Source organism: Aotus nancymaae, unplaced genomic scaffold (assembly GCF_030222135.1).
Source record: "Aotus nancymaae isolate 86718 unplaced genomic scaffold, 86718_ANA_hifiasm-v0.15.2.pri h1tg000003l, whole genome shotgun sequence".
Lineage (NCBI taxonomy): Eukaryota > Metazoa > Chordata > Mammalia > Primates > Aotidae > Aotus > Aotus nancymaae.
The window spans coordinates 37,703,202-37,763,094 of NW_026988414.1; the positions used below are offsets into that span (position 1 = coordinate 37,703,202).

The following is a 59,893-nucleotide window of genomic DNA, read 5'->3' on the forward strand; positions in this document are numbered from 1 at the left end:
CCCTTTTAATGCATCTAAAAATCCCGAACATTCATCCCCTGGTTGGTGATCACTTACAGTTGTGTCCAGTTTTATTTTATGAAATTGGTATGATAAAAAAAAAAGCTTTTTGTTAATGTAAAATTTTAGTATTGAATTTTATTTCCAAACAGAAAATAGACTATCCTCTTTAACAGTAATCACTTAATGCTTCTAGGGTCGGTACAATGATGCCTCACCCAGAGAGAGAGTAGTGCAGAGAAAAAATAAATCACTAAATTAAATGTGTGTTGATTGGGTTTGGACAGAATCTCAAAAGACAGTCCTGAACACGATAATCTTGAATAAAATACTGTAATCTTCAAAGATCAAAATCCCTAAAGTCTAAAATTCTGAAAAGCACAATCCCAAAAGGTCAAAATCCCAAAGTACAATTCTGAAAGAAATATTAAACATTCTTTAAAAATTTATTTACATTTTTAAAAGCATATTTATTTGAGAAAAAACATGACAGAACATTTCATAGGCCACTTTACACAATAAAATAGGGAATAATAGCATTTTTGCGAGATAGATATGCCGATGACAGTTGCACAGATGTAACAGTGATGAGCAGATGAAACATTCTCAAAGAGTGAAATATATAAATGCTTGTCACTGTGCTGGGTAATTGTGGGCACCTAGCTTTATAACTGCAGTCATCTGTGACAGAAAACCTAAATCTTGATGATATGGTTCAAAAACAGTTGTGTTACCACTGTATATTTAGTCTCCCAAAGAGCCAAGGTCTTCAGAAATTTTATCCTTCACAAATGCACATGTACAAAAAATAGATGTCTCTTCATTTATTGAGGAAGAGATGTACATGTGCATTTGTGAAGGATAAAATTTAACATTTTTATGCACGCATGCAATGCTTACAGTCAACATTGTGGTCATGGAGTCAGTTTTTTTTTTTTTTTTTTTTTTTTTGAGATTAAGTCTCTGTAGCCCAGACTGGATTGCAGTGGTGTGATCTTGGCTCACTGCAGCCTCCACCTCCTGGATTCAAATGATTCTCCTGCCTCAGCCTCCCGAGTAGCTGGGATTACAGGCGCCCTCCACCATGCCCAGCTCATTTTTGTATTTTAGTAGAGATGGGTGTTTCACTATGTAGTCGAGCTGGGCTCAAACTCCTGACCTCAAATGATCTGCCCACCTTGACCTCCCAAAGTGCTGGGATTACAGGCATGAGCCACCATGCCCGGCCAGAGTCAAATTTTTGATGTTCAAGGCACCAGAAGAAAAATCTGTCCTATCTCTTAGAGACCAATTTGCCTTCTGTATTTTTCTCGCTGGGGCCCCTCCTATTGGATGGTGCCCACCAACATTGAAGGCAGATCTTCCCCACTCCGTCCACTCACACTCCACTAATCTCTGGAAACAACCTCACAGACATGCCCCAGATAATGCTTTACCAGGTTTGTAGATAATCCTTAATCCAGTAAAATTGACACCTAAAATTAAGTCCACAATTCTGCCCCTTGTCAACTTGGCATCCTTATGTGTCTCTTTAAACCATACTTAATAAGGTAATAGTTCTACATAACGTGATGTAACTATCTTGTGTACAACCAGAAACATACTAATCCCTTCCCCCAAATTTGAAACTTTATTTTGTCCAGGTTGTGATTTTAGGGATTTTGATCTTTTAGGACTTCAACATTTGGGATTATGGTGTTTGGGATTGTGTCCTTCGGGATTATGATCAACACTGGTATTGGTCATCCTAGAATTTATACTAGGGCAAGACCAGGCTCCGTTTTGGTCTACATAGATAATCTTGAAGAATGCTTGATACTTAACATCGATTGATTAAACTGGAGCATCCCTGGAACTCATGCTGTGAAACGGATGCACTTATTTGTTATTTCAATAGGTTTTTGGGGAACAGGTGGTGGTTGGTTACATGAATAATTTCTTTAGCGGTGATTTCTAAGATTTTGGTGCACCTATGACCTGAGCAGTGTACACTGTACCCAGTGTTTATCCCTCCCTCTCCCCCCACCCCTTCCCTGAGTCCCCAAAGTCCATTTTATCATTCTTATGCCTTTGCATTTTCATAGCTTAGCTCCTACTTATGAGTGAGAATGCAAGATGTTTGGTTTTCCATTCCTGATTTGCTTCACTTAGAATAATGGTCTCCAATTCCATCCAGATTGCTGCAAATACCATTTTGTTCCTTCTTATGGCTGAGTAGTATTCCCTGATACATATATACTACAATTTCTTTCTTTTCTTTCTTTCTTTTTTTGAGACAGAGTCTCCCTCTGTCACCCACGCTGGAGTGCAGTGGTGCAATCTTGGCTCACTGCAAACTCTGCCTCCTGAGTGATTCTCCTGCCTCAGCCTCCTGTGTAGCTGGGATTATAAGCATGCACCACCACGCCCAGCTAATTTTTGTATTTTTAGTAGAGATAGGGTTTCGCCATGTTGGCCAGGCTGGTTTCGAACTCCTGACCTCAGGTATACCACAATTCAATTTCTGTATTCACTCATTGATGGGCATTTGGGCTGGTTCCATTATTTTTGCAATTGCAAATTGTGCTGCTACAAACGTGCATTTGCAAGTATCTTTTTTGTATAATGACTTCTTTTCCTCTGGGTATCTACTCAGTAGTGGGATTGCTGGATCAAATGGTAGTTCTACTTTTAGTTCTTTAATGAATCTCCACAGTTTTCCATAGTGGTTGTATTAGTTTACGTTCCCACCAGCAGTGTAAAAGTGTTCCCTTTTCACCACATCCATGCCAACATCTATTTTTTGATATTTTGGTTATGGCCATTCTTACAGGAGTAAGGTGGTATCACATCGTGGGTTTGATTTGCATTTCCCTGATCATTAGTAATGTTGAGCATTTTTTAATATGTCTGTTGGCCATTTGTATGTCTTCTTTTGAGAATTGTCTATTTATGTCCTTAGAGCATTTTTTGATGGGATTGTTTGTTTTTTTCTTGCTGGTTTGTTTGAGTTCCTTGTAGATTCTGGAATTAGTCCTTTGTCAGGTGTATAGGTTGCAAAGATTTTCTCCCACTCCATGGGTTGTCTTTTTATTCTGCTGATTGTTTCTTTTGCAGTGAAGAAGGTTTTTAATTAAGTCCCATCAATTTATCTTTGTTTTTGTTGCATTTACTTTTGGGTTCTTGGGTCATGGAGTCTTTGCCTAAGCCAGTGTCTAGAAGGGTTTTTCTGGTGTTCTAGAATTTTTATGGTTTCAGGTTTTAGGCCTAAGTCTTTGAACCATCTGGAGTTGATTTATTTTTTTCTTTTTTGAGATGGGGTCTCCCTCTGTCGCTCAGCCTGGGAGTTCCTGATCTTGGCTTAGTGCAACCTCTGCCTCCTGGGTTCAAGCGATTCTCCTGCTTCTGCCTCCCAAGTAGCAGGATTGCCGGCTGCACCACCATGCCTGGCTAATTTTTATATTTTTAGTAGAGACAGGGTTCACCCCTGTTGACCAGGCTGGTCTCAAACTCCTGACCTCAGGTGATCTACCCACCTTGACCTCCCAAAGTGCTGGGATTTCAGGTGTGAGCTGCTGCACCAAGCTTTGAGTTGATTTTTGTATAAGGTGAGAGATGAAGATCGTTTCATTCTTCTACATATGGGTTGCCATTTATCCCAGTGTAGCTGTGAATAAGGTGCTTAGCTCTTTTGGGGCCTCAAGTTTCTTAGTCTGATAAAACGATTGAAAAATGTGGCTGGGTGTGGTTGCTCACACCTGTAATCCCAGCACTTTGGGAGTCCGAGGTGGGTGGATCACGATGTCAAGAGATCGAGACCATCCTGGCCAACATGGGGAAACTCGATCTCTACTGAAAATACAAAAATTAGCTGGGTGTGGTGGCATGCGCCTGTAGTCCCAGCTATTTAGGAGGCTGAGGCAGGAGAATCACTTGAACCCGGGAGGCGGAGGTTGCAGCGAGCCAAGATTGCACTACTGTACTTCAGCCTCGTGGCAGAGGTATACTCCATCTCAAAAAAAGAAAAAAAAAAAGATTGAAAAATGCTTTCTCAACTGCAGAAGCCTGCTTACTTAAACCAAGAGGCAAATTGTATAGGCAGTCCATTTTTCCCTCACATTATTTCTAGAAAGAAATTGAAATGTGATCTTACTGTAGCTAATCACTTTGTATAGGGTAAACACTGCGATTAGAGGTTGGATTTCTGACCAAGAATATAGTATCACATAGAGGACCAGCAGTATGCCATAGAGGCAAAAACAAAGATGGAACAATATACCTAATATCTTAAAATTTATTTAGATCTAATGTACTGATTCTACAAATTCTCCTGAAAGTCCAGTGGACACATAATGCCCATGAAGGATACAGGTCTTCCATTTTAGCTGAACTGTGGCAAGTGTCAAGTGGTTTGTTAACTCTTGCTCAGCCCTACAACCTACTAAGAGCTTTAAAATACTTAATATAGGAATTGGATTTTTTTATAAAGCTACTCAGAGAAGCATGGGCTCATGTTCCCATGTCAAATGGAAATTCAGAATTGCACTGTCTTTTGAGACCATAGTAGTGGGAAAGGGAAAGTACTTTTAGTTCCACCCTTCGCCAGCAGGTGGTGAGTTTTGGACTCAGACCCTATTGACAGATTTGGACTAAATAAAACTTTGGAACTGAACAGTGACACTAGTGAGAGGAATCAAGGAAGTAGCATGTACCTTCTGACTGGTTATTCTCAACCAACTATACAGACTAGAGGGTATATGATAGAGTGGAAAGAGCACTGGACTGAGAATTTGGGCTTGACCTCAGAGAACCTCACTTTAAAGCCTTACTATCTGGAAATGGAAACTATCAACAAGGCACACAGTGTTAATGGGGCTGCAAGTAAGGCAAAACCATATAAAATAGTTGCTAGGCCTTAAAGGAAGGTGGGAAACTTGACATGGAGAAAGGAGGAGAACAGTTTGAGGCACAGGTCAGAAAATACAGCTCTTGCTTATAAAGCTTAAAGTTAGACTAGCAAGAGAGTCCTGGGGTGAATTTGGAGAGATCAGGAACCATGTTGTGAAGACCCTCAAATGCCAGGACTGAACTTTCCTACAGTTATGGTCTTCTGGAGAATTCAGGCAAGGAGGTGACAGATTTCAGTGTTAAACAATTCACTTTGTTTCTTGTGGCAAAAAAAACCCCAAAAAAACAATTTATCCAGCAGTTTCCAAGTGTACAGTACAGTATTGTCAATCACATGCATGTTGTTATGCATAGACAATTCACATTAAATAACTTCTTTTTATAGAAGCAGTAATATGCATTGTAGAAATTTAGAAAAATAGGCCAGGGTGCGGTGGGTCACACTGGTTATCCCAGCACTTTGGGAGGCCAAGGCGAGCAGATTGCTTTAGCTCAGGAGTTAAAGATCAGACTGGGCAACATGGTAAGACCCCATCTCTGCAAAAAGTAAAAAGATTAGCTGCATGTGGTGGTGTGTGTCAGTAGTCCTAGCTACTCAGTAGGCTGAGGTGGGAAGATCACTTGAACTCAGGAGGTAGAGGCCACGATGAACAGTGATCTTGCCACTGCTCTCTGTCCTGGATGACAGAATGAGACCCTGTCTCAAAATAATAAAGAAATTGAGAAAAATATAAGCAAAATTTTAAAAATATTTCCAATAACCAGAGGTCACTATTTTAATAACTTTAGTGCATATGTTTCTGAATCTTTTGTATGTGTGTCTGTACATATGGTATTTTTAAACCCAAAATGAGATCCTACTGCATTATAACTTTTTGGTTTTGGTCAGTATCTCTACCTTTCTCTTTACATAAATGTTCTTGGTTGAGCATGGTGGTGGTGGCTCATGCCTGTAATCCCAGCACTTTGGGAGGTTGAGGCAGGAGGATTGCTTGAGGCCAGGAGTTTGAGACCAGCCCAGGAGAGTGAGACCTCATTTCTACAAAAAATAAAATTAAAAAATGTTAGCTGGGCATGGTGGGGCACAGCTGTAGTCCTAGCTACTCAAGAGGCTGAGGCAGGAGGATCACTTAAGCACAGGAGTTAGAGGCTGCAGTGAGCTGTGATCATACCACTCCAGCCTGGGTGACAGAGCATGACCCTGTCTCTAAAAACAAAAATCTAGAGGTCAGGAACCAATCTAGATACCCACACCATATTCAGAGTTTTTCCCAAGTGACCCAAATGTTATTCACAGCTATTTGGACCAAACCAATATCCAACAAGTTGGCATCTGTTAGGTTCCTTTATTCAAACTTTTAAAAATAAGAGGATCTCGCTCTGTTGCTCAGGCTAGAGTGCACTGGCTATTTACAGTTGCTATACCACTACTGATCTGTGCAGGAATTTTATCTGCTCTGTTTTCTACCTGGGCCAGTTCACCCCTCCTTAGGCACTAGTGGTCCCCCACTCCTGGAAGGTCACTGTATTGATGCCAAACTTAGCATCAGTTGGCACCCTATCAGCATAACACACTATGTCTTGGGCGCAAAGGATTCTCCTGCCTCAGCCTCCCAAGTAGCCAGGGTTATAAGCATGTACCACAACTCCTAGCCTTTTACTCAAACTTGTATGACACTCGTTGAAGAGATTGGGCTAGTTGATCTCCAGAGAATTATAGCCATGTGCAGGATGGATTAGAAGGAATAGAGCAACCAATTTAGTGAGAAATATGACTAAGACAATAGTGATGGTGGAAATGGAGAGGTAAAGGTTTTGAAATACATTTCATAGGTATAATTGACAAGATTTTTGTTGCTGTTGTTGAGATGGAGTCCTGCTCTGTTGCCCAGGCTGGAGTGCAGTAGCATGATCTCGGCTCACTGCAACCTCCGCCTCCCAGTTCAAGTGATTCTTCTCCCTCAGCCTCCTGAGTAGCTGGGATTATAGGTGCATACCACCGCACTGGCTAATTTTTATATTTTTAGTAGAGACAGGGTATCATCACCATGTGGACCAGGCTGGTATCGAACTGCTGACCTCAAATGATCCTCCTGCTGCAGCCTCCCAAAGTGCTAGGATTACAGGCATGAGCCACCAAGCCCAGCCGACAAGATTTGATGATGTATTAGATCAGAGAAGAGGGAGGAGTCAAAGCTTAAGTATTTAGGTGGATATCATGCCTTTTCATAGGAATGGGCATGTTGGAGGAAAAGGCTAAAGGGAAAATACATTTTTGGACAAGTTGAATATGAGATGATGTCTGGTATGCTGTTGATATGGGGACCTGAAGCCTCGAGATGCTTAGAAATGACTCTTGTTTTTACAATATGGCATATTTAATGGAATGGGCTCAAGACATTCTATTTTTTTAAAAATGGTATTGGTACATTGGACATCATTTTGGGGAAGGTTAGATTATCACCTCATACCATAAAAATCGGTAATTTAAAACATAAATATATAAAAGTATCAATGTGCCAAGAGAAAATGTTTTAGATTTAAATGCATAAAAAATTTAACTTTGATACAGTAGAATTCACCTTAAAATTAGACAATAAGCTACAGATTGGAAGAAAATATTTGCAACATACATAACAGATTGGATTACTATCTCTGTAGACAGGATTATGGCCCCCCAGGATGCCCACATCATAATCCTTGGAACCTATGTATATATTGTTTCACATGCGAAAGGGGCATTAAAGTTGCAGATGGAATTAAGGTTGCTAATTAACTGACTTTATTTATTTATTTAGAGACAAGGTCTTGCTCTATTGCCAAGGCTGGAGTGCAGTAGCATGATCTTGGCAACCACCTCCTCCTGCGTTCAAGTGATTCTCGTGCCTCAGCCTCCAGAGTAGCTGGGATTACAGGCACACACCACCATGCCTGGCTAATTTTTGTATTTTTAGTAGAGATGGGGTTTTGCCATGTTGGCCAGACTGGTCTTGAACTCATGGCCTCAAACAATCAACTGCCCTGGCCTCTTGAAGTACTGGGAGTGTTACAGGCATGAGCCACTGCACCTGGCCATCAACTGACTTGAAATTGGAAGAGTGTCCTGGATTATTCAGCTGTGCCCAGTGTAATAATAAGGATCCTTAAAAGTGGAAGAGGGAAGCAAAAGAGGTCAGAGTGATACGATGTGAGAAGAACTTGACTTGCCTTTGCTAGCTTTAAAGATAGAAGAAGGGGGTCAGTAGCCAAGAAATGTGGGCAGCCTCTAGAAACTGGGAAAGGCAAGGAGTGAATCCTACCCAGAGCCTAGAGAAAACGATGCAGCCCTGCCAACCCTTTGATTTTAGCCCTGTGAGATGATATATTTCAGACCTTTTTGTGGGGGAAGAGGCAGGGTCTCTGTTGCCCAGGCTACAATGCACTGATTCAGTCCTGACTCACTGCAGCCTTGACCTCTCTGGTTCAGGTGATCCTCCCACTCACCTCCTGAGTAGCTGGGACCATAGGCGTGCATCACCATGCCCAGCTAATTTTTGTGTTTTGTTTTTTTTTTGTAGAGGCAGGGTTTTGCTGTGTTGTCCAGGCTGGTCTCAAACTCTTGGGCTCAAGCTATCAGCCCACCTCAGCCTCCCAAAGTATTGGGATTACAGGTGTGAGCCACTGCACCCAGGCTCCAAATCAGACTTCTGACAAAATAAATTTGTTTTCTGTTACAGCAGCAATAGAAAACTACAATACATTGACTAATACAGTATCTAAGAAATAATACATTAGAAAATGGGTAGAGGATATGACCGGGTGATTACAGAAATCCATACGGTTACTAGACATATGAAAAGGCACTTGTTTTCATGGTCTTGGAGATGGAGAGACCCAGGGAGAGAAGAGAGCAGAGGGATGAGAAGAAACAGAAAGATATGTGGTGAACTTGTGGGTCAATGAGTGAAGACGAGAACAATACCCAGGACCAAGCACAATTGCCTAGACTCAGACTACCTATGCTTATGTGAATGGGTGTATTTTTTGTTGTTGTTGACATGCTATGAAGTTGTACCCTCTCAAGGGCAGCTTTGGGCTATGTTCACCTGGACTTGTAGCCTCACCCTGTAGAGTAGGGCTGTGTGGACTCCAGATGTGATCATCTGTGAAGATCCATAAAAGAGAGTTAAGCCTGCAGAATTCTGAGCACTCTATTTCTGGGACTTGAACCTGAGGGGATATGGCTGCAGCAGAATTGCAAATTGACATTTTCAGTACCCTATATTCCAAAGAAGACATGAATGGGAGTTGTCTAATTCAGCTAGTTTATTAGGATTTCCATTTTTTGTCTTCACATCCCCACCCTCCCCCTGGTTTGGCTGCAGGTCTTGGCATATCAAGTGCCAGTATTACCAGCCTTTTCTCTACTGACTAGATTTGGTGGGTAGGGGTCGACGGTTACCCAGGCATTTGGCTAACACCTTTTGGAAACCCCTGGTAAGGGAAACCTTGAGGGTAGGGAAGGAGAGATGCTTCTCCATGCAGGCCCAAGGACAGTGCTTACAGTGGTGAGTAGTCAGGATGTCACTTGCTCTCAGCCCTGCCTCTGGCTGATCCTGGGGATGTGAAGCTTTGGGGAGAAGCTGCTGGGGAAGAGCAGTGTGTTGAGAGCTCTTGCCCCTGTGCTGAGACCTTTGGGAAAATGCGCTTACAAGGGCCTCTACTAGGCTCCTGGCCTGGGCAGGGTGGTTGTTCCCTGTGACTGTGGATAACCCCAACTTTGCGCTCTCTCCTCTGTGGTCTTCCACTTTGGGTTTTCTAGGGTACTCTCTCTTTTTGACTGAGGATGAGGCTGAAGCCTTGTCCTTCTTGCCTGAGACTAGAACCTTAGAGTTTGAGGGTTGTGGGCCTGGAGATGGATAGTTCACACCAGCCTCCATGTTTACACATGGCCCTTGGGATGGGATCTGGCCCACCATCTTCCCCTCCATTTTCTTCCCTCTTTGAGACTCTTGTTTTGCCCTGCCAGACTTCTGTGGCTGAAGCTGGGAAGAGGATTGGGAGTAATGACTGTGGGAGAACTGGACAGGCTGAGATACTGTGCCCTGAACTTTTTGAGGATGACAACTTGAAGAGCGGGGGCATAGATTGGGGGGATAAATCTGCTGTGGGGGGCAGGAAGGGAGTCCCCAGGAGTTTGGAATTGTGGTGCTCAGAATAGGGGAACTACAAAATGGTTGACTTGGGCCAGGGGCTCTAGAGGCAGGGCTCTGCCGCAGTTTCTTCAGCCTGAGTTTCAGCTCTCTACTCCACTGCCAGGCATGGATCCCAGAGTGGGTGAGCACCTCTGGGACAGTCCCTGTGTGGGAGAGTGGGGTCTCTGCCTTAAACCCTGGGAATGTCTCTCCCTTGGGTAGACCAGGATGGGTGGGCTCAATCTTTACAGCTTCCGCTAGGGTGGGAGGCCAGGGTACTGGCTGTAGCGGATCCACTGCAGGAGGGCTGGGGCCTTGGGGAACTTCTCTTCATTGCACATTTCTCCACACAAATTCAAGGTCAGTGTGTGGCTCTGGTAGAGGAGTGGAGAGTGAGCTGGGGGCTGGGAGCTCAGTGGCCCAGTGGTTCTTTCTTTGCTCCACTGCTCCCCTGTCAGGCTTACAGTTGCTTTGGTCTGTGATAGGGTCACCTATGTGGGACTTTGAAACACAGTTTGAGGATGGGCTGGGTCCCCCACCTGGGGACACAGGAGGACAGTTTTCTTTTTGCTCCATTTCCCATACAGTAGGCTGAGAATCAGACAAGACTCCCAGAGGGCTGGCTCCATGCAGGTCTTGGGGTGAGCTGCAAGCTGGGTGCTTAGAGGTCCAGGAGTTCTTTCTCCTTTGTATGTCTCCATATCTAGCCTCAGAATTAGACAGGAACCTCATGGATCTAACTCTGAGTGGCTCCAGAGCAAGACCTGGGGGTAGGCTGAGGGCCAGAGATGGGGGCTTAGAAGCCCAGGAATTCATGGAATACTTAGTGTTCTTCCATGTAGCTTCTGATGTAGTGAGGCCTTCCACGGGACTGATCCTTTGTGGTTCTGTAAGGGAGGTTGGAGGTGTGCTATGAACAGGATCTGGGGAATCAGATGCCCAGAGCTTCTCTTTCTGCCCCCTACTCTCCCACAAAGCTTTGGATTCAGACAGGACTCCCTGGAGGCCCATTACTAGAGATACCAGGAGAGGGGCTGAGGGAAGGCTGGGAGGTGAAACTGGGTCTGCAGGGACCCAAATATTTTCTCTACTCTGCATGTCCTTCCATGGTGTCTCAGATTCTGATGGGACACATACAGGGCTGGTTCCAAAGAGCCCTGGATTGAGGTCCATGGCTGGAGGCTCAAAAGCCCAGAGGTTTCCTGAGTTTTCTGTGCATTCCCACTGGGGCTTACATCTGGATGAATCTTCCAGGGGATTCTGTTCCTGGAGTTCTGGCAGGGAGTCTAGAGGAGGGCAAGGGACTGTCATTGAAGACTCAGAAGCCTGAGGTTTCTCTTTGTATCCCATGGTTCCCAAGAATTCCTTAGGTATAGCAAGTTCTCCTTCAAGGCTAACTTTTTTGGGTTCTGACAGAGAAGCTGGGGATTGGCAGGGGGCTCGTTTCAGAGGCTTAAAAGCTTGGGGCCTCTTTTTGTATCCTCTGGTTTCCAACTGAGTCTCATATCCAGGGAGAACTTGCAGGAGGCTAGTTCCAGGGGACTGTGTGGGTGCCTCTGCGCCAGATAGAACTCCCTTGTGGTCCACAGGCAAGGGCTTCAGATGGAAGGGTAGTGATGAGACAGGAGATGATGGAGGTGGAAGCAACTGAGGATTAGGGGCCATCCCTTCTAGATCTTCCATAGTATGGGCTTCATGGGTGGAAAACTGGGCTGAGGAGTGATACTGGGGCAGCAACAGGTTGGGCCTAGGTAGGAAGGCAAGCTTGTTGAAGACAGAACAAACAGACAACTTCAGAGGAGAGGGGCCACCTGAGCTTTGGCAGATGGCCTCCAAGGACTTGCTGTGCAGAGAGGGGAGACCCCAGAAGAGCTGGCTTTTTCTCTGCTGCCGGTGGTTCCCTGATGCTATCTTGTGCCTCACAGGAGAGTTGATCAGAATCTGGAAGATGGGGAAGGATCTGGAAGGGCTCATGGGCTGCGTGACTGTTTGCTCTGGTATCCCTGTGGTCTTGAGGAGGTCCTCAGAACCACAGGATGGCTGGAGTGGGGCTGGAGTGGCTTGCTCTTCATTGGGAGCTTCTTTGGTGGGAGAACATGGCTCCAGTGGATCCAGAGATGCCTCGTCTTCCCCCTCTTCCTCTTCTTCCCCTTCTTCTTCCTCCACTTCTGATTTCTGCTTACACAGGCGATCAAGAAAGGCCACACGGTACAGAAGTGCCAGGTCCTGGGAAGTAGAGAAAGATACTCTCAGGCATGAAGCCTTTTCAGATACACAAGGTTTGTTATGAGGGACTCAGTCTCCTCCACATCCACAGTGGACAGTTACTCACCTAATCCCACGTGTGTGGTCAGTCACCTACGCAGCTCCTCATCTAGTATTAATGGTCATTACCCAATCCTCATTTGGAGATCAGTATTCTCTCACATAACCCTACATCTAGAGTCCATGGTCACCTGGCTTCAAATCTAGTGTCAGTAGTTACTCACCCAGCCTCACATATAGGGCTAACAGTCACTCACCTGGGCCCACATTCATACCAGTGACCTCACATGTGGTGTCAACAGTCTTTCGTCCAGCTGTACACTCAAAAATCACCCACCTTGCCTTGCACCATTTTCCCAGAGCACCAGAGATGAGGCTGTCTCAACCTCCCAAGCTTCCACCATCTCCGGATCTGCCAAACCAAGAATAAGAATAGTATCACCAGATTTCCTGGACTCTGAAGGCAGCTGCTGCCACAGTGTCTGCAGGCTAGGACATGGGTCAGTTGGCCCCAGAGAAGTCCCATATCCCCCTCAGCCCTGAACAGGTCCTCCAGTAGTCATTCCATTTTCCTTAGCCTAGTGGCAGTTTACCGTGAGGTCATCATTACATCACAGAACAAAGAACTCCCATCCCCCACAGATGCCCAGGCTGAGCCACCTTCTACCTGAATTTAGAACCAAAATTTCCTCCATCAGGCAATTCATACTCCACACAGTGAAATGTGGGTGATCCCCTTTTGATTGCCCAGTTCAGAATTATGCTTCAGGCATTGTGGTTAAGGACATGGATTCTAGCACCAAACTGCCTTATTCAAATCCTAGCTCTGCCATTTCCTACCTGTGAAAACTCAAACTACTTAATCTTTTCAGTGCCTCATTTTTCTTATCTATAAAATAAAGATATAATTACTATTACTATTTTAAGACAGTCTCACTGTGTCACCCAGGCTGGAGTACAGTGGTATCATCACAGCTCACTGCAGCCTCAACCTCCTGGGCTCAAGTGATCCTCCTGCTTCAGCCTCCTGAGTAGCTGGGACCACAGGCATGTGCCACCATGCCCAGCTAATTTTTAAATTTTCTATTTTTGTAGAGACAGGATCTCCCTATGTTGTCCAGCTGGTCTGGACTCCTGGGCTCTAGGGATCCTCCTGCCTTGGCCTCCCAACGTGGTGGGATTACAGGCATGAGCCACCTTGTCTGGCTTATTATTTTTAGTAGCAGGGTCTCATTTTATTGCTGAGGCTGGTCTTGACCTCCTGATCTCAAGAGACCCTCCCACCTCAGCCTCTTGAGTAGCTGGGATTACAGGCATGGGCCACCGTACCTGGCATGATAATATTATTACTGCATAGGGTTATTATGAGGATTAAATGAATAAATGTACATACTTAGAATAATACCTGGTACATAGTGTATGCTGTATTTCTATTTAAGATTTCTGATTACAAGTTTCATTCTATCTTTAATGGTTGGGGTCTATCACCTATTTTTTATGCTCATGCCAGCTATGAACTGTCTTATTTGACATTAGGTTGTCTGAGTGAGATCTTTTTGAGAAGCATTCATATTAAGGATGACTAATAAATGTGTTTTGCCATTCTCATTTCCTCCATTTTCCCCTAAAACCACCACTTTGTTCCATGTCAACCCTTCCTTTCAGGGCCAAACTTCAATCCCTGCCCTCATCAAAAGCTGATTTGTTCTGGTGGAAAGTGCGCTGAGCTGAAAGTGAGGAGACTTGGGTTCTCTAGCTCCATCACTGATCCGTCATGTGATCTTGAGAAACCAAGAGAGATTTCTCCATTGGTACCATGAGTTGGACTAGACTGATTGATTCAGTCATGCAACATTTGTTGAATGCCTATTATGGATCAGGTATTGTGTGCTCAAGTCTTGAAACTACAGAAGTAAGATAGAGTCTCTGTACTAAACTAGGTCCCATTTCATTGGGGGATCAGTGAAGTAATAGATAATGAAAATAGAGATATGCAGAGTATTATGGGACCAGAGAACAGATACCTACCAGTCCGAAGAAGGATATTGATGGTGAGGGCTGCTTCCCAGAAGAGATGATTAATGCTTGGTTTGAGGAACCAAGAAAATGAGGATGTAGTGTAGGGAGTGAGAGAAGGACAATCCAGGCCGTAGGAGCAGCCTGCGTAAATGTGCTAGGGCAGAGAAACTATGCCCCATTATGGAAATTGAAGGAATTTCAGTGTGGCTGTAGTTTTGGTTGGGGATTGGGGAAGCGGTAGGAGATGAACCTGGAAAGATAAGATCACAAAGCCCCTGAACACTAGGCTAAGAAGTTGGAACTCTGTCACTTTTCGATGTGAAACCATTGAAAAGATTTATTTTATTTAATTAATTAATTTATTTATTTTTCTTTTTTTTTCTTTTCCAGTTCATGCTCAGCTCCTAAGAACTTATATTTATTTTTAATAAAGACGGGGTTTCACCATGTTTGTCAGTCTGGTCTTGAACTCCTGACCTCAGGTGATCTGCCCACCTTGGCCTCCAAAGTGCTTGGATTACAGGTGTGAGCCACCACACCTGGCCCATTGGAAAGTTTTAAACAGGGAAGTGACAGGATCAAGTTTGTGTCTTGGAAATAGCATACTAGTGAGAGTAAAGACACCAAAGGCAAGAGGTTAGGTGAGTCTTACTTTAGTTAAAGAAAAACTAAAGTGAGGTCTGAAGAATGGCAGTGATAGTGGGCATGGGGAATAATGGATTCAAGTAGAATTCTAGAGATAAAATTGATTAGACTTGGTCAGCAATAGTATGGGTTGGGGTAGAGAGGAAGTTGAGGGTGACTCCAAGATTTCTGACTTGGGAGACTAGATGTTTGTTGGTGCAATTTCACTGAGATAAGGAACAAAGACCTAGGAACCAAGTTAGGGTGGTTGGGGGCGGTGATGGGTTCCATTTTAGACATTTGAATTTGAGGTTCTGATGTTACCTCAAGGTAAAGCTAGGCAAGAGACAGATACATGGATCTGAAGCTTGGGAGAGCAGTCTATGAGGGGATGTAGATTTGACATCTGGCAGCATATATGTGGTAGCTGAAACCATTGAAGGGCATAAAGGTGACCTACTTATGTGTAATATTTGGCCCAGACAGTGCTTTTTAACTGTGACCAACATTGTTGTTTTTTTTTTAACTTGAATTAGTATCCAATATTGTAAATCAGTAGGTTGTACATAATAATATTTCCAACTTAAAATCTGGCAACACTGGACTTATATTCCCACAAAGTAAAGGCTATTTGGAGCTAAGTAGCAATTGCTCCGTCTGGAATGAACTTGTGCTCTCCAGTTCACTGCAGTTCTCACCCTGTTCTTAGAGTAAATGCCAAGACTGGGTATGGTGATTACTCACAACTATAATCCCAGCACTTTGGAAGGCCAAGGCAAGAGGATTGCTTGAGACCAGAAGTTCAAGGTTGCAGTGAGCAATGATCATGCCACTACACTCCAGCCAGGGCAACAGGTGAGATCATGTCCAAAAAAAAAAAAAAAAAAAAAGTTTAATGCCAAGATTAAGGGCTAGTTGCTGTTGATCATTATGTCTATGATTTTGTTTTCTTCCACTTGACTGTTTTTACTAATTTCTATTATTTGCATGGTATTTGAAATTGCAATCACTGGATGAAGAAGGTAAATTGAGTCCTGATGGGAGACAGAGAAGGTAATACTCAACACTTATTCTATGCTTGTTAATTTACATTTATGGCAAGATAATTTACCAGTGTCTGTCTCCTACTCCTTGCCAGATGGAATGACTAGTAGGATAAAAAGACAGTTTTGCTCAACTTTCTTCCAGGAATACTAGATTTCTTGTCTCATGGAATTGTTTGTTTTTTGAGACAGGGTCTTACTCTGTTATCCAGGCTGTAATGCAGTGGCATGATCTCAGCTTACTGCAGCCTTGACCTCCTAGATTCAAGTGATCCTCCCATCTCAGCCTCCAGAGTAGCTGGGACTGCAAGCACACATACCACCACACCTGGCTAATTTTTGTTTGTTTGTTTGTTTGTTTTTTGTAGAGGTGATGTTTTACAACGTTTCCCAGGCTGGTTGCGAACTCCTGCGCTTAAGCAGCCCACCTGCTTCTGCCTCCCAGTGTTGGGATTTTGTGTGAGCTACCCCACCTGGCCTGTCTCATGGGATTGTTAGTGAATTTTGTGTTTCCAAACCAAAAAAACAAAAACAAAAACAAAAAACCATCACGCAGCTAAATTAAATTCCACTCCCCCGCCCCCCCCCATAGAACCTGGATAAAGTTGTACAACAGTAAGGCAATCTCAGCTTACTGCAACCTTTCCCTCCCAGGTTCAAGCAATTCTCCTGCTTCAATCTCCCAAATATCTGGGATACAGGTGTCTGCCACCATGCCTGGCTAATTTTTGTATTTTTATTAGAGATGGCATTTCACCATGTTGTCCAGGCTGGTCTTGAACTCCTGACCTCAGGTGATCTGCTCACCTCAGCCTCCCAAAGTGCTGGGATTCCAAGCATGAGGACACTACACCTGGCCATGACTTCTGTTAGGGAGCGTGGATTTAATGGCTGTGGGACTAAGCATCTAGCACTTCGTCTTGGAAATTGTGGAGATCTGGTGTGCATACTTGACAGAGATGCTATGAATCTGCCTGCCTTTGAATGGACCATAGGGGTGTAGACAATGGTCATCCTAGGAGCAACCATGACAAACTGAAGACCAGAGGCTCTCTTCTCTTCTTTCTTTTCTTTCTTTCTCACTTTTCTTTCTTTTTCTCTCTTTCTTTCTTTTCTTTTTCTTTTTATGGGGTCTCTCTATGTTGCCTACGCTGATCTCCAACTCACTCAAGTGATCCCCCCACTTCAGCCTCCTGAAGTGCAGGGATTACAGGCCTGAGCCACCATGCCTGGTCCAGAGGCTCTTTTCTAAGTTTTTTGTTTGTTTGTTTGTTTTGGTCAGTGTACAACATGCTAAAGAGGGAAGTGGGCCCTAATAAATGGTTGATGTTGGTTGTCTTTTTACCCTAGTAAATGGGGTTTTGAGCCAGACTTAATTTAATTTGGAAAAATTAAATAATGTGATATTTTTTGCTCCTCAGAGATGTGGAACACATTTATACTCTAACATTTATTATCTCATTTAATCTTTTTTCTTTCTTTTTCTTTTTTTTTCTTTTTGGCTTAAACAACAAACATTTATTTCTCATAATTCTGGAGGCTGGGAAGTTCACAGCCTCCTCAACTTCTTTTCCCCTCTGCCCTCGACAGCCAGCAGGTCTCAGAGGAACCAGAAAACGTCAGATGGTAACCTTTCGTTATGAAAAACTATTGCATCCAATCTACTTCTGTCCTGCTACTGTGGCTGGTGCCTTCTGGAGACCTCCCTTGACTCTCCCAAGCCGGGATGAGTGCACTTTTCACTGCTTCCCCACACCCCACACACAGCGCTTTCCATACTAGATTGTTACTTGTGGCTTAAATATGTCTTTTCAAACGGCAGGAACCTGGCCACCCAGTTCACTGCTCTAACCACAGCAACTGGCGCTTAGTGTCTGGTTAGGACTTAGCGCTCTCTGCGTGAATGAATTAAACTATGGGCGTGGTTTCTGGGAGAGGCCCTGCCCAGTCTGCTCCAGGATGGAGCCTACCCTGGGGCTGGGCCGCCAGTGGGCGCTTTCTCCAGGCTGCCTAGCAGCGACTTCCCCGGGCATCTGCCCAGGAGGCTGAAAGCTCCTTTGCTTCCTTGACATGAGAGCTGGGCATTTAAGCTCACAACTGTGATTTGGGCGGAGCGCCCAAGAGGCCTTTCCGCTGCAGGACCCGCCCCACCTCCTAGGCCCTCGGGCTCCTGAGACCTGCGCCGGAGTCTCCAGCGTCCTTCGAAACTCGCAGGTTCTGCCTCTCTACCCTCCCCTCTGCCTTTCCCTTCTCCTGCTACTCCTCTCTCCTCTTCCACCCTCTCCGTAGGGATGCAGCGTTAAGGGCCTGACCAGCGGCCCAACTCCAGTTGCCACCTGGGCTTGGACTGGTCTCGTCCAGTGTCTGAGAGGCCCAGTGCCCTGGCAGTGGCAGGATTGGTCAGGACAGTGAGATCTCATGGAGCCATCCCTCCGTGAAGGATCAGTTTCTCAAACTCTGCCTGAGGAGCTGACGTCCACAGGAAGGATAATGCCCACGGTCCTGGGGGAATTGTTTCTTAAGGGATGAGGGAGCTGTGAGGCCGCAGTGCCCCTGGTGGGCCAGTGGGAATGGGGAGTGGGAGCCCCGAAAAGGCCCATGGGGCAGCAGCCAGAGGTGAGATCGAGTCTCGAGGGGCAGAAGCTGAACCTGCTCTGCTGGCCCAGGATGGCATCTTGGAGGCTGAGCCATGGTGAGGCCTCTGGCAGACAGGAGAGGCTGCAGCCTTCTAGAAGAGAGGAGCCTTCACATCTAGGTATTGCCACATGACTGTGTTTTGTGAGGGGTTCCTGTGTGTCAGGTCCTGTGTTTGATAGGAGCTCTAGCTATGTCCTGGTAGAAGTAGTAGAAAATGTTGTTTCTTTTAAAGTTTTCTCCATTATGATAATATATACTGAATTTGGAAGATGTGAAAAGGAAGAATCTCATCAGCCTCAAGTTTCCATATTTGCTATTTCTATAGCAGTTTGATGTATTTATTTCCAGACTTTGTTACTCATATTTTCATATTGTTTAAATCATATGTAGTGTTTTTTCTTTTCCTTTTTTTTTTTTTTGAGACGGAGTCTGGCTCTGTTGCCCAGGCTCATTGCAACCTCCGCCTCCAGGGTTCAAGCAGTTCTCCTGCCTCAGCCTCCCAAGTAGCTAGAATTATAGGTGCCTGCCACCGCACCCAGCTCATTTTTGTATTTTTAGTAGAGACAGGGTTTCACCATCTTGGCCAGGCTGATCTCAAACTCCTGACCTGCCTCAGCCTCCCAAAGTGCTGGGATTACAGTTGTGAGCCATTGCGCCTGGCCTGTAGTGTTATTTAAAGGTAGGAAAGCAGTTAACAATTTATTGTAAACCTTTTTTACACACTGTAAACTTCCTAAACATTTTTTTTTTTTAAATTGAGATAGAGTCTTGCTTTGTTACCCAGGCTGGAGTGCAATGGCATGAGCTCGGCTTACTGCAACCTCCCTGCCTCACAGGTTCAAGTGATTCTCCTGCCTCAGCCTCCTGAGTAGCTGGGATTATAGGCATGTACTACCACACCTGGCTAATTTTTTTTTTTTTTTTTTTTTTTTTTGAGATAGAGTCTCGTTCTTTTCACCCAGGCTGGAGTTCAGTGGCGTGATCTTGGCTCACTGCAACCTCTGCCTCCCGGATTCAAGCAATTCTCCTGCCTCAGCCTCCTGAGTAGCTGGGATTACAGGTGCCACCACCACACCCGGCTAATTTTTGTATTTTTAGTAGAGACAGGGTTTTCCATGTTGGCCAGGCTGGTCTCAAACTCCTGGGCTCAAGTGATCAGCCTGCCTCTGCCTCCCAAAATGCTGGGATTACAGGTGTGAGCCACTGATGCCTGGCCCAAACATCATTTTTAATGACTATGATATTTTCTGAAGTAGATATACCATAATAATTAACCATTCCATTGTTTTTTTCTTTTAGATGGTTTCCAATTTTTGATACTGTAAGGCCTGTTTAATATTTATACATATTTATATTTTGCTTTTAAGCATTTTTTAAAAACCTGTAAAATTTGTCATGAATTTCAGATTATTTCCTAATCCTGAATTCCACATCTGTTATCACTGTGCTTCTGTCTCTCCTTAGGTGACTTAGCCACTTTTCTAGTTAATTATTTCAGCATTGACTTCTCAAATGAGCTTCAATCTCATAAATCCAGTTGCTTGATAAACATCTCCAGCTTGATTCCCCACAAGTACTCAGACCCAACATCTTCATTATTTAGGGCATTATCATCTGTCCCAACTTGCTCTTCCTGTTCTATCCCCCAAATCAATTAATATCACCTAGTCCCCCAAGCAGGAAACACAGGAGCCATTCTATGCTGCTTCCCCTTCATCCTTCCCAAAAGTAGTCACCAGCTTTTGCTAATTTTAGCTGGAGTTTCTCAAATCTGCCTCTCCTCCCACCCTTACGGTCACTCTGGTAGTTCAGACCCTCATCATTTCTCCTGTAACCTGTGCAGTAGTTGATCTGTAGCTGATCCTAGCTGATCCCTGTTCCTCCAGCTTTGGTCCATCTTAAATCCTTTTCCCTCAATACTAACAAAGCAGTCTACCTAAAACAAAACTGACCATGATACTCCCCTCCTTGAAATCCTTCAGTGAGGTCACACTTCCTATGTGGTATACAAAGCCCTTTACCTCCTGATATCCTACTTCTTCAGCTTCTCTTGCTCTTTCTTGCTCTCCATTTATTATTCTAGTAACAGAGGATGTGTGAAGTTTTCCCTGAGTCCACCATGCTGTTCAGTGTGTTCATGTCTTTGTTTATCATGATTTTGATTTCTTGGTCTGGAATGCCCCACCACTTTTTTCCACCTAATTCTTTTTTTTTTTTTTCTTCATATCCTGATCACATTATATCCTGACTAATTCCTAATTGTCCTCCTAGCCCAACTCAAGTGTCATATCCTCAGGGATCTTACCCTGAAGGTCTAGGTTGACCTAAATGTCCCTTCTTTCTGCTCTACATAGTGCTTATCTCTGCTTTTCAGTTAAAACACTTTAAACATATTTACTTTGTATACTTTTTAAAAACAATTTTAGTATCTGCAGTCTGTGTATGTCTTACTTATCAGTTTGTAGTCTCTCTTGACTCTGCTCATGGTGGTCTGTTTCCTTGTATGCTTGATACTTTATTAGGAACTCATGTTTGGTTAAACTTTAACTTTGAGAATCTTGAGAGGTCTGGGTTGAGATGATTTGTCTTGGTTTCTTCTGTGTGCTAGGGAACACTATCTTTTATTTATTTATTTATTTTTATTTTTATTTTTGAGATGGAGTCTTGCTCTGTTGCCCAGGCTAGAGCACAGTGGCGCAATCTCGGCTCACTGCAACCTCTGCCTCCTGAGTTCAAGCAATTCTCCTGCTTCAGCCTCCTGAGTAGCTGGGATTACAGGAGTCTGCCACCACATCCAGCTAATTTTTTTATTTTAAGTAGAGATGGGATTTTACTCTGTTGCCAGGCTGGTCTCGAACTCCTGACCTCAAGTGATCTGCCCACCTTAGGCTCCCAAAGTATAGGGATTAGAGGTATGAGCCACCACACCCATCTGGGAACACTATCAACCTGGGACTAGATTTATTTCTTGAATTGGGGTTTATCAAACTGTGAGTATGGTGTACATTCAAATGCTGAAACTGCATGAGATTAGGGCTATGATTATAAATGATTAGGGAAAACTGTTAATATTATTAGTCCTTTCCACCCAGTTTTGCCATTGTTGTTTATTTCTCTAATGTGTGTCTCCTCCCCATTCTTACTGTTACCAGAGACAGACTGGTTTTCTTGTTGGTTCATGTTGCCAGTATGCAAATTTTTCTCTTCACTTCATCAACAGATGATATAGCCCATTTGGGTGCCTGGCTTTATGTACAGTTCTTAGGTTCAGCTCCTCTACTTTATCAAGTCTAAATACTATTCCTCAGTGATGCTGATAACCAGCAAAATTTTAGGTTTCTATGTTGGGTATATTTTTAGGGCAGCCCTGTAGGGATGTGCTCTATGGTACAATGACTTCATGAGTGCAAGTCTTAAGTGGATCCTAAGATAGGATCTTGGATCCTGAAGACAGTTCAGAATATTTGCAGAAGAGCAGAGTCCCTCAACACCCATTCCTTAGTCACCTTCCCTTCTCAGGTATCTGTGGGTCAAATGTTTCCTTTGTAGTTGAGCTAATCTGGAGAGCAGTGCTAAAATGTTAGAGTCTAAGCTCTGCACCCAGGGAATAAAATCTTATTGGACAGAGCATACATGTATCTTTCTTTCTTTCTTAAATAATGGGAGATTTTTCTTTTTCTTTCTTTCTTTCTTTTTTTTTTTTAAGTAAACCAGCCAGTTTATTATTTTGTAGTAAGATGTAGGACTTTTACCATACAGACTGAAATAATCTGTATCAGCATGAAAAGTACATTTTCTTCCTAGAGGCAGTTACATGGAAAACCAGGTTATTATGAGGTTATTTGGCGAGTGTGGAATCCAAACAAGAGGAGACTAATCTTAAGACCTATAACATCCATGAAGGCTTGGGGCACACTTTCCTACCACTGGAACACCTTAGCCTCCAGAAAGCTGTGGACTCTTCCCTCTTGGTCTTGGTCTGGCTGAGTACTGACTCTGGTCAGTCACTTCCTGCATTCATACCATCAGGCCGGCTTGGCCTAAGAGCTGTATCTCTGGTCACTAGTTTGTGTTGTTACAGCCATCGTTATTAACAGTTAAGGTTCTGAAGGGGGCACGTCAATTGCTCCCATATACCAACTACAAGACACAATAATCCTGTTAGTTTGTTCTCCCAAACCCACTCCACTCAAGTTTATCAGGTAATATGCTCTGTAAGGTTCTTTCCAACCCCATTAGCACATACATGGATTACCTATAAATTCACCTAATGTAACCTACCTTCCTTACTGAGGATTGAGGTTTTAACTTTTTTTTTTTTTTTTTTTTTTTACCTCCCTCACAATTTGCCCACAAGGGAATTCCCTGTGGGCCTCAAGATCTTTACTCTAAAACAGTTCTGTTGAATTTCACCCTGGCAATGTAAACTGATAGCTTATCAATGTAAACCTATCAATGTAAACACCTACTATATGTAGGGGGGGGTGTGTGTGTGTAATGGACCTTATGCAAATCCAGAACCCAGCAGAGCAGACATTAAGTCTTAAAGCTCCAAAACAATCTCCTTTGACTTCATGTTCTGCATCCTAGGCACACTGGTGTGAAGGATGGACTTCAGAGGCCTCAGGCAGCCCCACCCCCATGGCTTTGCTCTTTCCATGTGACTGCTCTCATGGGTTAGGTTGAATGAATGCCTGCAGCTTTTCCAGGCTGAGGTTGCACACTGCCAGTGGCTCTATAATTCCAGGGTCTGGGGGACAATGGCCCTGCTTCCACAGCTCCACTAGGCGTTGCCCTAATACAAGTCTCTCTGGGGGCTGCAATCTCACATTCCTGATTGGTAATACCTTAGTAGAGGCTCTCAGTGGTAGCTCTGCCTCTTCAGCAGGCTTCTGCCTGGACACCTAGGCTTTCTGATGCATCCTCTGAAATCTAGATGGAACCCACCAAGACTTCATCACTCTTGCATTCTGGGTGCTTGCAGACTTAACACCACGTGGAAGCCGATAAGGCTTATGGCTTGTGCACTCCAGAGCAGCATCCCGAGCAGTGCCTGAGGTTCTTTGAGCTGTGGCTGCAGCCAGAGTGGCTGGGATGTGACAGCAGCATTCCAGGCAGCACAGGGCACAGAGCCCTGAGCCTGTCCTCTGAAAACCATTCTGTCCACCTGGAGTTTTCCCGCTTTCATCCTGATGTTGGGCAGGTAACTCCTTTCTGGAGTTTCAGCTCCCTTCCAACAAGGAAGGTGAGTTTGAGCTTTTTCCTACTTCTAGGATGATGGAGAGCAGTCTTCAGTCTGAGCTCCGTTTCTGGGTAAGTAGCTGAATTGGGTTTTGGTCTTGGCTAAAGTTAAGATTAACAACCAGCTAGTCTTAATTTCTCCTTATTGTTAGAGCACTTAGTAATTGTATAAATTGTATGATCATTTGTTTGGTTAATTGTTTTTTGTTTTGTTTGTTTGTTTCTGTTTTTGTTGTTGTTTCTGTCTCTTTGTGGAGGCCCAACTGGGAAAAAGGATCGGGGAAAGCAAAGAGATAAAGCAGATAGGCTATAATAGGTCTGCCTTTCTTTGTGGCCCAGAACACATAGCCCTCCTGTGCAGATAATGTACATAACTCACAGTCTTCCTGCTTATCATCAAATGATTCTGTTTATCATCAAACACCTTGGCTGACAGAAAAATTGCAAATTAGCTTCTCTGCAACCTTATCATTCTCAGTACTGCTTGTAGCACTCTGCAGCCCAAGAACCAGCCTATTAAATCTCCAGCAAGCCTTTGTTTCCTTGCGGTCAGCTCCCCTCTTGATGATTCTGTTATTTGAAAGGGGTCTCAATCTAAACCCTAAGAGAGGGCTTTTGGATCTCACGCAAGAAAGAATTCAGGGCTAATCTGTAAAGTGAAATCAAGTTTATTAGGAAAGTAAAGGAAGAAAGAATGACTACTCCAAGAATGGCTACACCACTAATCTTTATGTTTTTAGTAAAGACAGGGTTTCATCATGTTGGCCATGCTGGTCTCAAACCCCTGAGGGCTGCTTGTTGCCCATTTTTATGGTTATTTCTTATTTTTTTATTTTTTTTAAGAGATGGGGTCTCGCTATGTTGCCCAAGCTGGAGTGCCATGGCTATTCACAGGTGCAATCCCACTACTGATCAGCACGGGAGTTTTGACCTGCTCTGTTTCCAACCTGGGTTGGTTTACTCCTCTGTAGGCAGTCTGGTGGTCCCCTGCTCCCTGGAGGTCACCATACTGATGCTGAACTTAGTTCGGACACCCAATCAGCATAGCGCACTATAGCCTAGAACTCCTGGACTCAAGTGATCCTCCAGCCTCAGCCTCCTGAGTAGCTGGGACTACAGGCATGTGCCACTGCACGGAGGTTATTTCTTGTCTATATGCTAAGCAAGGGGTAGATTATTCATGCCTCCCCTTTTTAGACCATATAAGGTAACTTCTTGATGTTGCCATGGCATTTGTAAACTACCACGGCCCTGGTGGTAGTATAGCAGTGAGGACAACCAGAGGCCACTCTCATGGCCATCTTGGTTTTGGTGGGTTTTGGCTAGCTTCGGCTCCTTTATTGCAACCTGTTTTTATCAGCAAGGTCTTTATGACCTTTATCTTATGCTATCCTCTTATGTCATCCTGTGACGTAGAATACCTTAACCGTCTGGGAATGCAGCCCAGCAGGTCTTAACCTGATTTTACCCAGCCCCTATTCAAGATGGAGTTGCTCTGGTTCACATGTCTCTGATAATTCTGCCCATTGCTTTTTTTGAAACATATTTTCATACTTTCTCTAATAAATCTGCCTTTCTTTACCTACAACTGTCTTGGTAAGTTTTTGGTTTTGTTTTGTTTTCTGAGACAGTCTCACTCTGTCACCCAGGCTGCAGTGCAGTGGCACGATCTCGGCTCACTGCAACCTCTGCTGAGGTTCAAGCGATTCTGTTGCCTCACCCTCCTGAGTAGCTGGAATTACAAGCATGTGCTGCCACACCCAACTAATTTTTGTATTTTTAGTAGAGATGAGGTTTCACCATGTCGACCATGCTGGTCTCAAACTCCTCAAGTGATCCGCCAGCCTCAGGCTCCCAAAGTGCTGGGATTATAGGCATGAACCACCACACCCAGCCATGTTGGCCAGGCTGGTCTCAAACTCCTGACCTCAAGTGATCTACTTGCCTTGGCTTCCCTAAGTGCTGGAATTACAAGTGCTTCGCCTGTCTTGGTAAATTCTTCTACTCCTGCATTACCAGCCCAGATAGTCGCCACTCACCTGTGACATTTTTCCCATTGGGTTTGACCAACTCTATCTGACTTGATCAAATATGAAGGAAAGTTCCAAAGTATGAGGAACAAAGCCTCTGGATTGGCTAAATTACCACAGCTGGGAAAAAGGTGGGGTGGGGCAGGGTGAGAAAAAAATGGCCAGGACAGCAAAAGAAAAAAAAAAGGGAAGATTTTTGATTTTGACTAAGGGTTTTATTTACATAACAAGACCACCTTTTTGCTAGCTAAGCCAAACTGAAAGAGCAATGGTTGTTGTCCCACACTGTAGTTTGGTAGCTAAGGTTTTGCCATTTTTTTTCACTGCAACAGGCTGGGTTTGATTCCTAAATCAAGCCTTTTCTAATTTAATATTTGTGTTAGTTTTGAAATATCAACAATTTGTCCTAGCTAAAATATGGTAGTGAGATTTAGAAATTTTTTTTTTTTTTTTTGAGATGAAGTCTCGCTCTGTCACCAGGTTGGACTGCAGTGGTGCAATCTTGGCTCACTGCAACCTTGGCATCCTGAGTTCAAGCAATTCTTGTGCTTCAGCTTCCCAAGTAGCTGGGATTATAGGTGTCCACCACCATGTCCAGCTAATTTTTATATTTTTGGTAGAGACAGGGTTTCACCATGTTGACCAGGCTGGTCTCAAACTCCTGACCTCAGGTGATCTGCTGGCATACGCCTCCCAAAGTGCTGGGATTACAGGCATGAGCCACCACATCCAGCCAAAAAAATTTTTAAAGGAGCTCAATGTTTAAAAGTCAGCTTAATTAAAAGCTAATATCCAAGGGGTGTGTGTGTGTGTGTTTGGCCTTTGTGGTTTTCTCTCCTAGGACCTTGTTTTGTTTTTTTCTTTTTTTTTTTGTTTGAGAAAAAGTTTTTTTTTCTTCTTAGTCAACTGAATTCTGTTTTCTTCATTTACTTCTGCTGTCTCTCCTTTCTCTCGCCACCCTCTGCTGCATGAGGAACCTTAAAATAGTTTCTAACAGCCTGGGATTCCTTAAAGAAAACAGAGAGGTGCCAGACTCCCTTTTGGGAAGAAATCTCTGTTTTTTCTTATGGAACCCCAAGAGTGTAAACAGACAAGTTCATCTCAGATCCTAAACTGTTTGCTTTTATATTGTGTTACCTGATTTTTTTTTTTTTACTAAAATCATTATTACAACAGAGCTACTCTTTGGTGTTTAAATCAAGGAATAGTGTGGTTTAGACACTTAGATAAATGTCTTTGTTTAAAAAAAAGTGTATTGTAAAAGCATCACATGATCTAGCCTCATAATAATTATCTCTTTTTTGGAGACTCAAGATTCAGTGTGGGTGCTGCCCAGAGCTCAAAGATCCTATTTAGAACTAGCTTTTATTTAGAAATACCTATCTAAATAAAATTGGTCTGCTTATACAATCCTATGATTGATTTCTATAATTTTTTGTTTGATTTGGCATCCATTTTTAATCTCCCTTTTAACACTACCAGATTCTTTCTCTTTGTACTTTGAGATGTAAATTTCCCTATCTAATTTTTTGCCTAAGAGTTGTTCCTTTAATATGCAAATTTAGGGGTATCTAGCTGACCACTACTTAGGTTAATAGGGTGCCTAGGATAAAACAGGTTATCAAGAAATTGGGAGGCAGATTTGAGAAATTTCTCCCATCCTACTGTTACGGGAGGGGGTCAGGGAAGTGCTGGGTAGAGAAAGGCAGGGTCTCTGGTGAGGGCTCCACTTTTGCTGTTACGCTCACGGACCTAAGTGAAGACAGGCACTCCTGTTTTATGCCCAAATGTTGCATTTTCCAAGACCACCCTGGCCCACCACACTCCCATCCTGTGCCTATAAGAGATCCTATTGGGCACACACACAAGCAACTGGATGTCAAGAGGAACACACTGGCAGAAGAACACACCAACAGAAGCTGGCAGGCCATTGAGAGCAGAGCAACATGGATGCGGAGGGAAATTTGGCTGAGGGCGGTCGGAGGAGAGCCTGTCCAGTGAACAGCCCAACTCCAGGGGAAGACCGCCTTCCTGCTTCATCCTCTTTCTGGCTCCCTATCCATCTGTTAAGAGCTACTTCCACCACTCAATAAATCCTTGCACTCATTCTCCAAGACCATGTGTGATCCAGTTGTTTGGGTACACTAGGGCAAGAACCCCCAGAATACAGAAGGCCCTCTGTCCTTGTGATAAGGCAGAGGGTCTAATTGAGCTGATTAACACAAATCACCTGCTGATGGCTAAGCTGAAAGAGCACAGTGTAACACACGCCTACTGGGGCTTTGGGAGCTGTAAACACTCAACCCTAGACACTGCGATGGGGTTGGAGCCCATGCTCCCCCTGGGGGTTCAAGCATGGAGACACTGAAGAAACAAGCTACACCCCCGTCACACACCCAAGGGTGATAAAGGAAAACTCCTCCCATTTCACTACCACTTGGCTAGCCCTGTGATTATTAAACTCTTTCTTTGCTGCAAAAAAAAGAAAAAAAAAAGAATTTGGAAATCTAAAATAGGAAAAAAGAGGTCTTATGAGTCTGTAAGATCTGATTCTATCTGCTTGTCTAATACATCTATGTATTTATGTGTCATGTATATGATGTTTCATTACTAAAAATATATAAAAGAGCTTTTATTGGCTTAAAAAAGTGCTTGAATCAAACACTTTATCAGAAAAAAATGAGATTTTAAACCAAATGCTTTTTCAAGTTCATGTGACTTAAGTAAATCTCTAATAAATAAGCTGTTTTTTAAAATATTGGTGAAGTAGAATTAGAAATGGCTTCAGAATTGTCAGCATACATTATTGTTTAGATTTATTGGTCAAGTGGTTTTATATTTATCTCTGCTAGATGTCAACATTTGGCATGAAGGTTATAAAGCTATGAATGTAGCCCAAAAGAGAAATGTTGTTTATGTAAAATTTGATACATAAGGCATTTTATATTGTTTAGTTAATGAAAACAGCTAAATACTGAGTTATTGGTAAACCAAAACAAAACACCATTTATCTAACCTTATAAAGTTTCTTAGGAAAATCTGAAATTCAAAGGTTATAAAAATGGTTAACCATATGAAAAAAGGTCAACATCACTGATTGTTAGAGAAATGCAAATCAAAACCTCAATGAAGCTAGATGCAGTGGTTCTTGCCTGTAATCCCAGTACTTTGGGGGCCAAGGTGGGCAGATCACTGAAGGTCAGGAATTCGAGACCAGCCTGGCCAACATGGTGAAACCTCATCTCTACCAAAAATACAAAAATTAGCTGGGCATGGTAGTGTGTGCCTGTAATCCCAGCTACTCAGGAGGCTGAGGCAGTAGAACCGCTTGAAACCAACCTGGGTGACAAAGTGAGACTCTGCCTCAAAACAAAACAAAACAAAAACCCCAAAAACCCACAGTGAGACATCATCTCACGCCAGTCAGAATGGCGATTATTAAAAAGTCCAGAAACAACAGATGCTGTCAAGGTTGCAGAGAAAAAGGAACACTTTTATAATGTTGGTGGGAGTGTAAATTATGGAAGACAGTGTAGCAACTCCTCAAAGATCTAGAGGCAGAAATGCCATTTGACCCAGCAATCCCATTACTGGGTATGTACCCAAATGAATACAAATCATTCTGTTATAAAGATACATGCATGTGTAAGTTCATTGCAGCACTATTCGCAATAGCAAAGACATGGAATCAACTCAAATGCCCATCAGTGATAGACTGGATAAAGAAAATGTGGTACATACACACCATGGAATACCATGCAGCCATAAGAAGGAATGAGATGTCCTTTGCAGGGACATGATGGAGCTGGAAGCTGTTATCCTCAGCAAACTAACACAAGAACAGAAAACCAAACACTGCATGTTCTCATTTATAAGTGGGAGCTGAACAATGAGAACACATGTACACATGAGAGGGAATAACACACACTGGGGCCTCTTAGTGGGAGGGAGAGCATCAGGAAGAATAGCTAATGGATGCTGGGCTTAATACCAGGGTGATGGGTTGATCTGTGCGGCAAACCACCGTGACACACATTTACCTATGTAACAAACCTGCACATCCTGCACATGTACCCTGGAACTTAAAAGTTGAAGGAAAACAAAAAAACAAATGATTAACAAGCAAATAAGTTTATTTCTGTTGCTTTTTGTTTGTTTGTTTGTTTGAGACAGAGTCTCACTCTTATCACCCAGGCTGGAGTGCAATGGTGTTATCATAGCTCACTGCAGCCTGCAAATTCTGCCTCCCAGGTTCAAGTGGTTCTTGTGCTTCAGCCTCCCAAGTAGCTGGGATTACAGGGATGCACCACTATGGCCCAGCTCATTTTTGTATTTTTGGTAGAGGTGCAGTTTTGCCATGTTGGCTAGGCTGGTCTTGAACTCCTGGTCTCAAGCGATCTTCCTGCCTTGGCCTCCCAAAGTACTGGGATTACAGGCATGAGCCACTGGGCTGGCCATCAGAGAAATAACTTTAAATGATAGCTATCATAGTTTTAATAAGTAATCTGGGTAAACTACTTAAAAAAATTAATTAGGTAAATGTAATGGAATAAATGCTTGTAAATACTCATATAATTTAAAATCTAAAGTTTTATTAAGTTAAATAATAGATACTCATTAAATGGGTCATTTCCTTTTTAAAAAAATTATAGAAAAATATTTTTCTAAAAAATGTGTTCTTATTTAAAGAAAAATAATTTTTGCCTAATTCCAAGGTTATTTAAAAGTTATTTATGAAACAAGATACAGGTAATCAGTAAATAAGAGTAATGTAAAGTTGCAAATATAAAGAGTTGTTTTTGGCAAGACAGGGAAAATAATTTTGTGTAAGAAAGAATCTTGTGTGGTAAATTTTTGTCCTAAAATAAAATAACGGATTATTTAAGAAAGAGGGATGCCTAGGATAAAACAGAAGTCCAAGCATGTTATAAATGATTTATATCAAGTTGTCTATAGTTAAAGGGCAACTATTTATAGTAGTGTTTCTAGAGACTGGGTTTTGATGTAAAAAAATCAAACACTAAAGAATTTGTTGGCTGGGGCCGGGCGCGGTGGCTCACGCCTGTAATCCCAGCACTTTGGGAGGCCGAGGCAGGTGGATCACGAGGTCAAGAGATCGAGACCATCCTGGTCAACATGGTGAAACCCCGTCTCTACTAAAAATACAAAAAATTAGCTGGGCATGGTGGCGCATGCCTGTAATCCCAGCTACTCAGGAGGCTGAGGCAGGAGAATTGCCTGAACCCAGGAGGCGGAGGTTGCGGTGAGCCGAGATCTTGCCATCGCACTCCAGCCTGGGTAACAAGAGCGAAACTCCATCTCAAAAAAAAAAAAAAAGAATTTGTTAGAAAGACAAAATTTTCTTAAGATACTGATTTACTCTTAATAAAATTACAAGAGATTTAAATTTTTTTAAGCCCAAAGTTCAACTTTTATTGCATTTCGCTGTTTTCAGCTCTCTCCTTTTAAAAGGCCTAAAATAATAACTCCCTTTCAACTCATTTTCAGCTCCTATAAGTTTTTTCCCCTCAGATTCTAACTATTTGTTGTGACCTGATGCTAAAAATGTTTCATCTTAAAGGTCTAAAGGAAATGTTTTCTTCTAACATAATATCCTGTGCTCTTGGCTTTAAATTGTTCTATGAATGAAAATTTTCACTTATGACCCAGTAAACATTCTTTCTATGTCTAATTCAAGTACTATTTTCATTAGTTTTGACTTGCAGATTATCTAAATGGATTCCCCATAGGGAACAGAAATTGCACTGCAGAAGGTCTTTTCTTTTGCCTTTTGGTAACTGGTCTAACAATCAGATTTTATGTTTTATTGAAATAATTTCTATATCATTATTATTAAGTTTTGGTTTACTTAGAAAGAATGAAATTAAAAAACATTCTAAATTAAGATTGTTGCATTCGTGTAACTTTCTGTATGTGCTTTTCAAATTTTTATGACATTAAGTTACAGGGTTTGACTCTTGGGTCTAAAAAGGACACCAAGTCCTGCTAAATCTTAAACACTGACAGGAGTTAAAGCCTCATTTTCAGACCTGGTAGAAGATGCCAATCAAAATAAACTGCTTTCGTGAGACACAGGACCAGAAATAAAAAGTATTCAACTTTCTAAGACTCAAGGACTATCGTGGAAGAGGTGGGTGCATGAGATTGTAAGGGCTGATGTTGAGAGATTTAATTAGTTCAGTTTCTCTCTCTCTCTTTTTTTTTTTTTTAATTTTTTTTTTTTTTTTTGAGACGGAGTTTCGCTCTCGTTACCCAGGCTGGAGTGCAATGGCGCGATCTCGGCTCACCGCAACCTCTGCCTCCTAGGTTCAGGCAATTCTCCTGCCTCAGCCTCCTGAGTAGCTGGGATTACAGTCACACGCCACCATGCCCAGCTAATTTTTTGTATTAGTAGAGACGGGGTTTCACCATGTTGACCAGGATGGTCTCGATCTCTTGACCTCGTGATCCACCCGCCTCAGCCTCCCAAAGTGCTGGGATTACAGGCTTGAGCCACCGCGCCCGGCCTCTAGTTCAGTTTCTCTATAAACCTAACCATTAATGTCAAAGGCTCACTGATGCGAGACCAGTATATGGCTGGCCTTCAAGCATTTTCTTAGAGCATTAGCCCACTCATTAATAAAAGGTTATACAGCTTATAAAAAAAGTTTATGGAAATTATATCTTATGGTCAAGATGACTAAAATTTTATAGATTTTGTTTATAAAAGTTTTTTTGAGACCGAGTCTTGTTCTGTTGTCCAGGTTAGAGTACAGTGGCACAATCTCAACTTACTGCAGCCTCCACCTCGTGGATTCAAACAATTCTCCTGCCTCTGCCTCCCAAATAGCTGGAACTACAGGCACATGCCACCACATCTGGCTAATTTTTGAATTTTTAGTAGAGACAGGGTTTCATTATGTTGGCTAGGCTGGTCTTGAACTCCTGACCTCAAGTGATCTACCTGCCTCGGCATCCCAAAGTCCTGGGATTGCAGGCATGAGCCACCACACCTGGCCTGTTTATAAAATTTTGAAAGATTTAGTTGTCCTCATGCTGTCTTTATTAGGGTTTATTGTTTGGGAAATTAAGTCTCCTCTCAAAGAATAAAAGTTTTTTCCTTTTTGAAATATTTGAAGTTATCATTTTGGCTAAATGAATGAGTTATTTTACAATAATCCTATTTTGTGATATCAAGTGTTATATTTGACAAACTTTCCAAAATCAAATTCTAACTTTGGTTCTAATTAATTTTTTTGATATTAGGTCCCCTGAAGTGCAAAGAAGTTATATTTGAATTATTTGATATAATAAAATCATATAGGAGGTTTTGTCATATGAAATGGTGTTTAACCTTCTTCATATTATATTTATATAAATGTATTATTATATTTTCCAAAATTGTATGAGATTCCTGTGATTCAGATGTGTTCTAGTATGTGTTATCAGTAGTAATTATGATTATTATATAAAATTGTTGTATGCCACAGAAGTAACCAGATTTTCTTGTCAATTGTGTCTATGACTGTTCCAAGAGTTTTGTCATCCACAGTTGTTTTACTTTTATCCTTTTTTTTTCTGAGACAGGGTCTCACTCTGTCACTCAGTCTGGAGTGCAGTGGTGCAATCTTGGCTCAATGCACCTCCACCTCCCAAATTCAAGTGATTTTCCCACCTCAGCCTCCCAGGTAACAGGGATTACAGTCATGTGCCACTATGCCTGGCTAATTTTTGTATTTTTAGTAAAGATGGGGCTTTGCCATGTTGGCCAGGCTGGTCTAAGACTCCTGACCTCAAGTGATCTACCCACCTCAGCCTCCCAAAGTTCTAGGATTACAGGCATGAGCCACTGCACCTGGCTTACTTTTGTCCTTTTCAAAAGATGATTTTATAATTAACTATATGACTCTGACAGGTGTTCTTGAATGCAGGTTTCTGATAACTTTGGAGATGATGACACTAGAATAGTGGGAAAACTGCTAAGACTACCATAGACAGCTAATGTGTTTATAAACATTGAGCAGGACTGGCGTTAATGACATGGACTAAACTAATGGAAAACTGAAAAAAAATTTTATGACTTTGTTTGAAGCATTGATAATTCTTTTGTTTCTGATTCCAGAAAACCCTTTTTCTTTGAGTGATTTACAGCTTTTTAACAACTGGGTAAATTGGGTAAACTACATTCCCATGAGCAAAATCCGAAGCATATTATCTTTACCTGATTTCTCCAGAATTTGAAAACTATTTGCAAATATACTTAATTTATGGCAGTCTAGTTATTTGGGTGAGTTCAATAAGAATCTTTTCTTTTGTAACAGGATACAATTGAAGACACTGGTTATTTTACCAAGGCTTTGATTGGAATGACATACTTTCAGATATAAATATACTGCTTTAAGGAATCAAAGTTGGCTTACAGAGCCAATAAAAGCCCCTTGGGAAAGCTGGCCTCATGCCTTATCCACACAGTTCCTGTACAGGTTCCTGACCTGTGGTAAGTAGAGTGTCACTTTCTGGGCCACGTGTGGTGCCTCATGCCTGTAATCCCAGCACTTTTGAAGGCAAGGTCAGAACTTTGAGACCAGCTGGCCAACAGGCCAACATAGCAAAAACCTGTCTCTACTAAAAATACAAAAATTAGCTGGGCATGGTGGTATGTGCCTGTAATTCCAGCTATTTGGGAGGCTGAGGCATGAGAATTACTTGAACCTGGGAAGCAGAGGTTGCAGTGAGCTGAGATTGCACCACTGCACTCCAGCCTGGGCAACAGAGTGAGACTTCATCTCAAAAAAAAAAAAAGTCACTTTCTGACAGGCCCAGGATCCCCAAATTATTTTGGGAATTCACCCAATTAATACAGGTATCTGCAGGCACAGACTAGGCTCCAGGCATTGAAGTCTAATCTGAAATTCCTTATGGAATAAAGTTCCAGTAAAGCCAGTTTAAAAAAGCGCCTATATGGCAAATAATTTTTTCTTTTTATTGACAGAATCTTGCTCTGTTGCCCAGACTGGAGTACAGTGGCATGATCTGGGTTCACTGCAATCTCTGCTTCTGAGATTCAAGTGATTCTTGTGCCTCAGCCTTCTAAATAGTTGGACTACAACGGTGTGCCACCACGTCTGGCTAGTTTTTTTATTTTTAGTAGAGATGGGGTTTCTCCATGTTGCCCAGGCTTCTGACCTCAAGTGAGCCACCTGTTTCAGCCTCCCAAAGTTCTGGGATTACAGGTGTGAGCCACTGCACCTGGCCAGCACATAATTATTCTTACTGACTTCATGCAAATACTCAAATATAATAAGACTAACACTTATTTCATACATAAATTTGTCCTGTGATTTGTCTTTAGTGAAAATGGGGACTGGAGAGAGAAAATTATGCTTCAACGTGAACTATAGTGCACCTGCTATTAGATTCTAGTCTTTCCTAATGTTTTTCAATTTTTATTATTTTCTATTTTGGACTAAATTCTAAAATTTTTTCTTGGCTACAGGTATTCAAAATAATGTTTTGAATTATTTCAAAATATTGATATTTCAATTCAATTTGAAAATTTGAAATATTGGCAAATATTTCAGAATTATTTCAAAATATTGAATTGAATTATTTCAAAATACTTCAGAATTATTTCAAAGTATTCAAAATAATGCCTGCCTACTGTTGTATGGACTTCAGAGAAAAATGGCTCTATCTTTTCATTTGTTTTTGTTTTCTTTCTCTCTTTCTTTCCCTATTTTCTCTTCATAGAACATGATACTTTATAATCTGCTAAAAATGAGCTTTTCTAATAATGTGAGACCTGCCTGTCTAGAATAAATTATCCAAGCTATGAGAGATTAGAAAAAACTGAGACTGGAGACTCATTTTCTTCTAAAATGCTCTTTCTGAAAAAATTTAAAAAGAAAACGGGAAATCTGAAAGGAAAATAAATCTCAAATTCCAAAATCACTAAGCCAAGGGTAAAGTCAAGCTGGGAACTGTGTCAGGCAAACCTGCCTCCCATTTTATTTTTAAATAAGACAGCTACAAAGATTTAAAAAACAAAACAAAACTCTCCTTCACAATTTGCCCACAAGGAAATTTCTTGTGGGCCCCAAGATGTTTACCCTAAAATGGTTCTGTTGAATTTCACCCTGGCAATGTAAACTGATAGCTTATCTTCACAGATGTGGGACAGAAAGTCATCTCTCTGTTCACCTGAGACAATTGCATATCTGATTGCTTCTTCTGACCTATTGTTATGTAAAAATGCAGATTCACTGAGACAGACTAGATTTTTTTTTTCTGTTTTTTTTCTTTGAGTTGGAGTCTCACTCTATCGCCCAGGCTGGAGTGCAGTGGTGCAATCTCGGCTCACTGCAACCTTTGCCTCCTAGGTTCAATTGATTCTCCTGCCTCAACCTCCCCTGTAGCTGGGACTACAGGTACGTGCCATCATGCCCGGCTAATTTTTGTATATTTAGTAGAGACGGGGTTTTGCTATGTTGACCAGACTGGTCTCAAACTCCTGACCTAGGGTGATCCACCTGCCTCAGCCTCCCAAAGTGCTGGGATTATAGGCATTAGCCACCATGCCTGGCTTTGACTAAATTGTGTGTTCAGTGAAAGGCTGATCAAGGACTCAAAAGAATGCAACCTTTTATCTCTTATCTACCTATAACCTGGAAGCCCACCCCCACCTTCGCTCCTTTGAGTTGTCCCACCTTTCCTGACTGAATCAATGTACATCTTACATGTATTAATTTATGTCTCATGTCTCCCTAAAATGTATAAAGGCAAGCTGTACCCCAACCACCTTGGGCACATGTCATCAGGACCTCCTAAGACTGTATCATGGATATGTCCTTAACCTTGGCAAAATGAATTTTCTAAATTGTTTGAGACCTGTCTCAGATATTTTGGGTTCATAGGTCATTCTTTTCCTGCTGGAACTGATTGTTAATATTAGCAGGTTGTTAATATAAGCAGCTTTTAACTGATTGTTAATATAAGCAGCTTTTAACTGATTGTTAAAAGCAGCCATGCCACTTCTTGAAGGCTTTGCTGCTTAGAAATTTCTTCCACCAGATGTCCCAGGTTATTACTCTTAAGTTTGGCCTTCTACAGAATCCTAGAGCATGGATACAATGCAGCCGGTGCTTTGCTGCTACTAACAAGGTTTGGTACAGTTCCTAATAAGTTCTTAATTTGTATCTGAGACATTGTCAGTGTGGCCTTTACTGTCTATATTTCTTTTCTTTTCTTTTTTGAGATGGAGTCTCGCTCTGTAGCCCAGGCTGGAGTGCAGTGGTGTATTCTCCGCTCACTGCAACCTCTGCCTCCCGGGTCCCGGTTCAAGCAATTCTCCTACCTCAGCCTCCCATGTAGCTGGGATTACAGGCAAGAGCCACCATGCCCAGCTAATTTTTGTATTTTTTAGTAGACATGGAGTTTCACCATGTTGGCCAGTCTAGTCTTCAACTCCTGACCTCGTGATCCACCTGCCTCGGCCTCCCAAAGTGCTGGGATTACAGGTGTGAGCCACCATGCCCGGCCTTACTGTCTATATGTCTATGAACATTTTGATCACAACCACTTAACCAATCTCTAACAAGTTCCAAACTTATCCTCAGGAAAAGTTTGCCCAGGCTGGTTTTGAACTCCTGGCTTCAAGTGCTGGGATGACAGGCATGAGCCACCATTCTCAGCTGATGCCTTCTATTACTTGTTCTTGTTGAATAGCTCTGGTTAGAACTTCCATTACAATATTGAATAGCAGGACATCCTTTTCTTGTTCCTGATCTTAGGGGAAAACTTTCACTGTTTCATCTTTGATATCCTACTAGCTGTGGCTTTCTCATAAATACTTTATATCATGTTGGGAAATGGTCTCTTTATTCCTAGTTTTCTTTTCTTTTCTTTTTTTTGGAGACGGAGTTTCGCTCTCGTTACCCAGGCTGGAGTGCAATGTGGCGATCTCGGCTCACCGCAACCTCCGCCTCCTGGGTTCAGGCAATTCTCCTGCCTCAGCCTCCTGAGTAGCTGGGATTACAGGCACGCGCCACCGTGCCCAGCTAATTTTTTTGTATTAATAGAGACGGGGTTTCACATTGTTGACCAGGATGGTCTCGATCTCTTGACCTCGTGATCCACCCGCCTCGGCCTCCCAAAGTGCTGGGATTACAAGCTTGAGCCACCACACCCGGCAAACAAGTTAATACCCTAGTTTTCTTAATTTTTATCATTAAAAGGTTGGATTTTGTTATATACATTTTCTGTGTCAACTGAAATGATCATTTGGTTTTTCTCCTTTATTCTATCAATATGATATATTACATGGATTGATTTTCTTATGTTTGATCACCCCAGCATTCTTGGAATAAATTCCACTTGGTTATGGTGAATGATCCTTTTAATTTGCTGTTGAGTTCAACCTGCTAATATTTTGTTGAGGGTTTTTTTTTTTTCATCTATTTATAAAGGATATTGGTCTGTAATTTTCTTTTCCAATGATGTCTTTATCTGGCTTTGGTATCAGGGTAATGCTGACCTCATATAATTAGTTAGAAAGTTTTTCTCTGCTTCATTTTTTGGGAAGAGTTTAAGAAGGAGGCTGGGCACAGTGGCTCACACCTGTAATCCCAGCACTTTGGGAGGCTGAGGTAGGCGGATCAACTGAGGTCAAGAGTTTGAGACCAGCCTGACCAACATGGTGAAACCTGTCTCTACGAAAAATACGAAAATTAGCCGGGCATGGTGGCATGCACCTGTAATCCCAGCTACTTGGGAGGCTGAGGTAGGAGAATCGCTTGCACCTGGGAGGTGGAAATTGCAGTGAGCTGAGATAGCGCCATTGCACTCCAGCTTGGGTGACAGAGTGAGAGTCTGTCTCAAAAAAAAAAAAAGAAGGATTGGTGTTAATTCTTTAAATGTTTAGTAGTTGATATCTGCATCATCATCATCATCATCATAAGGGTGTCTCCAGCTATATTTGTCTCATTTTTCAGTTTGCTTTTCTGTCCTGTCAATTTCCTCTGTGGAAGGCATATGTGTTCCATGAAGAAGGCTTCTGGGTGTTGTGTAGAACTTCGCTCCATATTTTTCTGTTAGTCTTTAATATATTTCTGTGTCAGGTTTGATCTGCTTGGTCAACCAATGATACTGGTGCAACTGGGAAGCAGCATAATGTAAAAATCCCAGATTGGAGTTTTTCCTCTTTTTTTTTTCTCTCCCATCTTTCTGTATCTTTTCTCATAGTCTTTGTCTGGACATTTTTTTTTTCCTCCTTCTTCCTGCAATTCCCATTTGAAATGAGGCTTATTAGCTTCCCAGTTTGCAGGTAATTTTTAAGTCTTTTATTATCCCCCACAACTTCTTGGTGATTTAATTTTCAAGCTTCAGTATGCTTCAGGTGCAGCTCCCAGAATTTGTGCAGTCTTGGTTTACACTTCTGAGTGGCCAGCTCCTCAGCTGTTGCGAGGGCTTCCTTCTCCATGTTATCTACTGACATCTTCTCAGCCATAGTCTCAGCCTTCTATGGCAGTGCTTTTTTTCCATACTCTTTCCCCCAACTCTCCGTTTTGATACATAGTTTTGCTGGGCATAGACTTTGTTCTCTTGCACTTTGAGTATACCCAGCCACTGCCTTCTCCGTCGCTCCGGATGACAAATCAGCTGTTAATCTTATTGGCGATCCCTTGTATGTGATGAGTCATTTTTCTCTTGCCTCTATCAAGATGCTCTTTTTGTCTTTGTCTTTGACAGTTTGATTATGATGTATCTAGGTGTTGATCTCTTGCTATTTCTCCTGCTTGGAGCTCATTGAGCTTTTTGGGTGTGTAGATTCATTTAATTTGGGAAGTTTTCAAGCATTATTTCTTCAAGTATTTATGCCTTCTCTTTCTCCTCTCTTTCTCAGCCTTTTTTTTTTTTTTTGAGATGAAGTCTCGCTCTGTTGCCAGGCTGGAGTGTAATGGCACAATCGCGGCTCACTGCAACCTCTGCCTTCCAGGTTCAAATGATTCTGCTGCGTCAGCCTCCCAAGTAACTGGGACTACAGGTATGTGCCACCATGCCCAGCTAATTTTTGTATTTTTAGTAAAGACAGGGTTTCATCATATCAGCCAGGATGTTCTTCATCTCTTGACCTCATGATCTACCCGCCTGAGCCTGCTGGAGTTACAGGTGTGAGCCACCACACCCAGCCAGGCTTTTATTATTTATTTTTATGTTCTTATACTTGAGGGTGTTCCACAGGTTTATAGGCTTTGTTCATTTTTTTTCATTCTTTTTGCTTTCTGTTTCTGAAATTGGATAATCTCAGTTGACCTACCTACAGTTTCACTGATTTTTGTTCTGCCTTCTCAACTCTGCTTTTGAACTCCTATCAAATTTTTTACTTCTTTTGTTATACTTTTCAACCTCAAGGTTTCTATTTGGTTATTTTAAAAAGTAATTTATCCCTCCTTATTGATAAGTTCTATTGAGTGAGCCATTATTTCCACACTTCTCTTAAGTTTTTTAGTCTTTTTTTTTTTGGTGACAGGTTCTCACTTTGTCATCTAGGCCGGAGCACAGTGGTGTGAATATGACTCATTGCAGCCTCAACCTCCTGGGCTCAAGCCGTCTTCCCACCTTAGACTTCTGTGTAGCTGGGACCACAGGCAGGTACCACCATTCCCTGCTGATTATTTCATTTTATTTGTAGAGATGGCTCTTGCCATGTTGCCCAGGCTGGTCTTGAAATCCTAGCCTCAAGCAATTCGCCTGCCTCAGCCTCCCAAAACACTAGGATTTACAGTAAGCCACTGTGCTTGGCCTAGATATAATTTTTCTTTGTTCTTTTTTTTTTAAAACATATTTTAAATAGTAGATTTAGCTAGGCACAGTGACTCACACCTGTAATCCTAGCACTTTGGGAGCCTGAGGTGGGAGGATTGCTTGAAGCCAGGAGTTTGAGACCAACTTAGGCAACATAGTAAGACCCTGCCTCTATAAAAATTTTTTTTTCCAAAGCTGACACATTGTCTTTTTAGTAAATCTAATGTTTGGGCTTCCACAGGGTCACTTTTTGTTGATTGCTTTTTCTTTTCCCCCTCATGTGTGTATATAGGCCATTTTCTTTTTTCTTTGCATGTCTTATAGTTGTTGAAAACTGGGCATTTAGAATATAGTATAATGTGGCATTTCTAGAAATCAGATTCTCCCCTCCCTCTAAGCTTCGTTGTTGCTATTTGTCATTGTTGTTTGCTTGTGTAGTGACTTTACTGAACTAATTCTGTAAATTCTGTATTTTTTTGTGTGTGTGTGGCCACTGAAGTGTCTGCTTGGCTAGCTTAGCCAAAGACTAGACAGAGCTTTCATTAAATGATTGCACCCGATGAGTCTCCCAGTCTTTGTTGGAGGGATATATACATATATTTTTCTGGAACTATTTTAGAGTCACTTGCTGAAATACAGGACAACATAGGCTCCCAACCACTGTGGAGCACGAAAGACAAACTGGAGCAGCTGCACATCCTCAGCAGCTCCCAAATCCCAATATCTTGGGGGATGGAACCATCTCTCCTAGAGTCTCACCTCTGCACAGTAAGGCCCTGGTGGCTATTGTCCTGGTTTCTGGTGATTATTTTGTACTGGAGTCTCTCTTTGTTTTAGTCAATAGAATCTCTAATGCCCACTTTCACTTTTCAGTTTACATACAGGCTAAAGTTTCCCCACTGCTCCCCCAGCCCCAAACTCTGTTTCATCCCAGCACCTACCTTGGGCCCACCTTCAGTCCTCATTCCTGCTCCTATTACTTTCTTCTTCACCCCAGATTAAGGCTTCTGGGGTATCCTTTCCTAGCATCCAGAATGAGGTATAGTCTTTCACTCCAACTGAAGCTCAACATTTGTTGAAAACGTCTAGCTTTTACTCTCTGTAATTCAAAGATCTTAGGAATCATTTTGTCTTCTAGCTCCTAACCTTGTTCAGTACAGCCTGGCCTTCCAGGACTATGTGCCATTTTCCATTCTTCCTAGAGAATTTCCTATAACCAACAATATTTGGAACCAACTAGAGCACCACTTTTGAAAGAGCCTCACGTAGCACTGGTGGGTCCTGGCCTACAGGATCCAAGAACTTTTGGTGCCGATGCAGAATGGGTCAGGAAATGACTTATAAATGTGTTCAAGGCCGGGCGCGGTGGCTCACGCCTATAATCCCAGCACTTTGGGAGGCCGAGGCGGGTGTATCACGAGGTCAAGAGATTGAGACCATCCTGGTCAAGATGGTGAAACCCCATCTCTACTAAAAATACAAAAAATTAGATGGGCATGGTGGCTCATGCCTGTAGTTCCAGCTACTCAGGAAGCTGAGGCGGGAGAATTGCTTGAACCCAGGAGGTGGAGGTTGCGGTGAGCCGAGATCGCACCATTGCACTCCAGCCTGGGTAACAAGAGCGAAACTCCATCTCAAAAAAAAAAAAAAAATGTGTTCAAGAGAGAACCTAGAGTGGAAGCAACTGGAAAACACCCTGAAAGTTCACTTGAGGAGAAGGCCTATAGATGTGTATTGTTCATGGCTTGCTGACAATGATACATTGATCCCTTCTGGGAAGTCCTATTTGAAAACTGGAAATTTGGCACCCCTCGGTGCAGGAAAACTGCCTAAATACCTCTAGGAAGCTTTCCTTTCTTGATGCAGGTGCTACGGGCACTAGAAGCCCAGGTGGTATGGTTTTGAGTGTGGCAGAAATAGGACTTACCTCTTAAAGTCTCTCAATCCATAAAACTCAAGGTGATAGAGGCCCAATCATGGCTCCTTTCCCAAGTCCACCTTTACCCCTCAGCCACCCAAGTTTCAAGGGTGGCTAAATTGAGGTTGCTTAGCTCCTTGAAAGAAACAGGCAGATCAGGAGATAAGCTTATCACAGAAAATTCAGCCCGCACTCTGGAGAGTCCTTTCCCTGCCTCCTCAATCGTGAGCAAGGAAGTCGAGAGGACCCTGAGTTCAATGAAGACAGCAGACAAACTTTTTAGCTTCTCTTACCCTCTCCATGGACAAGTCATGTCAGAGTGGGACTATTTGGGGGCCAAGAGAGGCAGTCCAGAGTCACTACAAGTCAGACAATGGCAGGACATACCTAACAGATGAGAGTGGACTGTGTCCCAACAGACTCTGGCCATGGAGGAGCAGTGCCTGGAGGCAGAAGGGGCTTACCACAGAGCATAGCATCTTCTTGGAGCTTTTTCTTTAGGTAAAGGATATTGGAGATTAGGTATTTCTTTAAGAGCCAAAGAGGTCAGAGAAGTAGGAAGTTCAAGGAGACTTCAGCTCCTTAAGCCACAGTGGGAAGATGTCCAGGAGGTAAATGCCTATCTGAGTAGTCAAGGGGCTCCAGTGACTAAGGAGAGCTCCCCAACCAAGAATGCTGGTTACCTAAGATCCAGGATGGCCAAGCCTTAAGGAGTATATTACTGTCATACAAGATGAGCAAATGATTATCATAGTACTGTCATTACAAAATTACACACACACACACACATACACCCCTCTACTATAAAAACATTCAGGGGCTTATCAATGTAAGAAAACCCAGTAAAGACCCCACCCCCTCAGGACCAGATTGAACCAGTCTCTCCCACAGCTCTTTTACTATCTTGACTTTTCTACAACTCTGTGCATGCAGGTGGGTGTGCGTGCCTCTAAGGGTGCATTACAATAGCAGAAATCCCTCACACAGCCTCTAAGAAGGGGTAAGGTTCAAATTGCAGATAAGGTTGCAGTCAGCCTGAGGGCTTTCCCATTGAAATGTATTTTGTTTCAGATGCCTCGCTTCTAGGCTCTCAAAATCCTATCCCCAGCTGGGCATGGTGGCTCACACCTGTAATCCCATCACTTTGGGAGGCTAAGGCAGGTGGATTACCTGAGGTCAGGAGTTCGAGACCAGCCTGCCCAACATGGTGAAAACCTGTCTCTACTAACTAAAAAATACAAAAATTAGCCAGATGTGGTGGTGCATGCCGGTAATCCCAGCTACTCAGGAGGCTGAGGTGGGAAAATTGCTTGAACCTGGGAGGTGGAGATTGCAGTGAGCTGAGATTGTGCCATTGTACTCCAGCCTGGGTGACAAGAGTGAAACTCCATCTCAAAAAAAAAAACACAAAAAACCTTAACCCCCAGAGTGTGCACAGCAGGTCATGATAATTTCCCAGGTCTTGTGTGTCTACATTGAGGCCAGAGTGAGCAGTCTGGCCCAGTGGACCAGAATCCCAAATCTTCCGGCCTCAGGAAAGATCCCGGACAAGAATTTAGCCACAAGTCAATAGAGAGGCTACCTTAGGAATCCAAAAGGAGGAGAGCATTGAGTAGGGGATGTAGGGTGGGGGTGTCTCCCTGCCCAGGCCAGGGCATTACATACCATTGTGAGCAAGACCCCCTGGTTTCTGCACATTTCCTCTTTTCAAAGAAGGTACAAAAGTACCTCAGGTGAAAGGATGAGGAGCTTTTCTTCAGTGTCTTTGTTCTGGGAAAAAAGCCAGTTAGTGTCATCTGTCTGGATAGTACTGGGGACACTGGCGTTCAGGAGGGCATGACTGTCACGGGCCTGATCCTGGAGAAGACGTGGGCTTCATGCTCAGAGGAAAGTCAGCCCAGGAGGACATACGGGGCCAGGCAGAACCTGCAGATGGGCATTTCTGCAACTATAGGACTCCTTCCTACCCAGATCTCAGGAAAGGGACAAGTACCCCCTCATGCAGCCACCACTCAGGTCCTGAGGGCCAGAGATGTCTCAGCAGACACATAGAGGTCAGAGGCCAGAACAGACATCCCCAGACAACTGTGAGATTTGAGGATTTGCAGCTGTGTTCAATGCTTCCCAAGGAGCCTGTGTCCACTGCCAGGCCCTACCAGCATGGACCAAGGAGACCAGGTACCTTTGGCTACCCCCTCCAATGTCCAGGCTCTGTCTTTGGGGATGTGTCTCTTCTAGTCAGCCAGAAAGTCCTTCATCCTTGTCAGGAGCGGTGGCTCACACCTGTAATCCCAGCACTTTGGGATGCCAAGGCAGGCGGATCACTTGAGGTCAAGAGTTCGAGACCAGCCTGGCCAGCATGGTGAAACCCCATCTCTACCAAAAATACAAAAATGAGCCGGGTGTGGTGGTACATGCCTGTAATCCCAGCTACTCAGGAGGCTGAGGCAGGAGAATCGCTTGAACCCAGGAGACAGAGGCTGCAGTGAACCAAGATCGCATCACTGCACTCCAGCCTGGGTGACAGAGCAAGACTCTGTCTTAAAAAAAAAAAAAAAAAAAAAAAAAAAAAAAAGTCCTCCGTCCTCTCCTAGAAGGAAAATTTATCTGATTCGGAGAAAATTTAGACAAGAAGAGAAAATCTACTTGTTTTCACACTAGCTAGCCCATCTATTTTTTCTTCCCAAATACATGTTTTTTCTAATAGCTGAGTGGTACTTTCTGTGCTGTGTTTGGAATATTATGTTTTAGAAGCCCCAGGAGGCTTACAGGAAGGGGTCAGCTTCAGCTTATACTGAGGGCCTGCTTGGGCTTCTCAAAGATGACCAGGGCCCAGGAGGGAGGTTGACAGTGGCCCTGGTCACCCACCCCCATCCCAGGTATGTTGCTCCTGCTCAGATGCCATATTTTTAAAATACTTTATTTTTTACATAATACTGTCATTACAAAAAAATACAAAAAAACTACTATAAAAACATTCAGGGGCTTGTCAAAGTGAGAAAACCTAAAGACCCCACCCCAGGATCTGACTGAAGCAGTCTTCCCCCAGCTCCTTCACTATGACCTTTATACAACTGTGGGAATGGGGTGGGGTCACACAGGCATAAAAGGGCTGGGAATTCCCCACACAGCCTCTAAGGGTAAGAAATAAGTAGCTTCACATATCACAAAAGTGGGATTTGGAAGTTTGGGGGTGGCTAGGCCCTGAGTTCAGAGGTATGGGGAGAAACCTGTGACCCTGAATCTCTTGGTGGGGAATAGCTGCCACCTGACCCCAAAGCTCTTTCCCTTCTTGATGAAGGCTGGGAGATGGGCCCTGCCCCCAACCTCTTAGCCTTAAACCTCAGGCCCTATTCCCTGCCCTCCACCCTTGAACACTCCTGAGAGCAGCAAGGAGGATAGAACCTCCAGCTCTGTGGGTATAGGCAGGGCAGCTGTTGCAGAGGCTGCTGAGGCCGGCTCACCCCTCTGCTCCAGATGAAAAGTGTCTCGTGCTCAAGTCCCTGCTCACAGATTATGGACCTTCCCTTCTTCTCTCCTAGAGAGTCACAGACAGCTCTAGGCGAGTGCTTCGTGTACATGAATATGTGTGTCATAACCCTGGACACTGTGGATCTGGGGGTGGGGCTGAGAAAGCAGTGTCCTTTCTATTCTCTTCTGCCCCCAACAGCAGGAAGCCAAAGGGAAGGGAGGGGACTGGTATTAGCAAAGCTGAGAGGGGAGGAGGACATGCTATGTACAGGCATGGATAAGGAATCTCTACATATCTTCAAGTAGCACTCAGGTCACTTTCCAGCCACTGCAGTGGAAACTGGATTCAAAGCTAGTGACATGAACATTGACCCCTGGCCTGGGCTAGCTTTCCCCACCTCCCTCCCACTCCCCCCAGGCAGCCCAGCTCTGAAAGGGGTCAGGGACAGGAACATTTTCCTGAAAACCAGTGGCTTTTTTTTGCATTTTAGAAAAAGTTGCCAGTGTCCAATGGACATCAAGCTGGGTGCACATTGAGTGGGGCGAGTGTTGGGGGTATTGCTGTGGTAGGCTCTGGACTGGCTGGGGCAAAGCCTAGGAACAGGGTAGGTGCTGCTTAAGGATCTGTCTTGTCTGTGGTGTTAATCTGTCTGGGAAGCGAACTTTGAACTCAACAATGAGGTCTCCCCGCTGAGTGGGCACTTTAGGGAAGGGAAGGCCCTCCCCACGGAGTCTCTTCACGGTGCCTGGCTTGATGACATCATTGCAGGGCAAAGGGATCACTCGGCCATCGATGGTGGGAATGTTCACAGTGCAGCCACACAGCGCCTGGGGAAGACGAAGCAGAAAGTGAGGAAAAGGTTGGATAAGGTGAGTGGGAAGGGAGGAAATAGATTGAAGTGAGGAAAGAATGTGCCAGCTGGCGGGAAGAGAGGGAATCTCCCCAACAGGCACACACAGCTAACTAGGCCCCACCTCCTTGAGGCTGATCAGGGCACTGTAGAGCACGTTGGTGCCGTCTCGGCGGAAGTGTGCATGGGGCTTGTCTTTGAGCACAAAGACAATGTCAGCAGGGATGTTGTCAGGTGTGGCGTCGCCCTCTTTGGGGAAAGTGATCTTGGTGCCTTCCTTCCAGCCGCGCTTGATGACGATGTGTAGGATCTTGTCCTCGGTGCGCACAGTTCGCCCATCAGGGTTGAGGCGCCGCCTCGTGATCTTCATGCGCTTGGTGGAGCCATGGTAAATCTCCTCCAGGGACACCCGCAGCTCGTGCACCACTGGGGGGTCCTGCACCTTGCGTCGAGGGTACAGTGGTTCTGGGGCTCGCCTTGGACCCCTACTCAGCCCATTGAAGCCAAAACGGCCGAAGGCGCCAAATGGGTCTTCATCTTCATCCACATCCATGTCATCTGGGTCAAAGCCACTGAAGGGCCGAGTGGAGCGGCTGCTGGCAAAGAAGATATCGAAGGGGTTGGAGCCACCAAAGAAGGAGGCAAAAGTGGCATGGGGGTCCCCATGAAAGGTGTAGTGAAAGGAGCCACCGGAGCCACCTGATGTACCACCGCCGGTCTTCAGGCCTAGAGGGGAGGAGAAGTTAGGAGCAGTGTGGCTCATCCTAGCCCCACCCCAGTATCTTCCCCCTGCCTGCTAGCTCCCAGTTCACAGGCCTAGAGAGAGAAGCAACCTTTAAATCCCACAGAGAGGGCCAGGCTAATAGAGTAAGAAAGTCTTCTGGCAAGATTATTTTCCACTCCTGATTATATATTTAATAACGATGCACAACTTGAGATTCAAAGAGGCTGGCTTACCCAATAGGTGGAAAAGCCAGGACTAGAGGACTTAGAGACTGTGACTTCCAGGCCTGTAATCTTTTCCACATACTCATGGTCCAAAGATGTCTCACACAGCCTTGAATGAATAGCCTGGTATCACATTACAAGTTATACCTGGTTCCCAAATCTTTGCTTATCTCCAAAGACATACAGGACAGAGGGGGCTGGTAAGTGAACAGTCACAAATAGGGTAGGGATCCGACCCAGGAGGAAGACCACTTCCACTCTGCTTCTAACAATGTTTCCTCTTTCCCTGACTCCTGCTCAAATGGGAAATCAGGAGGCCTCAAAAAGCAGGAAAGCTCATTAGCTTGGAGATGAAGAGCTATTTTTCTAGAAAAAGTTTTCAAATGCTTTGTTCCCACACTCTGCTCGGTGTTACACAACTTTAGGGAGTGTCATTCACACATTGTACAGACATAGACTACAATGGGAACAGAGCTCCCTGGAGTTATACAACAGTGAACGCCATACCCCACACCTAATGTTGAGCAACCAAAATGCATGAATGGGCTGGCACATGGCAGGTGGTGACCTTAGCTGCTCTCTCTGTAGGGTCTTGTCTAAGGGACTCAGATTCCTGGAGCAGCCTTCATGCGGAGGAGGGGGTGCTGGCGGTAGTGGGGGATGTGGGGAGAGGGTTCACACTGAGAACTGCTCCAGAATACATAGACTATGGGTGAGGGCCCAGACTAGGAAAGAGACCCTTCTCTTTGAGGCCATTTATCTAGAATTTCAACTGATCATGAAGATCTGAGCCTAATTTAGCCTCTTATTTCCTGGGACCACAAGGGCAGGTTTGAATTTCACTAGAGAGGCCAAGTGGCAGACAGTTCAGGGACTTGTGGCAGCTGCCTCTTCACCCCTCCCCCAAGACCTAGGATCTCTTCTTTCCTTCTATCAAAGGGCTGATTATCAAGCAAGTTCAAGCAGCCTGGCAGAGCTGGTGACAGAGGGAGGGAGGCTGAACCGACGATGACGGGAAGAGGTAATTCTCTCTATAGGGATTCCTGCTCTCCCAATACCACCCCCTTTTCAAGCTGGGAGCAATTTGTCCCTAGCCAGAGCTGTACACAGAGTCTGTATATATAACTGCTTTATAATAGATGGCTACTAGGGATTGGGCAGGGTGGACAGAAATGTAACCAACATTACTAAGCTGCTTCTCCCTCCCCAGGCCATGGAGGTACCCTTAAGGCCATGCCACATCCTCAGGGGCCCTTCTGGGATGCGGCTCTGCATCAGAACCTGGTGTCTGGACCCCTTCACTTAGGAAGAAGGGGTGAAGTATCTCAGGGGAGCTCTCCCAGCAACTGCCTTCTTTCTAAACAAAGGTGGGGCTGAATGGAGAAATGAGTGCAATTCCAAGACAGGTCACATGGCGGCATGGTGTCTGTACTGCTTCCTTTTTTCCCACTCCTATCCCTCCCATCCCTCCATGCCAGAGAGAAAAATGTCTTAGCTTGGAGAATATGGGGGGTTCTAGCCGGTATCTGGTAAGTCTGGGAGTTGGCATGTCTGGGAGGTAAGCAGGAAGAATGGAAGGAACCGGCAGCATGGAGAATAGGAAGAGGGAGTTGGGAGGACAAGAGTGCACAGAGGGACATGGAACCCAAGGCCAGGAGGAGGGGAAGAAAATAACCTTCTTATCTACATATGATTAGCCCATTTAGTTTTGAGGATAGATGGGGAGGGTGAAGAGGAGGACAATGTGAAAAAAAGGTGGATACTGTTGGGGAGGAAGGATAGTTCTTCCTAGGAAGGAGAGTCCTCAGCTGTGACAATGTCTCTTAATATAGCCTGACAGGTGCCTGTGGCTGGCGGGTAGCAGGCAGCCCTGACGGGCAGGCCCAGAATTAGCAGCTACATCATGGCCGTGGGATGTGCTGGGAGGGGCCTCTCTCTCAGAGGCTTTATTTGGGCCTTTCCTGCCTCCTACACTGTGGCCACCAGCTACCCCAGGGAGGGGGTCAGATGCCAGCCACGGTTCCCTTTCCACCCTTGGATCCTTGCCACTTCCTTTGGGACGCAAAGCTCCACCTCTGTTCTGCTGGCAAGAAGCAGGCAGGGCCGGGGGAGGGAAGGGGACAACCATTTCTGCTCAGAGCTCTGGTAGTTAATTCCCAGGCTGCTTAAGGGCCAGACTTTTATGCTGATGAATGTAAATGCTCTGTCCTCAGAGAGCCACACACTCCCTCTCTCCAACCTTCCCCATCAGCCAATGAAGCAGCAGAGACTTCAGGCAGGACTAATAAGGCTGGGAAGGAAAGAAGGGCAGGGAAGGCCCCTGGCTGTTGTTTCAGACCTCTCTAAGGCCTGAACCTGAGGAGGGAGAAGGGCAGAGAGAGGCAGGGAGAACTACGGTGAGCTGAGCTGGGTAGTGGGTGGGCTTCTCTCTCCTCTGGGTAGCAGTGCTAGAAACCCTCGCCACCCTCACCCCCTCCACAGCCTCCAGTTCCCTGCTACAAAAAATGGTACACCCAGGACCCCCACCAAGCACAGGGGTCCAGGATTGGGCTAGAGTGCTGCCCTCTTACCTTCCTCCCCATACTGGTCATACAGGCCCCGTTTCTTGGGGTCACTCAGCACATCATAGGCCTCTGCAATCTCCTTAAACTTCTCCTCAGCATTGGGTTCTTTATTCTTGTCTGGGTGGTACTTCAAGGCCATCTTCCGGTAGGCTTTCTTGATCTCATCCTCATTGGCCCCCGATGGGATCCCAAGAATCTTGTAATAATCTTTTCCCATCACAGCCACTGGACCAGCACTGGTCTCCTTGTTTCTGAAAGAAACCCAGGGCCAAGACTTGATGCCTTCTTCTCTTCTGCCCCAGCCCTGTTCCTAATGATCTTGCAATCCCTAAATGACTCCCTGGGTAACCTTCAGCAGGTCATATCTGTTCTGTGGGCCTGTGTCCCCCATCTGTAAAATGAAAGATTTGGACTAGATGATCTCTTCCGGCTCTGACATTCTAGGATTCTGTGATTCCGTCCTCACCTCCTGGGTTTTCCCAGCAGGAAGCTGAAGGTTGTGGCCCACTTCTTGGGGCTAGGCTGAGGCCCTGGTCCTTGGGCCAGACTGAGGACCCCTGAGAGGCCCTGCTGAGTGAGGTGGAACCATGGACTGAGCAACCCACGCACAGGAGCTGGCGAAGGTCAGTGTAACGGGTGAGGTCACCTGAGCATCGTGGTCTCCTGCGCCACGCCTCAGGCATGATGCCAGGTTAAGGGCAGCTGGGGCAGTGGCCCAGGACTGGGAACAGGCCTGGGTCTTCCGCCAGCTGTCCTGGCCAGCCAGACTGAGTCAGGGAATGGGTGTCTGGAGTCTTCTCTGCCATTGGAGACCCCAGGCCTCCCTGCCCCCGCCCTTCTGACGATGCTAAGCCTCACGTGTCACTCAGATCACAGGGTGACTCACAGCCTTTGGAAACTGCTGTTTCCAACTCCCTCATTATCAGGGGTGGGGGGGTGGGGGGGAAGGGGGGGATCGGGGGAGATACTGTCCTTCCCCCAACTGGGGCAAACAGTTCCCTTTACTCATTTCCCCGCGTCTACACACAAAACTTCGAGGGTTGCGCTGTCTAAGCACCAGTGTGAGTGAACAAAAGCTTCCTGGGGACAGGACTTTTTAAACCCCAATGGTTAGGAGACAATTGGGCACTAACCAACCACCATTTCCTTAATACCATTCCTAGCCCCACCCCATACCCCCAGTCTGCCCCTGTGGTTTAGGATCGGGCCCAGCGTCAGTCCCATATTTCTCTGACGATCCCTTTTAAGGTGGGTGCAGGAGCATTTGTTATAAGAGAAACAAACAACCCGAATTCTTCCATTCCAGTCTTCCTCCATTGGTGTGTCTGTGGTATATATCAGGGGAAGGGGGACTTTCCTGTAGCTAGAGCTCTCTAGAGGAATGGCCAGAAGCCATTCTCACCCTTCTGAGACCTGGCCAAGCCCCACCAAGGTCAGGAGAACCAGTCTTTCTAGCAATGTCCTAGGCTGGCAGCCCCAGCTGAGGCCTGCTTTTCTGCCTCTGACTGCTTCACAGCAGGGAAGTGTACAGGGTGTCCTGGCAGGAGTGAGGGCTGTAACCGGGTAAGGGGGAGGCACCCAAGGACCTAGGTGGGCAGGGACAATGGCCCTCACTGCTTCCCCCACAGGGCCTGCTGCAGGTGGCTGGGTTGACTCATAGATCTGGGAGTCACCTTTTTCTGATGAAGAAAAGACTCCACATAGGCGGGTACTCCCCCTTCGCCCCCCACCAGCATGTCACGTCTGTGGGGGAGACAGGGGTTGGGGGAGGCAGAGAAGAAAGAGCACCTGGAGGGGGCAGCCATTTTCAGAAATGGCAGCAAAAGCCGTCTGAGAGGGAGCTGGGGGTGGTCTGCCATTTCTGCCTCAGCCTACACCTTCTTTCCCTTGGGACTGGGAAGGAATCCTAGCACACCAAGAGGGTGCCCCCAGAGAACTAGAGCAGCTTCCAGGCAGAGGGCCAGTGGGACAGCTCACCAACCACCCACCTCCTTTTGCTGTCCCTGCATTACCTCCACACCCAGCCAGCTTCCTCCCTGGTACCCCCCTGCTAGCTGCTCTAGGCCCATACATCTCTTGCCTCCACAGACACAGGGCAAGCTCGTTCAGATCTGCCTCCTTTTTCTCCTGCTTTCCTCCCTCCTTCCCTTCCCCCCTACCCACAGGCCACGTGTTGGAATGACAAAGGAGCCCCATGGCATGGCACTGCCTTTGATGGAGAATGAGGAGGATGTTAAGGTAGAGGCAGGAAGGAAAGATGGGGAGAAAATGGCGAGGGGGACTGTTGAGGTACAGGGAGGTGAGATGGCTGATACAGAAAATGAGGTACTGATGGAGGGGGATGAGTGATAGATAGAAATGGCTGAGGTGGAAAACGGGTTAATGATGGCTTGAAAGGGAGGAATGTGTAGAGAGTTGAAATATTGGAGGAAATGTCTGTGGAAAATGAATGCCCAAAGGGTTTGAGATAGGAGAGGAATGATAAGGGGTGCAATTCATTCAGATATGAGAGTGAGGCAGGAGGGGGCTTCCTGCATGTCATGGAGGGGATGAGGATGAGGTGGAGGAAGCAGGAAGGCAATGGAGGGGATGGTCACGTGAAGGGTTTGACTGGGTATGGGTATGGGTGCCCTTCTCCGGAGGGACTTACCGAAACTTTACAAACCCATTCAGCGTCCACGCTCGAAGTTTTAAGGGCTCCAGCTGAATTTTAAACATCAAGCTGGCTAAGAAGTCTTCTCCCCAGGAGTGTGGGAAGCTCCGGAAAGCTCCTCGGGCCTGTAGTGGGGGTGCTGCTGGGGGTGGGCAGGAGAGCACTGTGCGCTTAAACATGCCCAGCCAAGCCCCTCACCTCTGATCGTTCCACGGAGCCGGCCTGGAGTGCTGCAGCTCTGGAAGCCACCTCCTCGGACTCTCAGAGGCGCGTGCCCAGCAAGGGCTGTCTGGCGCAGCAGGTGCCGGACCTGATCCCCAGGTGTGGAGAGTGAAGGGAGAGGACCCACGGCCACCTGCTCTCAGGTGCAGCAGTGTCTGGCTGGCTGTGAGCGGCTGTATGGCAGTGTGACAGTGAGGCTAGCAGTGCAAGCGTGTTTGTGAGTGGCAGTGTGTGTACCTGTGACAGGTGTGATTGTGAGGGCCCGAGAGGCAGTGAGCTCCAGTCGCCTCTCCCTGGGGAGGACCCGACCCCAATCCCCAAGAACCTACTCAATGAAGTCACTGACGGGAGTCTCCTCCCTCGCGGATGGGCGGGGCAGAGTGAAGCTCGGCCGGGACAAAAGGCGCGGCGCGGAGAGGAGGGGAGGGGGCTCGGGCGGGGGAGGGTGGTCGGTGATGTCACCCGCGCTGGCTGGCTGGCCTGGTCATAGACGCCTCCGCCCCACAGAACCCAATCCGACCCGACCCGACCCTCCCCCGGCTCAGACGCTGGCTGCTCCCTGTGACAGCCAAGCCCGGGTCGCGGAATCTGAACACCCTGCAGACCCCGGGACCCCGCACCCACAGGGCAGCAGAGCCTACGGGCCCTCAGTGTCCCAACCCCTCCTCCCCCCGATACCAGGAGCCCTGGCTTCGCGACGCCCCACTCCCGGGACCCCCGAGTCCTGGCTCGGCGCCCTCACCGGTGAGGAGCTGCGGGCGCCGCCGTGGTCCGTGAGACAGTCGCTGCCCCCTCCCCCGGCTCCGGCTCAGCCGCCTCCACCCGGGACAGGAGTCGCCTGCCCGCCGGCCGCCGACAGCGGGACCGGGAGCCCGCCCCCCACGGCTCCGCCTCCGCGCCGCCCATTGAACCTTCTGCCCGTCACTCAATTTAGCCTCTGCTGTGATTGGGCAGCTTTCAACGAGCGGTTTGGTGATAGCCCCCCCATCCTCCTCCCCTGTCACCCGGCCACACGCGCACACATTCCAAGCAGTGATTGGTGTGGATCTGATTGGCGCCCTCTGAGATCACTCAACCACGCCTCTTTGCCATCTCGTCGTGCCATTGGTGAAAAAGACAGAGGGCGGCAACGCCGCTCGCCCTTTGATTTTATTGGTTAGTGCTTGAGACTCAGACCCGAGCCCGGAGCAACTATATTAGTCCAATCTCCGAGTTGAGAAGGTGGGACGTTCTGGCCAGTGCTCGAATCCCAGGAGAACCTTCTGGAACCCGTGCAACGTCAAAGGCAGCCTTAAAGGAAAACTGCACCCACCAGTTGGCTGTGCATTCTTTTTTTTCCTTAATTGGGGGGCAGGGGGAGAGAACAGTGCACTCTGGGAGGTGTAGTCCCTGGACCGGGGCCAGAAGGTCAGCACTTCTTACTCGCCTTCCAGCCAACGGTGAAGCCACCTCGAGCTGACCTCATTTAGCTTTACCTTACCCTGACCTCGCGGTGGCCTGACGTGACCTAACGGAATCTCTAACAGATTCCACGGACCCCGGGTTTCCGAGTCCTCCAGACATCTCCCCTGAGGGAGGCGGGTAGCTCTGCGCAGGCCGGTGCCTCCAGGAGTCTCTCCCGCCCACCCTCTGTACAGCCCCTCATCCTCGCGCCCCTCCTCAGCGACTCCGCGGTCCCCATTTCAGTCCCCTTTCTAATCAGACTCTCTTTCTACTTCCCCCTTGAGTGCCTGTGTTTTAGCCCTTTCCTTCTTGGCCCTCGAGGATCTCCTGTCTTCCCCCAGTGATCTGTCTTGTCCCATTCTTGGTCCTTTCTCTACACCCCTTATCTCCCCCATCCTAGCTCTCCCCTTTAATCTTTCATCTCTCTCCCCATGATCCCCTTCCTTAACACCCTCAGACTCTCTAGTCTCCCCCACTCCCCATTAAGTCATTAGATCTCAGCCCCAGTGTCCCCGATGCAGGGAGCAGGCGGGGATGCGGAGGCGGTCGCCGGCGGAAGCCGCCGCTCGAGCAGACACGGTGCCTGGCGCCCACGTCACTGTCTCCCAGGCCCATCTGTGCTCGAGGGAGTGGGGGTGGGGGGGTAATCTGGGGGTGAAGAGGGAAGGGGGGTGCCGGGGGGTTGATGATAAAGGAAGGGTCAGGGCAGAAGCACTCCTTTACTTCTTTCTTTCCTATTTCCCAGATAGAGAGTTTGGACACCCATGAGGCCTTGCTAGAAACTGCGGCTTGAGTACCTGGGCCAAGAGCAGAGCAGGGAGGGGGCCGGGATCCTGGGGTCAGGTCTGCAGATTCTTCACTACCTCACTTCGTGCCAGGAGTCTCTATGGGGCTTCCAAGGGTAAAGGGGCCTGAGGTGTGGAGGAAGAAAGGGACTTGGGGTGAGAGGAGGATGGAGAGGAGGTAGAGTTGGGCTCAGGAGGGGAGCAGAGATGGGGTGATGAATATGGGGAAAGAGGAGCATGAGGAATTTGGGGAGATGGGGTTGAGAGAGGGGAGGTGGGGAGGGGGGGTGGAGAGAGGAGGGGGAGATGGGGTGAGGGAGATGGGGAAGGGAGGGTGCATGGGGCAGAGGAGAGATAGGGTGGGAGTAAGGAAGGGAGAGGAAAGAAGGGCTGAGGAGGGGTGGGGAGGCAGGGTGAGGGATGAGGAAAGAAGGGGTGAGCAAGGAAAGGATGAGGCACAGAGATGGGGTGGGGAGGAATGAGGAAGGGGGAGGGGAGGAAGGAGGGATGGACTAGTGTGACAGAGATGAGTGAGGTGGGGTGAGGGGCCCTGCACCCCTGCTGGCTCCTCACATCTGGGGGCTTTCACTCTCCCACCTCCAGACTTGTGGGGCCCAGGCTGTGGGTGGCTCTACTTCTTCCTATTCCAGTTCTGTCTTTTTTGCCTCCCCCAGCCTTGCCTGTGCCAACACGGAGGCAGAGAGTTTAGTCACCAGCCTTTACCTGGCCCCTGCTAATGCTAAAGTGTAGGCTTGGACCTTCGAGGGTGTGGGACTGTGCCTTCAGGTGTTGATGGCATGGACTCCGTTGTCTGCCTAGTCCAGGGTTCCTGCCCTTGGTCCCATTGTCCTGGGCATCAGGTGTTTGTGGTGCTCAGTGTGGCATGGACTGTGACAGTGTGGTCCTGGAGTCTATGGATGCTGTGAGCTTACAGGCCACACTCACACCTCATCTCCTTCTTTGTAAATGGGGATCAGTGCCTCAGGGGGTTGTTGAGAGGGTTAATTAAGGTAATGCAGGTAATGCACTTAGTTCTGAGCTGGGCATGTAGTTTATACCCAACCAATGGTTAACTTGGTTGAGTTAACCAAGTTAACCATTACTTTTCATGTTCACAAATGCTGGGACTGCGAGTGCATCTATAAATCTGAGTCTGATTGGGAGTTATTTGTAGTGTGATACTGGTAATGTGATTTATGAGAGTGGATCTGTGTAGTTATTTTTGTGTGGTGGTATGCCCAATTCTGTTATATGTTGTAGGTATATGATTTTGGGTCAGTGTACATGTGTGAGTAAATGACTGTGGGGGCATGTCTCTATATGACAGAGTGGATGAGGTATGTGGCTGTTGACACGTTGACACCATGTCTGCCAGCGTATGCACACATCTGCGATCATGCCAGTCCCAAACGCCCCCACTTGCCCTCCCTCCCCTTGGAGACGTCATAGCCCTAGGTGTCCCTCATTTCCTCACCCTGAGGGAACCGGAATCCGTGGGCAGGGGTGGGGGTGGGTGCCAGTGAGGAGGTGTTTTAGACAGAGGCACATGTTCCCTCCCAGACTGTATAGGGGAGGGAGCCCCTATCCTGCTCACATCCCAAAGGCTGCAGAGGAAGTGCCCCCTAGCCTGTTCTCAGTTCCCTGTCTTGTCACCATGGTAGCGGTTGCCAGGGGTTCCCATGGTTGCTAAGATCTGGGTGTGGGAGGCTGCTAGGCCCTGTTGCCAGTAGAAACAGAGAATCCTGGGGGAAAGGAAGACTACCCCCACAGCTGCCAGCTCTCTGCAGTGACAGAACTAGCCCTTGGGCCGCTCTCTCCCCCAGTTGTACCTATGATTTGTATGTGGTAGTACTAGTGTGTGTGTGGGAGCAGGAGCGGGGGTTTTAATAGGAAACCACAAGTAGAATACTGGGATACTAGAATACTGAGGAAAAAGGGGCTCCTTGGCCTACCCGTCACCATCCTTAAAGTTGGGAGGGCCTTACAAATTAGTGACTACCCCCATCTCTACTAAAATACAAAAAAAATTAGCCAGGCTTGGTGGCACATGCCTGTAATCTCAGCTACTTGGGAGGCTGAGGCAGGAGAATTGCTTGAACCCAGGAGGTGGAGGTTGCAGTGAGCTGAGATTGTGCCACTGCACTCCAGCCTGGGCAACAGACTAGAGACTCCCTCCCCCTACAAAAAAAGAGTGACTACCTCCTTCTGTCCCCTTTTCCTCATCTCTCTCTCCTGGGCAGTCTTCCTGCTTGTTCTTGAGTTCTCCAGTGACTGGGTACTCATTACCTGATGCTTTTTCCCGGGTGTAGGAATGCCACATTGACCCATTACCTTGGCTGCAGATGGCCTTCCTCCTGTGATCAGACTCTGAGCATCTCACCTGATGCATGCTTCATGCCGACACCCAGGCCCAGACTTTGCTCCCACACTGAGTCCCAACTATGACTTCAGCCTGAGACACAACCTGGTTATTGTCCTGGTAGAGACAGTTCCCCAAATCCAGCCTCTGCCTAAACCCTCCTCCTAGACATTGCTGAGCCCTAGTTTTGATACAAATACTTGAACTCATCTTCAGATTCAGTTCTGATCCTATACTGAACTAACTGAACACTACCAGGGATCTGACTCTGATACTCACTGGTGTCTGCTTGTGTGTTCTGAACCTATGCTGACCAGCCCCAAAAGGGTTTAGAGGAGTGATGTTTTGCCTTGGGATGAGAGAGCAATGTTAGGGATGACCAGCAGAGGGCGTGCAACATCAGGTTCTAGAGGCAAGCGTCCAAGAGCCCACCTGTGAACCGAAAAAAAGTTCTCGTTTTGGATGCCAAAACTTTGGGATTATGTGGGTCCTTATAGTCATGAATATTTTCCTTCTGGCTCACTTGGGCTCAGCGCTGGGCATGCACAGAATGTGCTTAACTGTTTGCTGGCATCTCGGGTCTCAAGAGGACTGAAGTGACCCCACCCTCAACTCAGCATTTCTGTCACATGCTTAATAAAGCTCCACTCCCTTCCCTGGTAACCAGTTATGTTTGGTCCTAGAGCAGAAATCTGCCCTCCATAGTGTTCACATTTCATCTTAGCTCTGTCCTTGGGACCACATTGACCTCATTGACCCATCTGCCAAACGTTGCCATCTGCGTCCTTCAAATCTGCTTCTCTACAGGACTCATACCTTCATGGATTCATCCCCTGCATTTTTCAATTCTACCCACTAAGATCATGTTACCCTGAATGGGTTTCAGTTTTTGGTGCCCAGTTCTGATTAGTTTTTTCCAGGAGAGCTGGTGCAGGGTACAAATGAGCTGGCCAGCCTCCCTCCTCTGACTCTGAACTTCTTTCTACATAGGCTCAGATTACATCAGTTTTTTTTTTTCTTTTGAGACAGAGTCTCACTCTGTTGCCCAGGCTGGAGTGCAATGGTACAATCTGGGTTCACTGCAACATCTGCCTCCCTGGTTCAAGCGATTCTCCTGCCTCAGCACCCCGAGGAGCTGGGACTACAGGTGTGCACCACCACACCCGGCTAATTTTTGTATTTTTAGTAGAGATGGGGTTTCACCATGTTGGCCAGGCTGGTCTTGAACTCTAGACCTCAGGTGATCCACCCGCCTTGGCCTCCCAAAGTGCTGGGATTCCAGGCGTGAGCCACTGCGCCCAGCCTGTTTGTTTTTTGGTAGCCACCTCATACTGTTCACCCATACTGAGTTAAGACCACAAGCTCGAGGCTGGGTGCTGTGGCTCACGCCTGTAATCCCAGCACTTTGGGAGTCAGAGGCGGGTGGATCACAAGGTGAAGAGATCGAGACCATCCCGGCCAACATGGTGAAACCGCATCTCTACTAAAAATACAAAAAATTAGCCAGACGTGGTGGCACATGCCTGTAATCCTAGCTACTTGGGAGGCTGAGACAGGAGAATCGCTTGAACCCAGGAGGCGGAGGTTGCGGTGAGCCGATAATGCGCCATTGCATTCCAGCCTGGGCAACAAGAGCGAAACTCCGTCTAAAAAAAAAAAGACCACAAGCTCTTTTCTCCCTGAGCTGCTAAATCACCTCTTGTTCATCTGTACTTGTTGTAATTTTGAATGGATAGCTATATTCATTTTAAACAAAGATACTTGAAATAAAATTTAAAAAATTTGTTGACAATACATTCTCAATTTTAGGGCAATCTTTGGGCTTGGAAATCTCTGAACTTGATGTTTACTCAAAGGTGGGACAAGGAGGGACTGAAGAGCCTCAGTGGGCTTGGCTGTGACTTCAGCACTTTGGACAGAGCTGATCACAGTACCCCCAGCTATGCCTGGGACTGTG

General features: G+C 45.5%; 2 protein-coding genes and 1 long non-coding RNA gene across 5 annotated transcripts; 1 reads left to right on the forward strand and 2 right to left on the reverse strand.

Annotated features, from left to right (window-relative positions):
- Positions 1 to 9,290: 9,290 nt before the first annotated feature.
- On the reverse strand, positions 9,291 to 12,894 carry SPATA31G1 (SPATA31 subfamily G member 1). The gene is given in 2 exon segments (XM_012463266.3): positions 9,291 to 12,287; positions 12,664 to 12,894. Coding segments are annotated over 2 exon segments (3,228 nt in total).
- A 32,650-nt stretch (positions 12,895 to 45,544) lies between these two features.
- Positions 45,545 to 54,178, reverse strand: DNAJB5 (DnaJ heat shock protein family (Hsp40) member B5). Of its 3 annotated transcripts, none has more exons than XM_064380391.1 (5): positions 54,092 to 54,178; positions 53,125 to 53,266; positions 50,481 to 50,725; positions 47,087 to 47,688; positions 45,545 to 46,939 (listed from the first exon to the last, which is right to left on the reverse strand). In XM_064380391.1, exons 2-5 carry the CDS (start codon positions 53,190 to 53,192, stop codon positions 46,706 to 46,708), a joined length of 1,149 nt encoding a protein of 382 aa, XP_064236461.1. In that variant the 5' UTR covers positions 53,193 to 53,266; positions 54,092 to 54,178; the 3' UTR covers positions 45,545 to 46,705. The 3 variants fall into 3 exon arrangements, with proteins under 3 accessions (XP_064236461.1, XP_021527211.2, XP_064236459.1); XM_021671536.2 differs by having other exon boundaries at positions 53,125 to 53,269; XM_064380389.1 differs by lacking the exon at positions 54,092 to 54,178 and having other exon boundaries at positions 53,125 to 53,716.
- Positions 54,179 to 54,392: 214 nt separating this feature from the next.
- LOC105724573 (uncharacterized) lies at positions 54,393 to 58,399 on the forward strand. Its single transcript, XR_001109046.2, has 2 exons — positions 54,393 to 54,756; positions 57,887 to 58,399. It is a non-coding gene; the product is annotated as an uncharacterized LOC105724573 (long non-coding RNA).
- The last annotated feature ends 1,494 nt before the right edge of the window (positions 58,400 to 59,893 follow it).

What these genes read in the sequence shown, in the direction of transcription:
- DNAJB5 (XM_064380389.1), bottom strand. Translation starts at nt 53,306, where the DNA reads ATGTTTAAGCGCACAGTGCTCTCCTGCCCACCCCCAGCAGCACCCCCA. An exon ending in AATGGGTTTGTAAAGTTTCG is followed by an intron (nt 50,726 to 53,124) that starts GTAAGTCCCTCC and finishes GGTTTCTTTCAG; the next exon opens with AAACAAGGAGACCAGTGCTG. An exon ending in CCCTGATCAGCCTCAAGGAG is followed by an intron (nt 46,940 to 47,086) that starts GTGGGGCCTAGT and finishes CGTCTTCCCCAG; the next exon opens with GCGCTGTGTGGCTGCACTGT.